The sequence below is a fragment of the Triticum aestivum genome, chromosome 2A (assembly GCF_018294505.1).
Source record: "Triticum aestivum cultivar Chinese Spring chromosome 2A, IWGSC CS RefSeq v2.1, whole genome shotgun sequence".
NCBI classification, from domain to species: domain Eukaryota; kingdom Viridiplantae; phylum Streptophyta; class Magnoliopsida; order Poales; family Poaceae; genus Triticum; species Triticum aestivum.
The window spans coordinates 786,149,048-786,219,604 of NC_057797.1; the positions used below are offsets into that span (position 1 = coordinate 786,149,048).

A 70,557-nucleotide genomic window follows, 5' to 3' on the forward strand; every position below is an offset into this window, starting at 1 on the left:
GAGAGCCTGATACTCCTCATCCATGGCGCGGCGCCAGTTCTGATCAGTGGCGGCCTCCAGGTGCGAGCGAGGCTCTGTAATAGCCAGGAAGGCTTGGTGCCGTCGACGGGGAGGACCGTAGGGAACGGTGCCATCAGTAACAACCTTGGGACGCCAGGTATTGTCGCGGAGGCGAGTGGCATAGCGATGCGACGCCTCAGGCGGTGGTGCTTCGTCACACGGCGGCGAGGCAGTGCCAGATAAAGGAGACGCCTGATCATGGGCCTCAACTGGGGATGAGGAGCCGCGAGGCCCAACGGGAGAAGATGGCCCAGGCGAAGAGGCTGGTTCAGGATCCGGCGCGGCCCGAGACGGTTCCGCGGCCTCGTCTGCATGCCCCATGCAAGCGATTCGATCGTTGTGCGTGCGGGGCGAAACATCGCCTGGAGATGGGCTGACCTACATGGAAGGAACAAACGGATCACGTGCGACAGGATTAGAATAAAAATCAGCCCTAGATTGGTGACCCTGATTACTAGCCGCATTATCAGATGAATACGAGGAGTAGGGGAACGACGTAGGTGACAACAGAAGTTGATCATGAAGAGCGGCGGGTGTGGTTGGGGGCATAATATCGGAGTAGGGAAACACGTCTTCATCGAATACCACATCGCGTGAGACGTAAACTCGACCAGAGGAGATATGGAGGCACTTGTAGCCCTTATGTAAGGTACTGTAGCCAAGAAAAACACATCGCTTGGACCGAAATTGAAGCTTTCTGTTATTGTATGGCCGGAGGCAGGGCCAACACGCGCTGCCAAAGGTTTTGAGGAAGGAATAATCAGGTTTTTCCTGGAAGAGACGTTCAAGAGGTGTTTCCATATTGATGGTTTTACTGGGCATACGATTAATGAGGAAGCAAGCGGTCTTGAATGCCTCGTCCCAGAACCTGATTGGCATAGAAGCTTGAGCTAATAAAGTGAGGCCTGTTTCAACTATATGGCGATGTTTTCTCTCAGCAGATCCATTCTGTTGGTGAGTGTGTGGGCAGGATACATGGTGTGCAATGCCAATTTTCTGGAAGAACGGATGTATCTTTTGGTATTCGCCCCCCCCAGTCAGACTGAAGTTGCAAAACCTTGCGATTTAGTAGGCGTTCGACATGAGCTTGCCACTGAAGAAAAACTTGTTCAACATCTTTTTTATTACGGAGACAAAAAAGCCAAGTAAACTTGCTAAATCATCTATGAAACTCACATAATATTTAAAACCTCCTGATGAGAGACAAGCATGTCCCCAAACATCAGAGAAGACAAGTTCTAAAGGAACAGTGGAAACTCTATTGGAACGAGGAAAGGGTAGCTGATGGCTTTTCCCTTGTTGACATGCATCGCACACTGATGCTTTATTTGAGCTACCTCCATAAGGGAGACAAAAACGGCTAAGGACATGATCGACTATAACGGATGAAGGATGGCCCAAGCGACGATGCCATCGAGAGTGACTAGGCTTGCTGGAGATGGACAGGGCAGCCCTATGCTGACTCGAACGCCTGCCATAAATTGGATAGAGACCATCTTCATTGACCGGCCCGCGAGCCAGTACCCTCCTCGTGGCCAGATCCTTGACAACAAAAAAATGAGGAAACAGTTCAATGGAAACATTGTTGTCATTTGTAAGTCTATGGGCGGATAGAAGATTTTTTTGTGTTTGTGGTACGAGAAGAACATTTTTTAGGATTAAGGATTGATTATGCGGCATAATAATACGAGAATCACCAACGTGGGAGATTTCCATACCAGATCCATTGGCGTTGTGAACCTGTTCCCTGCCGTTGAAGTGCTCCCTGATGTGAAGCTTTTCTAGATCATTGGTGATGTGATCAGAAGCTCCTGAGTCCACGTACCAAGCGGGATCAAAAGCTTGATGACCAGTGTTGACGTGGTTGGCGAAGCGCGGTTGCTCTTGTCATGGATCTACTCCCTGGTAATCTGCATTATACCTGTTGTAGCACTTGTAGGCCACATGGCCAACCTTGCTACAGATCTGGCACACTGGCTTGGAGCCGCCCGCGTTGTGCTGTCCGTGTCGATGCCCGCGGCCGCCATTACCTCCTGGATGACCACCAGGAGCACCATATTGGGGAGCGCCTCCTCTGCCCCCCTGGTTTGGATAGCCACCGCGGCTGCTGTTGTTGCGGCCTCTGCCGCCGCGGTTTGTTCCACCATTGTCGCGTGTGGCGGCGTTTGCAGTGATCTGGTAGCTGGTATTGGACGCCTCGCGGACTGCCTCATAGTCCATCATGTGCGAGTAGAGCTCATCCAACGGCATCTCTCCATTCATATTGATGGAGGTGGTGAAAGCCTCGTATGACTGATCGAGACCTGTGAGGAGATAGGTTATCAGCTCATCATCAGAAAGGGGCTTACCGGCCGCCGCCAGTTGATCGCCGAGAGACTTCACACGGCCGTAATAATCGGCCATGCTCATGTCCTTCTTCTGGATGAGCGCGAGTTGCCTCCGGATGTGCGTCACATGAGTGCGCGAGTGCGATGCAAACATCCTCTCAACCGCAGCCCAAACTGCGGCGGAGGAGGTCAGCCCGAGGATGCGTGAGAGAACCTCGGGTGACAGCGTGGAGAGGAGCGCAGAGAGGATCAGCTGATCCTGAGTGTACCACGGGAGGTACGCAGGGTTGGCCACCATGGGAGCACCGGCCGCCTCTGTCTCTGGGACGAGCATCGCCGGTGCAGGATGCGATCCATCGACGTACCCCAAGATTTGGTGGCCGCGAAGGATGGGGATGACTTGAGTCTTCCAGAGGAGATAGTTATCTCGGTTGAGCTTGACGGTGACGATCTGGGCCATCGGCGGGTTCACAAAGAGCCCCGATGAGGTGGAGCCGGCGAAGGTGGAGATGGTGGTGCCGGCCGTGCCGGACTGATACTGCCCGAGGGCGAGGGTGGTGGATGAAAGGGACGGAGAGGTCATGGAGGAAGTTGCAGCGGAAGTCATGGCTTGGATCGACTAGGCTCTGATACCATGTAAAAACTATGAAGGGATTATGGTTTGGCTCAATGCATCCAATGGGTGCCGGCCCTCTGTATTTATAGTATAGATATGAGGTTGTTGCGTTCACAGTCTGGAGCTAACAACCAGGTTACAACAAACATAATCCTACCTCTTTACAACTTGATGCCGAGTTCCTCTGCCGAGTGCTTTTTGAAAATCTGCATATGATGAGCAGCATCATTGACCTCAAAGCCACTGTCTCCACCTAACTCATATGTGGTTTCCAGCGCGCCCTTATGGAACGAGCGATTACCAGCATATGTCATTGTTTGATGGATGGTAAAATCGTTATGGAGATTTCCGTCTTTCATAGATGACGTATGTGTTATAAACGTGGATTAACTAGCTTTTGCATTGTTAATTGTAAATAAAAGTGGAGTAGCAACTCTGCTACCACCAAAACTGAAGTTAAGCATGATGGTACGTAGCGTTAGTTAGGTGGGCTCCTTTTGGTAAAGCCTAAAGTGATACTAGTAGAGCGGCCAATGCTTTGTGCAAAGCACGCTATGTTAGAGTTAATCTTGTTGTATAGGTCTATATCATGTTTATTTTGTACTGCATGGGATCGTTTGCCGTAGACTTGCATTAGTAGTGAGCTAAGTACTAGTGTTTGCATAGAGTTGGCAACATGGCCCAGCGGCTGGTTCGGCAGCGCACAGAGGCGAGTGCACGCGAGCAAATCGGCAAGCCAGGAGATGTGTGCACATGCATTACTAGATCACTCAGTATGTGTGTTAGTCAGTTGATAGCTAGCCAGTGCATGAGGCTGATAGAGCGGGAGGACCTGCACGTTGGTGGACATGGAGAAGAAGCTCCACGACGCCGAGCTGCCAACGAAGGTGGAGAGATGGCCGAAGCACTGCATCTTCCGTGTCCCGCTGCGCTTCAAGGTGGTCGACGGCAGCGTATAGAGAAGCCCAAGACAGCGTATCTGGGCCTGTTCCACCACGGCGATGAGGACATGAGACACATGGAGGAGCACAAGCTGAGGGCCGTCTGTCACCTCCTCCGCGGGGGCAGCTGCAAGACCAACCTTGCCGAGCTTGTTGCCGCCGTGGAGGAGGTAGCTGAGGAGAACAGAGGAAAGTTCCTCGAGATGATGATCACGCAGTGACCACGGCTGCTTCCTGCTGGAGGTGATGAGGACGGCCGTGACCCTAGAGAAGAAGGACTCCATTCCCACGGGGGACTATGCACACGATCCTGTTTTCAGCTGGCATAGCATCCAAGCACATCAAGCCGTTCGCCCAGCGTGACATGCTCATGGTCGAGAACCAAGCTGCCACTGAGGTTGCTCGAGAAAATCGTCGCCATGGAGAGCGGGTACGTATAGGAATAGCATTATATATTCAGCTTTTCCATGATGCTCAAGTTCAGGTCGTTTAATTTGCCTGTGTATGCAGAGCGCGGCTTCGATGAACTCCATGGTGCTCAAGTTCCTGGAAAGGGAAGATGCCCCGGAAGGGACCGGCCTAGGACTCCACCCGCTCGACATCTACCGGACGAGCCGGCTCATGGCCTCCCATATGCATTTTGACAGTCAGACAAGCGCCGAGACGGCATATGCCTTTGATGGCGGATAGCCTTGTGTAAGACAATAAGTTTTGAGGAACCAGCACAACCCTCTAGGGGTGGCTTATCTCATTATATATAATGGTTGTGTTACAATATGTACCATATACGTACATAGGTACAGAAGCTATACATAGTCTAACACCCTCCCTCAATCTTAGCCACTTTCTAAAGAACTGAGAAGGGTAAGATTGCGCCTACAAGCCTCAAACTGTGGCAGCGGTAAAAGCTTAGTGAAGATGTCTGCAAGTTGATCCTTAGATGAGATAAACTTGATCTGGAGTTGCTTCTGTGATACACGTTTCCGTACAAAGTGATAGTCAACTTCAATGTGTTTCATTCGGGCATGAAATACTGGATTTGCAGAAAGGTATGTAGCACCGATGTTATCACACCAAAGAATAGGAGGCTGTGGTTGAGACAAACCCAACTCCTGAAGCAAAGACTGCACCCAAATAATCTCTGCAGTAGCATTAGCCACAGCCTTGTACTCAGCTTCAGTACTGCTACGTGACACAGTAGCCTGTTTCCGAGCACTCCAGGCGATCAAATTAGAGCCAAAGAATACTGCATAACCCCCCGTGGATCGCCTGTCATCTGGGCTACCAGCCCAATCTGCATCAGAGAAGGCCGAAAGGACCCGAGAGGAAGTCGGCCGAATATGCATACCAAATGTCAGGGTGAACTGAACATAACGAAGAATGCGTTTAACAGCAGCCCAATGAGTATCTCTGGGAGCCTGAAGATACTGACAAACCCTGTTAACAGCATAAGAGATATCTGGTCTCGTGATCGTCAAGTACTGAAGTCCACCAACAATGCTCCTGTACTCTGTGGCATCCGCAGGAGACAAAAGCTCACCATCAACAGCTGTTATCTTGTCGGTAGACGACATGGGTGTGGTGGTCGGTTTGCACTTCAGCATGCCAGCTCTCTGTAACAACTCCAAGGAGTACTTCTTCTGCGTAAGGACAAGACCAGTAGCACGAGAAGTGACCTCAACTCCAAGAAAGTAGTGAAGCTTCCCAAGATCTTTGACCGCAAAATCAGCACCAAGAGAGCAGACAAGAGCATCAGCAGCATACTGAGAAGAGCTGACAAGGATAATATCATCGACATATACCAAAAGATACATAGTGACTTCTGGCTTCTGTAGAAGAAATAACGAAGTGTCAGCAGTAGACGGCACAAACCCATGAGCACGAAGGGCAGAGGCAAGGCGGGCATGCCAGGCACGAGGAGCTTGCTTCAAACCATATAGTGCTTTGGAAAGACGACAGATATAGTCAGGACGATCAGGATCAGAGAAACCAGGCGGCTGTTTCATATAAACCTCTTCCTCCAAAAATCCATGTAGAAAAGCATTCTGCACATCAAGTTGACGAAGTGACCAACCACGAGAAACAGCAATGGAGAGAAGAAGCCGAATAGTGGTAGGCTTGACGACAGGACTGAAGGTGTCCTCATAGTCAAGACCATGACGCTGCCGAAAACCGCGAGCAACAAGTCGCGCTTTGTAACGCTCAATAGATCCATCCGAATGCTTCTTCACTTTGAATACCCATTTTGAGTCAATAACATTTACCCGTGGTGGTGGAGGAACGAGAGTCCATGTCTTGTTACGAAGAAGAGCATGAAACTCCTGCTCCATAGCCTCTCGCCAATGTGGAATGCGCAGGGCAGCCTGATATGAGCGAGGCTCAGAAGATGGATCCGCAACAGCAGCAGCCAAACAAGCAGCCAACCAAGCAACCGTACCATCCTTACGTTCCTTAGGTTTGAAAATGCCACTGCGACTGCGTGTATGTGGTCGGGACACAGGAACCACCGAGGTCGACGGAGCAGCCTGCAACGGGCTGGAGGACGGCGACGTTGACGAGTCAGCCGGTGACGAGGAGCCAGTCACGGTAGCCTCGGACTCGGTTGGCGAAGAAGGCCGACCCACCGGCGAAACCGGCAGAGCAGACGAAGCAGCTGGCGACTCCGGCATCACAGACCGGGCCGATGGCGAGCTCGGCATAGTGGGCCGTGGCGCGGCCGGTGTCGCGGGCCGATCCGCTGATGAAGGCGACGTGAGGACCCGAGCCGCGGGCGAAGACGGCGTGACGGGCCGAGCCGCAGGCGAAGACGGCGTGACGGGCCGAGCCGCGGGCGACTCGGCGGCCGCTGGCGAAACGGACCGAGCAGTGGAGATGCTCGGCGCGACGGGCTCGTCGGGTGACCATGCATGGGCACGCGAATCGATGCCATGCAACATAGGGCGATCGACGTGCCCACCAGAAGACGACGATGATGATGGTGAATCCTCCAACAGCTCCAAACGAGCTCCACGTCCGGTTCCTGCACCATGGTTAGGTAACAGCAAAGGAGAGTATGCAACATCATCAAATTGGTCAGAAGCAACAGAGGATGAATGCAGGGATGGTGGTTCGACAGTGGACACAGGAAGGTTGGCAAAGGGAAAAACATGCTCATCAAACACGACGTCCCGAGATATATAGACACGATTAGTGGGAACATGAAGACATTTGTAACCTTTATGAAGAGAGCTATAGCCAAGAAAAACACACTTCTTAGAACGAAACTCAAGCTTGCGCTTGTTATATGGACGAAGATGCGGCCAGCAAGCACACCCAAATACCTTGAGAAAGGTATAATCAGGTTGTTCATTAAGGAGAACCTCAATGGGAGTCTTCATGTTTAAAACACGAGTAGGAGTACGGTTGATGAGAAAGCATGCAGTGGTGAAAGCATCACTCCAAAACCGAAACGGAACAGATGCATGGGCCAAAAGAGTAAGACCAGCTTCAACAATATGACGATGCTTACGTTCGACTGAACCATTCTGCTGATGTGTATGTGGACATGCTAAACGATGAGCTATCCCAAGCGACTGAAAGAAAGAGTTGAGGTTGCGATACTCGCCCCCCCCCAGTCTGACTGGACATGAACAATTTTGTGCTTGAGAAGACGTTCAACATGTTTTTGAAACTGAACAAAAATATCAAACACATCAGATTTGCGTTTAATAAGGTAAAGCCAGGTAAAGCGACTATAAGCATCAACGAAACTGATATAGTAATTATGACCACTGACAGAAGTCTGAGCAGGACCCCATACATCTGAAAACACAAGTTCTAAAGGATGTTTCACCTCACGACTGGACTCCGAAAAAGGAAGTTGATGACTCTTCCCCTGCTGACAAGCATCACACACTGCTACATCTTTATGACTAGACAAACTAGGAAGCTCATGACGACGCAAAATATGACGGACAATAGGTGTGGCCGGGTGACCAAGACGAGCATGCCACTGTGACGGAGAGACCCGAACTCCACTGAAAACACGAGCGACACCAGGATGCTCCAGACGGTAGAGGCCCTGGCACAACCGCCCACTAAGAAGAATGTCCCTCGTGCCCCGATCCTTAATAAAAAGATCAAAAGGGTGAAATTCACAAAGCACATTATTATCACGTGTGAGTTTAGGAACTGAAAGAAGATTACGGGTCACAGATGGAACTCGAAGAACATTGCGAAGCTGAAGACTCCTATTGGCATGTCTAGTGAGAAGAGATGCTTGACCAATATGAGAGATGTGCATACCTGCTCCATTGGCGGTGTGGATCTTGTCGGAGCCATGATAGGGTTCACGAGTGTGAAGCTTCCCCATCTCGCTGGTTAGATGCTCTGTCGCCCCAGAGTCCATGTACCAGTGTGGATCGATGGAGTAGGACTGAGTGTGTCCCTGTTGCTTCTGCGGCGCGGGACGATCAGCCATGGCGACCTGACGGGCATTGTTGCGTGTATCTTTGCCGTCATTGCCAAGACCAAGGAAGCTTCGCTGGAAGCGCTTATGACACTTGGAGGCCCAGTGCCCATCGCGGCCACAAAGCTGACACACACGTGGACCGCCAGCCCCCGGTAAGGTCGCAGTAGGTGGGGGGCCGAGGCGGGCGACGGTGGCAGCCCCAAGGGAGACCGGGGTGATGAAGAAGAGCGGCCACCCTTGGTGGCGGCGTTGGCCGAGAGGGAGCCAGTGCCCCTGGTGCGGCGAGTCTCGACCCGTTGCTCAGTGAGAAGGAGCCGAGAGAAAACCTCGTGTGCCAGCATGGGTGTCGAGTTGCCCCGCTCGTTGATGATCTCGACTAAGGCATCATACTCCTCATCAAGACCATTGACAATAAACGAGTTGAACTCGGAGTCGGTGAGGGGCTGTCCAATGGAGGCCAATGTGTCGGCGAGGCCCTTGACCTTGTTGTAGAACTCAGTGGCAGTGGAGTCAAGCTTCTGACACTCTCCAAGCTGACGACGGAGTGCAGAGACACGAGCCTGGGACTGCGCTGCAAAGGTGCGCTCAAGGATGGTCCAGGCCTCATGAGACGTCTTCGCGAAGACAACAAGGCCGGCAACTGCCGGCGAGAGCGACCCCTGGATGGAGGAGAGGTTCGCCTGGTCCTGCCCCGTCCAGACGCGATGGGCCGGATTGTAGACCGGACCGTGCACGCTGTCTACCAGCGCGGGTGGGCAGGGAAGCGATCCGTCGACGTAGCCTAGCAGGTAGTGACTCCCCAAGAGCGGGAGAACCTGCGCACGCCAGAAGATGTAGTTGTCGGCGGAGAGCTTGATGGTGATGAGATGACCGAAGTGAAACGGCGGCGGCGAAGACAATCCCATCGAGGAGGCTGCCTGGGGTGCAAACACCATGGAGGCAGCCGGAGGCACCGAAGCCGATGCGGGAGGAGGCGGGACCGCAGCCAGGGCGGGCGCCGCAAAGCTCGCGGCCGGTGCGGACGCCGCAAGGCCCGCGGCCGGGGCGGACGCCGCCAACCCCGCCAGCGGGGCAGTGTGATCCGCTTGCGGCAGGAGCGGCGGGACGACGCCTGCGGAGTCCGCAGCAGACGGCGGCGCCGCGGTGTGGACCACAAGGTCACGCCCAAGCGAGGGCGCCGGCGGCGTGGAGAAGACGGAGCCGATGCTCCTTGTCCCGATCGGAGCCGGAACAGAGACGGCATCGAGCGGGAGGTTGAGCAGAGCCGCAAGAGAGGCCGGGAGGAAGCCCGCAGGAGTGGAACCGGTGGTGGCGGCGCTCGACATGGCGGCGGCGCGATCGGTGGCGCGGCGGCGGCGGTGAAGGCGGCGGCGGCTGCGGCGGCGGTGCGGGTATTAGGGTTTAGAAGCGGAAGCGATCGTAACCTAGCGTGATACCATGTAAGACAATAAGTTTTGGGGAACCAGCACAACCCTCTAGGAGTGGATTATCTCATTATATATAATGGTTGTGTTACAATATGTACCATATACGTACATAGATACAGAAGCTATACATAGTCTAACACCTTGTGCCCCGATTGGCGTGGAAGCTGACTATGTATGGCAGGGTTCTGGTTCGGGTCCAGCGAGACGAGCTGCCTCGACAACAAGGACCTTAACAGCGACCAGAGACTCCGGATGCCTAGGGTCCAGCTGGACGACTCAACGTCTACAGGTTCCGCAACATGATGGCGTTCGAAGCGATGCACGTCGGCATCGGCAGCGACCACGCCCTTGCGGACGAGGACATCGTAGTGAGGCTCTTCAACGGCCTCACCAAGGACATGGCTTACAATTGGGAGCATAATATGTGGCACCTGCGTCAGCAGGAGGAGGACCACCATGTTCAGAAGCTGTGTGCGCCTCTTCCTTTTATGAATGAGAGCTGCTATACGCACGACACTGTCCGGCCGATATTTGGACGATGCTATGGATCCAACCGTGCATGAGTAGGAGCAAGTGTCACACAGCCGCTGGATCAGACATCGTCTCAAAATCGGCCACCGTGTGTCGGCCGCATTTTTTTTCTTCGAAAAGGGGCGCTTTATTACTTAAAAGGTTTAAGTAACACCCGGCCTCTCCATAACTAAGATGCACACAGCCAATAATGTCCTCACGACAAGCGAAAAATAAAATAAAAAAGGAAAGCGAAATACAAAGAAATGTATATTTGTATAGCGCCTAAACCGTCGGTGGCCCAATCCTAAGATCATGCTGCCACCCATGTTGGGTAAAAGTATCCCTCGCCGTAGCCTTCAATCGTGTACACACCTTCGTAAACAGGTCTCGATTCTCCACTCGTTATAGAGAGGACCATAAACAAAGCGTCCCAGTACATCTGTAGATAACCTTCATAAGCGAAATACTTTTATCGTTAAAAACCTTATCATTTCTACATAGCCAAAGCGACCAAATCACGGCAAGTGCTCCCACCCTAAGTAGAATTCTGAACTTGTGATCAATCCCATGTAATCAGTTGCCAAATATATTAGCAACACTACAAGGAGGGTACAAGCCAGAAGCTATTTGGATGACTGACCATATAGAACGAGCCAATTTACATTGGAAGAACAAATGTTTTATTGTCTCATCATGCGGACAAAATAAACATTGCGTACTTCCATGCCAATTCCTCTTAATAAGGTTATCTTTAATAAGAATGACTCCGCGACGAAGATACCATGCAAAAATTTTATTCTTAAGAGGTATCTTTACCTTCCAGATCTTCTTATTATTATCAACTGGCACGTCAGACTGGATCAAAACTCTATACATAGACTCCACTGAGAATTGCCCATTCCCATGTAGGTTCCAACGAAATAAATCGGACCCCTGTGACAACTGTACCGTGGATAATCACTAAAGTAATATGTTCCACGATAGGAGTCTAGGTCCAATTAAATCCCTTCTGAACGTCACATTGGGCGGAAATGATTCCAAAACCTTGGCAATAGTATCACCCTTGTGACATACAATATTGTATAGAGCTGGATATTGTTCCCGGAGAGTAGCATTACCTAACCACTTATCCTCCCAGAATCTAATTTCCGAGCCATTCTTAATTGAGAAGGACCCATAGCGGAAGAAATATTTCTTCGTTGCCATTAATCCCGCCCAAAAATGAGAGTCCACAGGCTTCCAGTATACCTGTGATATCGCCTTTGAACCCACATATTTTCTCCTAAGGAGGGTTTGCCATACACCATCTTCGGTCAACAACTTAAATAACCATTTGCCAAGGAGGGCCCTATTCTTAACCTCAAGGTCATGAATTCCCAACCCGCCTTGGTCCTTGGGACGGCAAACCACACTCCATTTAGCCAGCCGATATTTCTTTCTCTCGCTATCTCCTTGCCAAAAGAATCTTGATCGGAAGTAATCCAATCTATGTAAAACTCCTTTCGGCAATTGGAAGAAGGAAATCATATACAGTACCATGTTACTTAGTACTGAATTTATGAGGACCAACCTCCCACCCAGAGATAGCAGTTTACCTTTCCAACTGCTAAGCCTTTTTTGTAGTCTCTCCTCGACGTGTTTTCATTCATCATTTGTGAGTCTTCGTTAATGTATCGGTATACCCAAATAAGTGATCGGAAACTGGCCTAACCCGCATCCGAACAGGTCGGCATACAGATGGGCCTCGTCTTGAGCCTCGCCAAAACAAAACAATTCACTTTTATGGAAATTTATCTTAAGCCCTGAGAGTTGCTCGAATGCTGATAAAATTAATTTCAGATTTCTTGCTTTCTCAAGGTCATGATCCATAAAGAGAATCGTATCATCGGCATATTGAAGGATAGAAAGACCACCATCCACTAGATGATTCACTACCCCATTAATTTGGCCATCGACCTTGGCACGCTCAATCATGACCGCTAACATATCCGCCACTATATTGAATAGCATGGGCGATATCGAGTCACCTTGTCGCAATCCTTTCTTTGGTTGGAAATAGTTGCCAACGTCATCATTGACTTTAATGGCAACACTACCTCCAGCCACAAAACTATGGATCATTGCGCGCCACTCTGCAGAAAATCCTTTCATTCTGAGAGTCTGTTGAAGAAAAGACCACTTGACTTCGTCATAAGCCTTTTCAAAGTCAATTTTAAGAACCACCCCATTCAGTTTTTTTCGATGCAATTCATGAACTGTTTCGTGAAGGACAACAACCCCATCTAGGATGTTCTTGCCTTGCATAAAAGCAGTTTGAGAAGGACGAACCACATGTTCAGCAACTGAATTGAGCCTAATAGTCGCTACCTTAGTGAAGATTTTAAAGCTAACATTAAGGAGGCATATTGGACGATATTGATGTATCCTTTGAGCCTCATTAACCTTAGGTATTAAAATAATTTCACCGAAGTTTAAGCGAAACAACTCTAGTTGACCAGCATGAAGGCAGCCAAACAAGAGTAGGAGATCATGTTTGATAACCTCCCAAAAGTTCTGGTAGAACTCAGCGGGAAAACCATCTGAACTCGGTGCTTTGTTATGCTCCATTAGTAAAACTGCCTTTCTAACTTCCTCCTCAGAAAATGGAGCTGTTAGAAGGCTATTTTCCGCATCAGAAACCTGGGGGATGTCATCTGTTCGAGACTCATCCATCGAGAAGTTTCCTTCCTGAGGAGTCCCGAATAGATTTTTATAATAACTAGTGATATAAGACTTAAGTTGCTCATGCCCTTCAATCATGCCCTCCTCCTGTTGTAGGGAATGAATAAGTTTCTTCCGGTGTCTACCATTGTCGGCCGCATAGTAGTTCGTTTATGAATCGTGGGCCTACCTCATGACCAAGTACTTGAGGAACCCCTGGACGTTCCTTGCCCTCGTCACCGCCACCTTGATCCTCGTCGCAGATATCGTGCATGCCATGTATGCAGTCAAATCGTACAAGGGCGTCCCCTAAATGCATTGATCAAAAGCATTTCATACATGTACTATTTTTACTCAATTATTTTAATTTATTTCAGGCAGATTTCATTCTTTCAAGAAATTTAGTAAAATCCTTCGTATTTTAATAAAAAACATTGCTGCAGTAATCCACGCAAATCAGCAACATCCTTCACAAACTATTTAAATGGGAGTTACCGTTGGTACGTTGCTATTTTTCATGAGTCCTCCCTTCGTATATGTCCTACACTCTGCCTTGTTTTTTTCCTCACCTTTACCTTGTCGCGGGTTTTCTCTTCTTCTCTTGCATCCCCTGTGTTTACTTGTGAACCTAGTCCGAGCAACGCGTCTCTGACGCCTCTCGCCCCGACACTTCCCTGGCAGGTGTCCTTCTCCCTTGAAGTTATGCACTTCTGAATTCTCATGTACTTTTTTTGGCTTCGCAAGGTCCTGCATTAAGGACACTAAAATATGCAACTGTCCCAAGTTGGCAGGTTAGTACAAATATAGTATGCATGAATTGTTAAGGAAATGTCATGAAAGATGCAAAAATTATTGTTATGTTTGAGACGTCCCGTTCATAATTATGTAAGGTGCTCATATGATCTAAACACTGAATCCGACAGATATATATTGCTACATCGCTACTACAACAAACACATAATCCAATGGTTGGACTATGCACACCTCATCGGGGAGTAGCTCAATGATGATATTGGATGGCATTGTATTTCCCTTCCGGCAGGGTGCTGGAGAAACGATCTACAAGGGCTGCTCCGGATCGTCGTAGTGGTAGTGAAAAAATGATAGGAGTTCAGGGGGTATATATAACTGATTAGTGATGTGACCAAAGGGCAAGGAGGAGGGTGCGCGGGGGGGGGGGGGGGGGGGGGGGGGCTCATGGTCATGGGGTGGCGTTCCCCGGCCTTTGTCCATGCCCCAGGGTTGCCCTAACCCTTGATGGGCCCCATTGCTTCCCCCTTTTGCAAGACGGAAGTTATCTTCGACCTATTTTTTGTTCCAGAAGATTCCTAAAAACACTGCACAGAAAAAAGGAATTATGTCTGCTCGCATTTTATTGGTAATACACATGATTAAACTTCAAAATAAATTGATACGTTTAGGACGTACCAATCGTCAACTGCTATCAAAAGGCATATAACTCTTCAATAACAGCTCTACCATGAACTAATCTCCTGACTCCAAAGATAATTCATCTCCAATACCCACCACTTGTTCTAAGCAAGAGGGAGGAAACCAGGCAAAGATCTGGATTGACCTTTTTGGTGGATTCTCTCATGGATTTTGATTGTATCTTGGATTTGTGTAAGCATTGCTGGTTCTCGCACTTTGTTCTTCGTAAACCTCTCTTGATAATACGGCTTCCATATAACTCAATCATAAAGAAAAGATATCCGACCACTTTTACTTCATTTCTATTGGACTAAAAACATGTTCATATACCCATGAATATGGTTAGCCGAGGCCAGATGTTACTCATCATGATTTGTATCCACTTGATGCTACAATTCGATTTAATAAAAGTGCCCTTTATCAAAAATGAATATCATACCTTTATTAAATTCTCTTGTGGCCACCTTGCAGCCACTTGTATCCTCTGTAGTCTCTGTGTACCTCACCCCTACTCTCCTGCTTCTGTACTTGCTCTAGCTACTACACCTTTTCTCTCTCTCCCCCCCCCCCCCCCCCCCCCCCTTCTCCTCTTTTTACATATGTAATTGTACTGAACTCTGATACTTAATATAAAGTCAGTGGGAGCCTCTCCCACTGTCCGCAGTTTTCAAAAAAAAAAATCATTAGCCTCCTAGTTACATGTCACGAACACCAAAACCCACATGGCTGGTGGCAAAGCTGTTGTTTCAAAATGTTGTAAGACATATATGTAACGTGTGATCACTGGAATATGTTTGTTGTGTGTAGGTGATATGGCCACAAAGGGTGGTTAGTTCTGCTTAATTTCCAATTGTATCTGGGGTAGTTTGTGGCCAAGCAGGCATTGCTAGCGATCTATTCAGGGCAGTCAAACACCACAAAAACATTAAAGAGACATACCTTCGAGGTTGGTTGTAAGCAGTAATCACACCCCAATTTTTCGATAAAGGGCGCTTTATTACTTAAAAGGTTTAAGCATTACACCTGACCTCTGCATAACTAAGATGCACACAGCCAAACAAACACTAAGCACACCTCAATGGTGGTTCTTGCCATGTCGTTGGGCATGTATTGCTATTGAGTCTATTTTTTTCCTTTAGTTGACTTTGTGGACTACTCGAACTACTTTCTTTTGTTTAATGAAGATGGTTGTGTGCATCGTGATGATGCTGGGTCGGGGCACTCCACTTCCAAAAAAACAATTGCTGTCAGGTGACTGCTAGTGTGGTTCACGTGTAACGCCTGGGTTAAAATTGGTTCTGCGTCTGGTAGTTTCATCTTTGATGAGTGCTTTACGAAAATCCACATCGGTGAGCGACATCATTTATCTGAAAGCCACCGTCATCCACCTCCTATGACATGCGGTTTTTCAGCGCACCCTTGTGAATCGAGCGATTACTGGCATATGCCGTCATTTGGTGGATGGTAAAGCGGTCAGATGGCGCATGTGGTAGTAACGTGGATTAACTAGCTGAAAGCCACCATCATCCACCGCCTATGACAGGCGGTTTTTCAGGGCATCCTTGTGAATCGAGCAATTACTGGCATATGACATCGTTCGGTGGATGGTAAAGCAGTCAGATGACGCATGTGGTAGTAACGTGGATTAACTAGCCGAAAGCCACCGTCATCCACCGCCTATGACAGGCAGTTTTTCAGCGCACCCTTGTGAATCGAGCGATTACTAGCATATGTCGTCATTTGGTGGATGGTAAAGCGGTCAGATGGCGCATGTGGTAGTAACGTGGATTAACTAGCTGAAAGCCACCATCATCCACCGCCTATGACATGCGGTTTTTCAGGGCATCCTTGTAAATCGAGCAATTACTGGCATATGACATCGTTCGGTGGATGGTAAAGCGGTGAGATGACGCATGTGGTAGTAACGTGGATTAACTAGCTTTAGCATTCTGTTAAACATAAAAGGGCCATAGCGATGCCACCCAGTGAAGTTAAGCATAATGATATGCTGTTTTAGTTTGGCTCTGACAGAAGCATCCTACTATTTCCTTTTGGTAAAGCCTGATTTAATAGTAGTAGAAAACATCCTTCCAGCCAATGCTTTCTGCAAAGCACGCTAGTCTAAATGAAATGAAGCATAATTCTGGTGTAATTAAGTTCCTTTGCACCTAATTGTGCCTAACTCTAGGGGACAAGGCAAGTGACACCGTCCTATAATGATTCATTGTCCATATCATGTCCTATAACCCAGGCCTGCGTAAGTAAGGTATAATCCCGTGATAACACAGCAAGAAAGGAAGCCGGCTCTGTCAATTCTTCCCCTACATATACACAACAATTCAGATTTCAGAAGCACAAAGCGTGTGTAGCTAGCCAAGCTAGGGGAGACAAGCTACTTCACTTGGTTGCAGGATGTCGTCGTCGTGGGTGGTGGATGTCGACTACCCTGAGCCGCGGGCAAACGTGGAGGGATGGGTTGTGGACATGGAGAAGAAGCTCGAGGACGCGGAGCCGCCGGCAAAGGTGCAGAGATGGCCGAAGCACTGCATCTTCCGCGTCCCATTGCGCTTCACGAGCAAGATGGTGGATGGAATGTAAGCCGCACGCCCCATCAGGCCATCACCAGCATTGTAGTAATCGCCGCTTTTGTATTTTTCTTTATGTGAAAATGTAATGGCAGGGCGAGCAGCGTATTCAAGCCGCAGACAGTGTCTCTTGGCCCATTCCACCACGATGACAAGGACTTGAAACCCATGGAGGAGCACAAGCTGAGGGCCGTCCGTCACCTCCTCCGTCGGGACCATGCTGGTGGGGACAGCAAACTGACCCTCGGCGGGCTTGTCGCCGCCATGGAGACGGTGGCCGACGAGCTGGAGGACGCCTATATGGACCTGGGTGACGAATGGAGGGGCGAGGAGAACAGGGGCAAGTTCCTTGAGATGATGATCACAGACGGCTGCTTCCTGCTGGAGGTGATGAGGATGGCCATAGGGGGGAAGGGCTCCATTCCCAAGGACTACGAGCATGGTGACCCCGTCTTCAGCTGGCACGGCATCCAGCACATCGGACCATTTGTCCAGCGCGACATGCTCCTGGTCGAGAACCAGTTGCCACTGAGGTTGCTCGAGAAGATCGTCGCGGTGGAGGAAGGGACATCTCCGGTACTGTCTGTTAACGTAGTAGCATCGTTGACATTGTACATTTGATAACGAAACCTGAACTGACAGGCCGTTTAATTTGCCTGTGTATGCAGAGCGCGGCTTCGATAAACTCCATGGTGCTCAAGTTCCTGGAAAGGGAAGATGCCTCGGAAGGGACCGGCCTAGGACTCCACCCGCTCGACATCTACCGGACGAGCCGGCTCAAGGGCACAAGTCAGGTCAAGAATAACGGCAAGGGTCTTCAAAGAGGCGTGAAGATGACGTCGGCGCCAACGGAGGTCGGCATCTTTCGTTCGCAGAAAGTGGTTCCCCGATCCGCATGGAAGCTATCGGAGGCAGGAATCCGATTCCTGCCCAGCAAGACAGGCTGCCTCGACGACATCGAGCTGGACAACGGGAGGCTCTACATGCCCAAGGTCCATATGGACGACTCCACCGCTTACAGGATCCACAACATGATGGCGTTCGAGGCGATGCACGTTCGCACCGGGAACGACGTGACGGCGTATGTGCTGTTCGTCAAGGACCTCATCAGCTCTGCCGACGACGTGCGCCTGCTAGGGAGGAAGGGGATCCTGGAGCATGACCTTGCCGATGACGACGACGCTGTGGTGAGACTCTTCAACAGCCTCACCAGAGATGTGTCCAAGAATTGGGAGAGTCATCTGTGCCGCGTGCGTGACGCCGTGGAGCACCACTACACCAGCAACCATCTACGTGTCTTCCTCTATGAGTCGTGGTCACACCTCAAGAGCAAGTACTTCAGGAACCCGTGGTCGCTGCTCGCCCTTGTCACTGCAATCTTGCTCGTCATCGGAGACATAGTGCAGGCCGTGTATGCAGTCATATCGTATGATCCTAACGAGGGCAAGCCCAAAATACATTAACCAGGAAATGTTTCTCCTTTTTGCAAAGAATAAAAAGTGAAATAAAACCAGAAAAGTTGTGCTACATTGTGTGTCTGTGTGTGTTTGTGTTAGGCAGGTGATCGCCTGACTACTTTTGTTGATGGTAACAAGAGATGGGAATGTGGACCGCTACCTTCTTCTCATTGTTTACTATTACGGCAATTATATGTGGGACGAAATGTTGCACAAAAACATGTCAAAAAAAAATCTGTTGCACAAAAAGCACGAGGCACTCAGAGAGACTGAGTGCAAGGTGAAGCTCATGGCATTCTATGATAAGAGAGAATATTGAGATAAAATAGGACAAAGGTGATTGAATTAACATAGAAATTGAGCAATGTATCTTCTAAATTATGATGCAAAATGCACATAGTAGAATTTTAGAACATCATTTCGCCAGGCGTATTATTGGCATGTAGATCACCTGTGCACACTTGGGTCAATAATCATACCCGACTAGATAGTTTCATCTCTAACGAGTACTTCACAAAAATCCACATAGGATGAGCCATATCATTAATCTGAAAGCCATCGTCAGCGCCTATCATATGCGGTTTTTCCAGCGCGCCCTTATGGATGAAGCATTAGTGACATATGTCATCGTTCAAAGCATGGTAAAGCGGTCAGATGTGACGATTTCCACTCATCAAAGATGACCCACGTTGCGATAATGTAGATTAACTAGCTTTATCATTGTTAACTGTAAAAGTGCATTAGCAACTCTGCCACCCCATGAAGTTAAGCATAACGGTATGTTAGTCTTAGTTTGGCTCAGCCATGCAGCATCCTACTATTCCCTTTTGGTAAAGACTGAATTGATAGTGTTTGAAACCATCCTTCCAGCCAATGCTTTCTGCAAAGCATGCTAGTCTAATTAACTCTGCCACTACCCCATCAAGTTAAGCACATTCGAATTGGTAGTTTAATTAAGAACATTCGTATCTATCTTTGTGCCTAACCTAGGGGACAGGGCAAGTAACATGGTACCTATTGCTTTAACCACATGGCCTGCGTAAGTTTAAGGTACCTATTGAAATAATCACGTGATAATACAGCTCGAAAGGAATGTGCATAAGAAAGCCGGCTCTCGCATGCTAGCTGTTCTTCACCTAGCTACATATATATACTCGTGCACACAGGAGTTCAGAAGTACAAAGCGTGTATCTAGCTATAGGTAAACAAGGTAGTATTTGGTTGCAGGATGTCGTCATGGGTGGTGGATATGGAGAAGAAGGTCCAGGGCGCTGAGCCGCCGGTGAAGGTGGAGAAATGGCGGAAATACTGCATCTTCCGAGTCCCGTTGCGCTTCAAGGTGATCGATGGCAGGTATGGAGAGATACTTCATTGGTGTTGATTGCTTCAACATGACATTTTTTATGCCATGATATTTATTTATGTTTTTGTGTTTTATTTCTTTCAATAGTTTGGGTGTCTGCTTCCTCAATGTGTCAATTGCACCTTCCAAAAATGAAATGTGTGGACTGCTGCTTCTTGACATTGTGATATTGTAGTCTGATATTAACATATGACCTTTCTTGAAAAAAACACAAATTGCAGGGTGAGCAGCGTATACAAACCGCAGACAGTGTCTTTGGGCCCATTCCACCACGATGACAAGGACCTGAAACCCTTGGAGGAGCACAAGCTGAGGGCCGTACATCACCTCCTCCACCGGGACGGCTGCAAGACCACACTTTTCGAGCTTGTCACCACCATGGAGAAGGTAGGTGAGGAGCTTCAGGATGCCTACATGGAACTGGGCGACGAGTGGCAGGGTGAGGAGAACAGGGGTAAGTTCCTGGAGATGATGATCATCGACGGTTGCTTCCTACTGGAGGTGATGAGGACGGCCATAGGTGGGAAGTACTCCATTCCCAAGGACTACAAGCAGGATGACCCCGTCTTTAGCTGGCATGGCATCCAACACATCAAGACGTTCGTCCTACGCGACATGCTCCTGGTCGAGAACCAGCTGCCACTCAGGTTGCTCGAGAAAATCGTCACCGCAGAGAGCGGCAGATTTCCGGTACGCAGGTTTCACCTAATCTCACAGTAAAAACTTACCCACTCTGACTCTATGTATTATCAATGTCTCAACTATTTTCTCATATCATGTTATGTCATTGTAGTGGCTGGGTGTACTTGATACCAACTTATATATTGCCCTTTGTTTAAAAAACGTAACATAATGATGAATGGATGAACATGCATGCAGAGTGTGTCTTCGATCAATTCCATGGTGCTTAAATTCCTGGAAGGCAAAGATGCCCCCGAAGGGTCCGATGAGTAGGGACTCCAGCCGCTCGACATATACCGAAGGAGCCAGCTCAAGGGCCATCTGAAGCCTTATCAGAGGGACAGAGGTGGCGTGGAGAACATCATACCGACACCAAACGACGTCGTTGTTCGTCACGAGAGAGTGGAGCCCCGATCGGCATGGAAGTTGTACGAGGCGGGGATCCGATTCATGCCCAGCAAGACGGCCTACCTCAACGACATCAACCTGGACAATGGCAGGCTCCACATGCCCAAGTTCCATCTCAACGACTCCAGAGCCTACAAGTTCCACAACTTGATGGCGTTCGAGGCGATGCACGTTAGCACTGAAAATGACGTGACGGCCTACGTGCTCTTCATCAAGGACCTCGTGGACTCCGCCGAAGATGTGCGCCTGCTCGTGAAGAAGAGGATCCTTGAGCATGACCTCGCCGACGACGACGATGCCGTGGTGAAGCTCTTCAACAGCCTCACCAGGGATGTGTACAAGAACTGGGAGAGTAAATTGTGCCGCGTACGTGAGGACGTGGAGCACCACTACCTCAGCAACCTCCCGCGCGTCGTCATGTACGAGTGGTGGGCAAACCTCAAAAGCAAGTACTTTAGGAGCCCGTGGAGGCTCCTTGCCTTCATCACCGCTCATCGTTGGAGACATCGTGCAGTCTGTGTTTGCAGTCTTATCTTATTATAAACCTGACAAGGATAAGCCCAAAATGCCTTAATTAGATAAGTAATGCTTCATTTCTTTTTTCTTTTGGCGTGTTTGTTTCAAAAGAGAGAATAGAACGAAAAATCACCCAACAGTATTCCTCATTTTGTCTTGGCGTGTGCGGGCAGTCCACAAATCCTTATATCCAAATCATATATAAAGAGGATATGAGGATGTCCGTGCAAGGTGGCATGTAGAATTTGGCCCACAGGGGGTCATTTTTTCTCTTTCTTTATTCTTTCTTTTCTCTCTCTTCGTCTTCACCAATTATATGTATGTGACTGGACAATATGAGGATAATATAAGAAGTGTGATTGTTTTGTAAGGAAAGTGATGGTTTAAAATAGATCCGGGCACGTCCACAAACATATGGGGAGTGAAATTAAGCAATCGTGGTTGTAGATGCTCTTACGAAACAACAAACGGGAATGTGTTGCACGAGTGTACTTTTTTCGACAAAGGATGGAATTTATTAGTTTAAACGAAGTACAAACACAAAGAGCGCATATTGGGTCTCTACATAGTTAGGATGTACCCAACCCACAAGAACACACGCGCACACACACACAGACAAATCATACCGGCAGGTAGCAAAGTCATATAAGACGGAAGTTGTGCGAAGGTGGATAGAAAACAAAGAGAAAAAAAAGGAAAAAAATAGCGATATTTCACGGCGAGCAGGTGTTGAGCTAATGAAAATGATTAAGTGCATGTGATCCGGAACATGGACACGGCCACACAGAACGTGCACTCATTATGCAAGCGACCAAGCCGCCAACCGATCCCATGCCTTCCACGCAATTGTTTGTCCATCGTAAATTCTGGGAGTCATTAGTAAACAAGCGTTCCTTCCGGAGCCTCGTAATGATCAGCGCTACTTGGCGCGCTCCCAGCTATTTGCCACGTGTCGCGCTTTGGGCGTTTTCTCTGAATTTTATTTTTTTATTTTTCCGCACACGTTTTCGGCTATTTAAACGGGGTTTTTCGGGGTTTTTCGACGTTTTGGTTATCCATCGGTCTTCTTTAGCTTTTCGACCAAAAAAAATCAAAAAAAAAATTTGCACGAAAAAACGCGTTTTCTTTTTTCCCTCTTGCGAGAGGCACGGTTTTGCTTACGCGAGAGTCATGGCCGTGTCTCTCGGAAACGGAAAAAACATGTTTTCTGTTTTTTTTCTTTCGCGAGAGTCACGGTTTTGCTTCCGCGAGAGGCACGGTTGTGCTTTCGCGAGAGTCACGACCGTGCCTCTCGGAAACGGAAAAAAATACGTTTTCTGGTTTTTTTGCGAGAGTCATGGTTTTGCTTCCGCGAGAGGCATGGTTGTGCTTTCGCGAGAATCACAGCCGTGCCTCTCAGAAGCCGCGAGAGTCACGGTTTTGCTTCCTCGAGAGGCACGGGTGTGCTTTCACGAGAGTCACGGCCGTGCCTCCTTGGAAACGGAAAAAACACGTTTTCTCTTTTTTTTCCTTCCGCGAGAGTCACGATTTTGTTTTCGCGAGAGGCACGGTTGTGATTTCGTGAGAGGCACGGGCGCGCCTCTTTCGGAAAGGGAAAAAACCAATGCTCCCAGTTCGGTTTTCTCGTCCAATTTTTTTGGCGGTTTTTTTCCTGAAAAAAAAAGTTCGTCAAAACCTATCAACATGGGATCTAATTTTAAAGATCTCAACGCGATGAATCCAACGGCGATAGCAGTTTGAGATTTGGACGCACGGTTTGAGAGATAAAATATTTTGAATAAACAGATTTACGAAAAAGGGAAAACTTCCAGGTTGCGACAAGTGGCGCGCTGCATGTGTGCCACTTGTGGCAACCTGGAAAGTTGAAATGACCTTTACAAGGAGTACTCCTCAATTAATGATTTCGGTAAATGTTGGCAAGAACTTCAGGGATTAGGCATTGTTGATGTAGATAATGCTCAAGGCCAAGGCCATATGGCCATGGCCCGTTGGAATCCCTCTAGGACGAGCAAGTCCATCTATTTGACGCTCATGAGCGTCATGGCTTCGCCGAAGGCAGCGTTTCGACGTCCCGGCCTTCTTTTGTTGTTTCCCTTTTTTCCTGCTTATTTTTTCCTTTTATTTTTATTTTTCCTTTTTTCTGTTTTTTTCTAAATTCAAATTTTTCAAGAATGTTCAGAATTTCAAATTTTCCTCACATTTTTAAAAAAAGTACGCTTCTTTAAAAAGTTGAAATGCCAAAATTAGTTCATGTTATCAAAAAAAGTTCACCGTATAGGAAAACATGTTCGCCGTACATTTGGAAAATTGTTCAATGTGCATTTAAAAAAGAGTTCACCGTATATTAAAAAATGATAGTGTGTATTTGAAAAATATTCACCACATAATTAAAAAAGTTCAGTCTGTATTTTTAAAATCACATTTTTTTTGAAAAAACTCACATTTTAAAAAAAAATGTTTGGAATTTTTGAAATTTGTTGCTAGTTCTTAAAGTCTTGGGCTGCCATTTGGTCACCAAGCAACATCAGCTCGAGTGGCTATCCACGCCCTGTCGAAACCGGGAGGTCCCGTGTTGCGGAAATGAGTCATGTCTCCAAGAAGCTCTGATTGGGCTATCAACTGAGACTCTCATAATGGGGGTGTCTCATGGCAACATAGGGGCACCTTATGAGGCATCCTACTTCGTGATGTCAGGTTGTTGATCACCAGTCTCTCATAATGGTCAATGTCGAAGGTGCTTGTCTACTACGAGAACGGCAACAAAGGCTCAGAGTGATGTACGTACTCAACGATGAACGTTCATGTAAGCTTTGTTACTATCCAACATTGGCCCACGGCAATTCCATGGCAAGATCATGCTCGTCTTCACCATGCAATCTACTTCCTCCGTTTCTAAATATAAGTATTTTTAGAGATTCGAATATAAACTACATACCGAGCAAAATAAGTAAATATACATCTAAACTATGTCTGTATACATCTATGTGTAGTCCATATTGAAATCTCTAGAAATACTTATATTTAGGGCATGTACAACGCCGGCGCTTAGGCCAGGTGCTAGGATTCAATTCCGGGTCGTTATGGTCAAATCCCGGTCGCGTCGATGCCAGGTCTGCCGTCGGGCGCTTTCTTCTTTTTTTCTCTTTCCTCTGAGCCATTTAACGAGTGCTGCCCTTCTTATTTACGAGAAAAATCATAGCATTAGCGCTCAACTAGGCGCCTATGTGTTGAGGAGACGGACTCTTACAGCGACTCCACTTCTTTAGTTAATTCTTTTTATTGCCTAAGCGTCTAAATAAGCGCTCTTGCATTGTAGATGCCCTTAGAAACGGAGGGAGTAGCTGCAATCGGTGTTGTGCTATGTGTCATGACTAGTGTCAAATGACTTGTAAAGTGTTCCTTTCCACTACAGTGACAACGGTGACATGTACAATTATAGCAAGCAGATCAACACGAGTATAGTAGCGTTTGTATACCAAGACCATCCAGAACACGCTTAAGGAAGGGTGTTGGATATAGAAATTTATATAATAACTTTCATTTAGCATTCTCGCCAAATATTATCTTTTTGGTTGTGGCCCTTGACATGTCATTTGTGGCGGCTCGGGCGTCAACCCTAGAAGCCGCCGCCGCCAAACACTAGAAGAAAGGCAATGACAAAATGGGAGGCTGGCTGTTGGTGTAGTATTCGGCTTAACGGGGCCACCCTGCACTTCGGTTGCAAGGGTCGCGGTATGCTCCTCAGTACGGAAGGAGCGTTCCATGTTTCTATTAACTGTAATAACGCCGCGGGGTCCAGGAATTTTGAGTTTTAAGTAAGCGTAATGCGGGACCGCGTTGAAGCGGGCGAAGGCGGTTCTCCCGAGCAGTGCGTGATAGCCACTGCGGAAGGGGACGACGTCGAAGATCAAGTCTTCGCTTCGGAAGTTGTTCGGCGAACCGGAGACCACCTTCAATGTTATTGAGCCCGTGCAACGGGCTTCTTCACCCCTTTAAAGGTGGTTTTGGTGGGCTTGATTCTTGATGGATCAATACCTATTTTACAGACTGTGTCCTGATAAAGCAGATTAAGACTACTGCCGCCGTCCATAAGGACTCGCGTGAGGTGGAATACGTCGATAATTGAATCAAGGACCAAGCCGGCCGAACCTCCATGACGGATACTGGTCGGATGGTCTCTGCGATCGAAAGTGATCGGACAGGTTGACCATGGGTTGAATTTTGGGCGACTGGCTCTATGGCATAAACGTCCCGTAGTGCGTGCTTGCGCTCCCTTTTGGGGATATGAGTAATGTAGATCATGTTCACCGTTTTGACCGGGGGCGAGGGGGGAGGAATTTCTTCTGTCCCCTGTGTTCGGTGGGCGAGGTTCTTCGTCGCCGTCCTTGCTGGGCGGCCCTTTCCCCTTATACTCGGCATTGAGCTTGCCGGCATGTTTAAAGACCCAACAATTTTTGTTGGTATGATTGGCAGGCTTATCAGGAGTGCCATGTATCTGGCAAGGCCGATCGAGTATTCTATCCAAACTAGATGGGCCATCCTTGTTTCCTTTGAATGGCTTCTTCCGCTGACCAGGTTTAGAGCCACTGAATCCGGCGTTGACCTCCGTGTCTTCAGTATCTTCGTTATTGCTTCGACGCTTGTGCATGTTGCGTCGTGGCTTGCCATTGCCATCCCTGGCTTCGGAGGTGCCAGGGTCGCTGGTGCTGTTGCTTCTACGAGCTAGCCAGCTATCTTCTCCCGCACAAAAGCGGGTTGCTACCTCTTGAGCACTGCGTTGGTTTTCCCTTGAAGAGGAAAGGGTGATGCAGTAGAGCAGCGTAAGTATTTCCCTCAGTTTTTTAGAACCAAGGTATCAATCCAGTAGGAGACCACGCGCGAGTCACCTCGTACCTACACAAACAAATAAGAACCTCGCAACCAACGCGATAAAGGGGTTGTCAGTCCCTTCACGACCACTTGCAAGAGTGAGATCTGATAGAGATAATAATAATAATAAGATAAATATTTTTGGTATTTTTACGATATATATTGAAAGTAAAGATTATAAACTAAAATAGATTGGAAACTTGTATGATGGAAAATAGACCCGGGGGCCATAGGTTTCACTAGTGGCTTCTCTCAAGATAGCATAAGTATTACGGTGGGTGAACAAATTACTGTCGAGCAATTTATAGAAAAGCAAATAATTATGAGAATATCTAGTCATGATCATGTATATAGGCATCACGTCCATGACAAGTAGACCGACTCCTGCCTGCATCTACTACTATTACTCCACACATCGACCGCTATCCAGCATGCATCTAGAGTATTAAGTTCCTAAGAACAGAGTAACGCCTTAAGCAAGATGACATGATGTAGAGGGGTAAACTCATGCAATATGATATAAACCCCATCTTCACCACACAAAATATTTAAATCATGCACAACCCCGATGACAAGCCAAGAAATTGTTTCATACTTTTGATGTTCTCAAACTTTTTCAATCTTCACGCAATATATGAGCATGAGCCATGGATATAGCACTATATGTGGAATAGAATGGTGGTTGTGGAGAAGACAAAAAGAAGAAGATAGTATCACATCAATTAGGCGTATCAACGGGCTATGGAGATGCCCATCAATAGATATCAATGTGAGTGAATAGGGATTTCCATGCAAAGGATGCACTAAAGCTATAAGTGTATGAAAGCTCAACAAAGGAACTAAGTGGGTGTGCATCCAACTTGCTTGCTCATGAAGACCTAGGGCAATTTTGAGGAAGCCCATCATTGGAATATACAAGCCAAGTTCTATAATGTAAAATTCCCACTAGTATATGAAAGTGACACACAAGAGACTCTCTATCATGAAAATCATGGTGCTACTTTGAAGCACAAGTGTGGAAAAAGGATAGTAACATTGTTCCTTCTCTCTTTTTCTCTCATTTTTTTATTTGGGCCTTCTTTCTTTCTTTCTTTTTTCTTTTTGGCCTCTTTTCTTTTTTTCTTTTTTTTTCGTCCGGAGTCTCATCCCGACTTGTGGGGGAATCATAGTCTCCATCATCCTTTCCTAACTAGGACAATGCTCTAATAATGATGATCATCACACTTTAATTTACTTACAACTCAAGAATTACAACTCAATACTTAGAACAAAATATGACTCTATGTGAATGCCTCCGGCGGTGTACCGAGATGTGCAATGATGCATGAGTGACATGTATGAAGAATTATGAATGGTGGCTTTGTCACAAATACGATGTCAACTACATGATCATGCAAGCAATATGACAATGATGAAGCGTGTCATAATAACAGAACGGTGCAAAGTTGCATGGCAATATATCTCGGAATGGCTATGGAAATGCCATAATAGGTAGGTATGGTGGCTGTTTTGAGGAAGGTATATGGTGGGTTTATGGTACCGACGAAAGTTGCGCGATACTAGAGAGGTTAGCAATGGTGTAAGGGTGAGAGTGTGTATAATCCATGGACTCAACATTAGTCATAAAGAACTCACATACTTATTGCAAAAATCTATTAGTTATCGAAACAAAGTATTACGCGCATGCTCCTAGGGGGATAGATTGGTAGAAAAAGACCATCGCTCGTCCCCGACCGCCACTCATAAGGAAGACAATCAATAAAAAAATCATGCTCCGACTTCATCACATAACGGTTTACCATACATGCATGCTACGGGAATCACAAACTTCAACACAAGTATTTCTCAAATTCGCAACTACTCAACTAGCATGACTCTAATATCACCATCTCCATATCTCAAAACAATTATCAAGTATCAAACTTCTCATAGTATTCAATGCACTTCTATGAAAGTTTTTATATTATTCCTAAAAGCAAATTTCCATGTTGTTCTAAAGGATTCTCAAAATAATATAAGTGAAGCATGAGAGATCAATTATTTCTATAAAATAAAACCACCGCCGTGCTCTAGAAGATACAAGTGAAGCACTAGAGCAAAAACTATATAGCTCAAAAGATATAAGTGAAGCACATAGAGTATTCTAATAAATTTCAAATCATGTGAGTCTCTCTCAAAAGGTGTGTAGAGCAAGGATGATTGTGGTAAACTAAAAAGCAAAGGCTCAAATCATACAAGACGCTCCAAGTAAAACACATATCATGTGGTGAATAAAAATATAGCTCCAAGTAAAGTTACTGATAGACGAAGACAAAAGAGGGGATGTCTTTCGGGGCATCCCCAAGTTTAGGCTTTTTGGTGTCCTTGAATTTTACCTTTGGGTGCCATGGGCATCCCCAAGCTTAGGCTCTTGCCACTCCTTGTTCCATAATCCATCAAATCTTTACCCAAAACTTGAAAACTTCACAACACAAAACTCAAAATAGAAAATCTCGTGAGCTCCGTTAGCGAAAGAAAAGAAAACACCACTTCAAGGTACTGTAATGAAATCATTCTTGATTTATATTGGTGTTAAACCTACTGTATTCCAACTTCTCTGTGGTTTATAAACTCTTTTACTAGCCATAGATTCATCAAAATAAGCAAACAACACACGAAAAACAGAATCTGTCAAAAACAGAATAGTCTGTAGTAATCTGTAGCTAACGCAAACTTTTGGAACCCCAAAAATTCTAAAATAAATTTCTGGACGTGAAGAATTTATCTATTAATCATCTGCAAAAATAATTAACTAAATAGCACCTTCCAAATTAAAATGGCAGCAATTCTTGTGAGCGCTAAAGTTTCTGTTTTTTACAGCAAGATCAAAAAGACGTTCCCAAAGTCTTCCCAACGGTTCTACTTGGCACAAACACTAATTAAACACAAAAACACAACCAAAACAGAGGCTAGATAAATTATTTATTACTAAACAGGAGAAAAAAGCAAGGAATAAAAATAAAATTGGGTTGCCTCCCAACAAGCGCTATCGTTTAACGCCCCTAGCTAGGCATAAAAGCAAGGATAAATCTAGGTATTGCCATCTTTGGTAGGCAATCCATAACTGGATCTCATAATAGATTCATATGGTAATTTAGTTTTCTTTCTAGGGAAGTGTTACATGCCTTTCCTTAATGGAAATTGGATTCTAATATTCCATTCCTTCATATCAATAATTGCACCAATCGTTCTAAGGAGAGGTCTACCAAGAATAATAGGACATGAAGGATTGCAATCTATATCAAGAACAATGAAATCCATGGGCACATAATTCCTATTTGCAACAATAAGAACATCATTAATCTTTCCCATAGGTTTCTTAATAGTGGAATCCGCAAGGTGCAAGTTTAGAGAACAATCATCAAATTCACGGAAACCTAGCAAATCACACAAAGTTTTTGGGATCGTGGAAACGCTAGCACCAAAATCACACAAAGCATAGCATTCATGATATTTAATTTTAAGTTTAATTGTAGGTTCGAACTCATCATAAAGTTTTCTAGTAATAGAAACTTCCAGCTCAAGTTTTTCTTCATAAGATTGCATTAAAGCATCAACGATGTGTTTAGTAAAAGCTTTATTTTGACTATAAGCATGAGGAGAATTTAGCATGGATTACAATAAGGAAATACAATCTATCAAAGAGCAATTATCATAATTAAATTCCTTGAAATCCAAGATAGTGGGATCGTTGCTATCTAAAGTTTTAACCTCTTCAATCCCACTTTTATCAATTTTTGCATCAAGATCTAAAAACTCCGAATTTTTGGGATGCCTTCTAACTAAAGTTGACTCATATATAGTACCATAATTATCAAGATTCATATTGCAAAACAAAGATTTAATAGGGGACACATCAATAACTTTTAGATATGCATCCTTATTATCATGAAAACTAGAAGAACACGCTTTCACAAAGCAATCTTTCTTAGCACGCATCCTAGCGGTTCTTTCTTTGCACTCATCAATGGAAATTCTCATGGCTTTGAGAAACTCGTTGATATCATGCATAGGTGGAATAGATCTAAGTTTCAAAGAATCAACATCAAGAGAAATTCTATCCACGTTCCTAGCCAACTCATCAATCTTAAGCAATTTTTCTTCAATCAAAGCATTGAAACTCTTTTGCGAAGTAACAAATTCTTTAATACTAGATTCAAAATCAAAGGGCATCTTATTATAATTTCCATAAGAACTGTTGTAGGAATTAACATAATTATTAGAGGAATTACTAGGAAACGGTCTAGGATTAAAATTACCTCTATACGCCTTATTACCAAAATTATTCCTACCAACAAAATTCACATCCATAGATTCATTATTATTCTCAATAAAAGTAGACAAAGGCATATCATTAGGATCAGTAGGAGCACTCTTATTAGAAAATAATTTCATAAGTTCATCCATATTTCCACTGAAAACATTAATCTCTTCAATTGCATGCACTTCTTTACTAGTAGATCTTTCAGTGTGCCATTGAGAATAATTAACCATAATATTATCTAGGAGTTTGGTAGCTTCTCCTAAAGTGATTTCCATAAAAGTGCCTCCCGCGGCCGAATATAAAAGATTTCTAGAAGCAAAATTCAATCCGGCATAAAAATTCTGTATAATCATCCATAAATTCAAACCATGTCTAGGGCAATTACGTATCATTAATTTCATCCTCTCCCAAGATTGTGCAACATGTTCATGATCAAGTTGCTTAAAATTCATAATATCGTTTCTAAGAGAGATGATCTTAGCGGGAGGAAAATACTTAGAGATAAAAGCATCTTTGCACTTATTCCATGAATCAATACTATTTTTAGGTAAAGACAAAAACCAAGCTTTAGCGCGATCTCTAAGCGAAAACGGAAATAGCTTAAGTTTAACAATATCATTATCCACATATTTCTTCTTTTGCATATCACACAAATCAACAATGTTGTTTAGATGGGTAGCGGCATCTTCACTAGGAAGGCTAGAAATCGGATCTTTCATGACAAGATTCAGCAAAGCAGTATTAATTTCACAAGATTCAGCATCAGTAAGAGGAGCAATCGGAGTGCTAATAAAATCATTATTGTTGGTATTGGCAAAGTCACACAATTTAGTATTATCTTGAGCCATCTTGACAAGTGAGCAATCCAACACACAAGCAAATAAGAAACAGGCAAAAAAGCAAATAGAAAAAGAGAGGGGGAACGGAAAGAGAGGGCGAATAAAACGGCAAGGGTGAAGTGGGGGAGAGGAAAACGAGAGGCAAATGGCAAATAATGTAATGCGTGGGATAAGGGTTGTGATGGGTACTTGGTATGTCTTGACTTGGCATAGATCTCCCCGGCAACGGCGCCAGAAATCCTTCTTGCTACCTCTTGAGCACTGGGTTGGTTTTCCCTTGAAAAGGAAAGGGTGATGCAGTAGAGCAGCGTAAGTATTTCCCTCAGTTTTTGAGAACCAAGGTATCAATCCAGTAGGAGACCACGCGCGAGTCACCTCATACCTACACAAACAAATAAGAACCTCGCAACCAACGCGATAAAGGGGTTGTCAATCCCTTCACGGCCACTTGCAAGAGTGAGATCTGATAGAGATAATAATAATAAGATAAATATTTTTGGTATTTTTATGATATAGATTGAAAGTAAAGATTGCAAAATAAAATATATTGGAAACTTGTATGATGGAAAATAGACCCGGGGGCCATAGGTTTCACTAGTGGCTTCTCTCAAGGTATATAGCATAAGTATTACGGTGGTTGAACAAATTACTGTCGAGCAATTGATCGAAAAGCAAATAATTATGAGAACATCTAGGCATGATCATGTATATAGGCATCACATCCTTGACAAGTAGACCGACTCCTGCCTGCATCTACTACTATTACTCCACACATCGACCGCTATCCAGCATGCATCTAGAGTATTAAGTTCATAAGAATAGAGTAACGCCTTAAGCAAGATGACATGATGTAGAGGAATAAACTCATGCAATATGATATAAACCCCATATTTTTATCCTCGATGGCAACAATACAATATGTGTCGTTTCCCCTAATGTCACTGGGATCGAGCACCGCAAGATTGAACCCAAAGCTAAGCACTTCTCCCATTGCAATAAAGATCAATCTAGTAGGCCAAACCAAACTTATAATTCAAAGAGACTTGCAAAGATAAACCAATCATACATAAAAGAATTCAGAGAAGAATCAAATATTGTTCATAGATAATCTAGATCATAAACCCACAATTCATCGGATCTCGACAAACACACCGCAAAAGAAGATTACATCGAATAGATCTCCAAGAGAATTGAGGAGTACTTTGTATTGAGATCCAAAGAGAGAGAAGAAGTCATATAGCTACTAGCTATGGACCTGAAGGTCTGAAGTAAACTACTCACACATCACCGGAGAGGCCATGGAGGTGATGTAGAGGCCCTCCGTGATCAATGCCCCCTCCACCGGAGCTCTGGAGAAGGCCCCAAGATGGGATCTCTCGGGTACATAAGGTTGTGGCGGTGGAATTAGGTTTTTGTGGTGCTCCTGGATGTTTGCGGGGTACGTGGACTTATATAGGAGGAAGAAGTAGGTCGGTGGAGCAACGAGGGGCCCACGAGGGTGGAGGGTGCCCCCCTGCCTCGTGGCCTCCTCGATTGTTTCTTGACGCCCACTCCAAGTCTCCTGGATCACGTTTGTTGAGAAAAAACACGTTCCTGAAGGTTTCATTCCGTTTGGACTCCGTTTGATATTCCTTTTCTGCGAAACACTAAAATAGGCAAAAACAGCAATTTGGGTTGGGCCTCCGGTTAATAGGTTAGTCCCAAAAGTGGTATAAAAATGTAAAATAAAGCCCATTAACATCCAAAACAGATAATATAATAGCATGGAGCAATCAAAAATTATAGATACGTTGGAGACGTATCACGGGTCATAAGTGCGGTAAGGGCTGCCATGGACTTCGGCTTTTCTTGGCCGAGGTGTCGGGTGAGCCACTCGTCTCGGACGTTGTGTTTGAAGTCCGCGAGGGCTTCGGCGTCCATACAATCCAGAATTTGGTTCTTTTTAGTTAAGAACCTGGTCCAGAGTTTCCGGGCTGATTCTCCGGGTTGCTGGACTATGTGACTAAGGTCATCGGCATCTGGAGGCCGAACATAGATACCTTGGAAGTTGTCCCTAAAGGCATCCTCCAAGTCTTCCTAGCTGCCAATAGAAATTTCTGGGAGGCTGTTCAGCCAGTGCCATGCTGGCCCCTTGAGTTTTAGAGGCAGGTACTGATGGCGTGGAGGTCGTCACCGCCAGCCATGTGAATGTGGAGAAGAAAATCTTCGATCCATATTGTAGGATCTGTTGTACCATCGTATGATTCTATGTTCACGGGTTTAAACCCTTCTGGGAACTGGTGTTCCATTGCTACCTCTTGAGCACTGCGTTGGTTTTTCCCGAAGAGGAAGGGATGATGCAGAAAAGTAGCGTAAGTATTTCCCTCAGTTTTTGAGAACCAAGGTATCAATCTAGTAGGAGCCCACGCTCAAGTCCCTCGTACCTGCACAAAGCGATAGCTACTCGCAACCAACGCGATTAGGGGTTGTCAAGCCCTTCACGGTCACTTACGAGAGTGAGATCTGATAGATAGAATATTTTTGGTATTTTTGATATAAAGATGCAAAGTAAAAAGTAAAAGCAAAGTAAACAGCAAAACAATATAAAAATGATGGAGATTGATATGATGAGAATAGACCCGGGGGCCATAGGTTTCACTAGTGGCTTCTCTCAAGAGCATGAGTATTCTACGGTGGGTGAACAAATTACTATTAAGCGATTGATAGAATTGAGCATAATTATGAGAATATCTAGGCATGATTATGTATATAGGCATCACGTCCGTGACAAGTAGATCGAAACGATTCTGCATCTACTACTATTACTCCACTCATCGACCTCTATCCAGCATGCATCTAGAGTATTAAGTTAAAACAGAGTAACGCCTTAAGCAAGATGACATGATGTAGAGAGATAAATTCATGCAATATGAAATAAACCCCATCTTGTTATCCTCGATGGCAACGATACAATACGTGCCTTGCTGCCCCTTCTATCATTGGGTAAGGACACCGCAAGATCGAACCCAAAGCTAAGCACTTCTCCCATGGCAAGAACTACCAATCTAATTGGCCAAACCAAACGGATAATTCGAAGAGACTTGCAAAGATAACCAATCATGCATAAAAGAATTCAAAGAAGATTCAAATATTATCCATAGATAGACTTGATCATAAACCCACAATTCATCGGTCTCAACAAACACACCACAAAGAGAAGATTACATCGAATAGATCTCCACAAGAGAGGGGGGAGAACTTTGTATTGAGATACAAAGAGAGAGAAGAAGCCATCTAGCTACTAACTATGGACCCGAAGGTCTGACGTAAACTACTCACACTTCATCGGAGGGGCTAGGATGATGTAGAAGCCCTCCGTGATGACGGCCCTCTTCCGGCGGAGCTCCGGAACAGGACCCAAGATGGGATCTCGTGGATACAGAAAGTTGCGGCGGTGGAATTAGGTTTTTGGCTCCTGTTCTGATCGTTTGGGGGTACGTGTGTATATATAGGAGGAAGGAGTATGTCGGTGGAGCACCGAGGGGCCCACGAGGCAGGGGGCGCCCCCACCCTCGTGACCACCTCTTTGATCCCTTGCAGTAGGGTCCAAGTCTCCTGGATCACGTTCGGTGAGAAAATCACGTTCCCGAAGATTTTATTCCGTTTGGACTCCGTTTGATATTCTGTTTATCCGAAACACTGAAATAGGAAAAAAAACAGCAATTCTGGGCTAGGCCTCCGGTTAATAGGTTAGTCCCAAAAATAATATAAAAGTGGAAAATAAAGCTCAATATAGTCCAAAACAGTATATAATATAGCATGGAGCTATCAAAAATTATAGATACGTTGGAGACGTATCAGGCATCCCCAAGCTTAATTCCTACTCGTCCTCGAGTAGGTAAATGATAAAAAGAGAATTTTTGATGCGGAGTGCTACTTGGCATAATTTCAATGCAAATCTTATTAATTGTGGTATGAATATTCAGATTAGAAAGATTCAAGACAAAAGTTTATATTGACATAGAAAATAATAATACTTCAAGCATACTTACAAAGCAATTATGTCTTCTCAAAATAACATGGCCAAAGAAATTTATCCCTACAAAAAATCATATAGTCTGGCTATGCTCCATCTTCCCCACACAAAGTATTTAAATCATGCACAACCCCGATGACAAGCCAAGCAATTGTTTCATACTCTAACTTTTTCAAAACTTTTTCAATCTTCACGCAATACATGAGCGTGAGCCATGGATATAGCACTATAGGTGGAATAGAATGGTGGTTGTGGAGAAGACAAAAAGGAGAAGATAGTCTCACATCGACTAGGCGTATCAACAGACTAGTCGTATGCAGGCCGTGGTGGCCTAGGCGGCACTTTTATATTTTTATGTTATTTTATTTTGCTTTTAAAGTTTTTAACATACTTTATGAAAATTATTTTTGATATTAAAGTTTTTAACAAAAAACTTTGATAATTTTAGTTGCATAAATTTTACATAATTTTAAGTTAATATTATTTTGATCATAACTAGAGGTTTGTAAAAGCTTTTTAGTTGATTATTTTTGCTATTGAAGAATATTATAGTTTTGTTTTAGCTGATCATAACTAAATATTTTAATTGATTCTTTTTGCTATTAGAGTTTTATAAAAGCTTTTTAGTTTGCTATTAAAGTTTTTAACAAAAACTTTTTTATGAAAATTCTTTTTGCTATTAAAGTTTTTAACAAAAAATACTTTGATAATTTTAGTTGTATAAATTTTATGTAATTTTAGGTTAATATTATTTTGATCATAACTAGAGGTTTATAAGAACATTTTAGTTGATTCTTTTTTCTATTAGTTCATTCTTTGAGCTACATGACCCTAAAATTGAAAAACACTACAAATGAACTCTAAAAAAGTTGAAACTAGGCATGGTATCATAATTTCACCCACATAGCATGTGCTCAAAAGCTTAGAGGGTTACAGCAAAAATTGGATGCAGTTCGTGTACAAAATGGACAATCTCTTTCGAAGTATCACGGTTTCAGACAAAAACTCATCTATTACAAAGGGATTTAATTTTTAACATACTTTAACTGGAGACTTTTTGTGTGTCCAATATACACCATTCAAAGTCACACCATCAATTTTCAACCCTTTTCTGACTTCATTTGCTATTTTCCATGCGTTTAATGATTTATTTGAGCTAAATGACACTGAAATTGAAAAGCACTACAAATGAACTCTGAAAAGGTTGAAACTTGGCATGGCATCATAATTTAACCCACATAGTATGTGCTAAAAAGTTTAGAGAGTTACGGGAAAAATTGGATGCACTTCGTGTATAAATTGGACAATCTCTTTCGAAGTATCAGGGTTTCGAACGAAAACTCATCTATTACAAAGGGATTTCATTTTTTGACATGTAACTGCAGTGATATTCTAGATCAAAGCCATCTGATATGTTGTATTCACTAGATAGAAAGTCTTCACTTTTTCTTCACGTGTGTCCCTTGCTTATTGCGTCGTAACCATGGATAATCTTTATCGTTTAACAGGATGCTTGGGTTAGCCTTCACTTCGAAGGGAAAATTTTCATGAAACATTTCATAATCTTCGGACATGCTGTCTACCTTGTCCTCCACTCCCACAATGTTTCTTTTCACTGAAAGAACTATGTGACGTTTTGGCTCATCGTATGATGTATTTGCTTTCTTATCGTTTCTTTTTCTCGGTTTGGTAGATATGTCCTTCACATAGTAAACCTGCGCCACATCATTGGCTAGGACGTATGGTTCATCTGTGTACCCAAGATCGATTGTTGAGATCGACTGTTGTCATTCCGCACTGCGAGTCTACCTGTACCCCGCCTCCTGATAGATTGACCCATTTGCACCGAAACAGAGGTACCTTAAATTTATGTCCATAGTCAAGTTATCATATCTCCTCTATGTAATCATAATATGTGTCATTTGCCCTATTGGTGTTTGCTACATCAAAGCGGACACCACTGTTTTGGTTGGTGCTTTTTTTTTATCTTGGGCGATCGTGTAAAATATATTCCCATTTATCTCGTACCCTTGGTAAGTCAATACAGTCGAAGATGGTGTCCTGGCCAACAAGTACAGCTCATCTCCAATAGTGTTGTTATGCATGAGATGTGTTTGCAACAAACTGCCGAAAGTCCCGATGTGTTCACGTGTAATCCAGTCGTCAGACTGCTCCGGGTGTTTGAAGCATAGAATATTCTTGTGTTCATTGATATACGTATGTGGTTCTTACTCACTTTTACGGGCTTCAAGGAGCTTTTAATTATTGGGTGCAACCGTTGGAAGACGGTAGCACAGGTTATCTTCAGCCGATTTGGATGGCGAGCTAATAATAGGCTAGGTGTGTAGCCATCGTAGCTTATTTTTATATCACCGGTGTGGCACTTTTTCTGTTCTATATCGCTGGGTGTGGCGCTTTTCAGATTTACTTACTTTCGACTACTGCTCAGTTTATGAGCATCTTTAGACCTTATGACATTGTTACGTTTTTATTTAATAATATAGCTGTATGCATTGATTGATGGGTATTCCTCCTTTAAAAAAACAGTTTAATAATCCTGCCGCTAGCTTTGTTCTCCTAGTTATTTTCTTGTCAGCGGGCGTCGTAATTGTATTCTCTTGCTTCCTGAGAGCATGATTGTGTAATATTTCACCAACTGATTCATTTCGCTCTGTTTTCTATTACAGTGTACTTCTATTCTAAGAAAGCACGAATATATTGTACTGATTCGCAGCAGTTGTTCATGTTAGCTGCTTCAATTGCATCGTCTGCTCTCTGCTATTGGTGATTAGCTTGTTTGTGTTGCAGGTAGCCTCTTACAGTTTAGAGGTCACAGTTTTTTGAACATTATCTGAATTTTGATTGATGCACTGGTAGTTCAGATTTGCATCTAAGTTTTTTAGAGTAACAGGAAGGCACAAAAGGCCTCCCTGGTTCCATTTTTATTGAAAACGAAACCAGAGCAAACAGGGGGGGCCACATTCAAGCATACGCTAGTCGCATGTTGAGAGCCCTAACGGGCAACACAAAAACTAAACAGTTAAGCTGGAGCTGACAAAGTGCAAAGAGCAAACTTATTACAGCGTACCCTTGTGAATCAAGCGATTAATGGCATATGTCATCGTTTGGTGGATGGTAAAGCGGTCAGATGACGCATGTGGTAGTAGCGTGGATTAACTAGCTTTAATTAGCATTGTGTTAATTATGAAAGGGCGGTAGCAACTCTGCCACCACCATGAAGTTAAGCATAATGGTACATGATCTTAGTTTGGCTCGGCCAGCATCATCCTACTATTTCCTTTTGGTAAAGATGATTTGATAGTAGGAGTAATAGGAAACATCCTTCCGGCCAATGCTTTCTGCAAAGCATGCTAGTCTAAATGACGTTAAGCATAATGCTGGTGTAATTAAGTTCCTTTGCACCTAATAACGTTGTGCCTAACTCTAACTCTAGGGGACAAGGCAAGTGACACCGTCCTATAATAATTCATTACCCATATCATGTCCCCATAACCCAGGCCTGCGTAAGTAAGGTATAATCCCGTGATAACACAGCAAGAAAGGAATATGGACGAGAAAGAAAGCCGGCTCTGTTAATTCTTGCCCTATATATATACACAAGCTCGAATTCAGGATCACAAATTCCGTGTAGCTACCTGAGCTAGGTAGACAAGCCACTCCGGCCACTTGGTTGCAGGATGTCGTCGTCGTGGGTGGTGGATGTCGACTGCCATGAGCCGCAGGCGAAGGTGGAGGGATGGGTGGTGGACATGGAGAAGAAGCTCGAGGACGCGGAGCCGCGGGCGAAGGTGCTGAGATGGCCGAAGCACTGCATCTTCCGCGTCCCACTGCGCTTCAAGATGAAGACGGTGGATGGCATGTAAGCGGCACGCCCTATCACCCGCATTGTCGTAATTTCTGCTCTTGTATTTTCTTTGAGAACAGGAAAAATGTAATGGCAGCGCGAGCAGCGTATTCAAGCCGCAGACAGTGTCTCTCGGCCCATTCCACCACGATGACAAGGAGCTGAAACCCATGGAGGAGCACAAGCTGAGAGCCGTCCGTCATCTCCTCAGTCGTGACCATGCTGATGCTGGTCGGGTCAGCAAGCTGACCCTTGGCGGGCTCGTCGCCGCCGTGCAGAAGGTGGCGGACGAGCTGGAGGATGCCTACATGGACCTGGACGAGGAGTGGCGGGGTGAGAACAGGGGCAAATTCCTTGAGATGATGATCACGGATGGCTGCTTCCTGCTGGAGGTGATGAGGACTGCCGCAGGGAAGGAGTCCATTCCCAAGGACTACGCTCATGGCGACCCTGTCTTCAGCTCGTACGGCATCCAGCACATCAAGCCCTTCATCCAGCGTGACATGCTCATGGTCGAGAACCAGCTGCCACTGAGGTTGCTTGAGACGATCGTCGCCGTGGAGGACGGCACATGTCCGGTACGTAGGTTACTGACTGCTAACGTATACTCCCTGTATCTCATAACATAAGAATGTTTTTGACACTACACTGGTGTCAAAAACACTCTTATATTATGGGAAGGGGGGTAGTATCTATCATTGCCACACTATACATTCGACACAGACACCTATTCTGACAGGCCGCTTAATTTGGCTATGTATGGACATAAATGATGATGCATGCAGAGCGCGGCTTCGATAAACTCCATGGTGCTCAAGTTCCTCGAAAGGGAAGATGCCCCGGAAGGGACCGGCCTGGGACTCCACCCTCTTGACATCTACCGGACGAGCCGACTAAAGGGCACAAGTCAGATCAAGAGTAACAGAAAGGTTCTTCACAGAGGCATGCCGATGACACGAACAACAAAGGAGGTCAGCGTCGTTCGCCCGGAGAGAGTGGTGCCCCGATCCGCGTGGAAGCTGTCGGAGGCGGGAATTCAGTTCCTGCCCAGCAACACGAGCTGCCTCGACGACATAGAGCTACACAACGGGAGGCTCTACATGCCCAAGGTCGAGATGGACGACTCCACCGCCTACAGGATCCACAACATGATGGCGTTCGAGGCGATGCACGTCAGCACTGGCAATGACGTGACGGCATACGTGTTGTTCGTCAAGGACCTCATCAACTCTGCCGATGACGTGCAACTACTGGAGAGGAAGGGGATCCTGGAGCACGACCTCGCTGACGACGACAACGCTGTGGTGAGGCTCTTCAACAGCCTCACCAGAGACGTGTCCAAGAATTGGAAGAGTCACCTGTCCCAGGTGCGTCAGGACGTGGATCACCATTACCGCAGCAACCGTTTGCGTGTCTTTCTCTATGAGGCGTGGTCAAACCTTAAGAGCAAGTACTTCAGGAGCCCGTGGACACTCCTCGCCCTTGTCACCGCAATCCTGCTCGTCGTCGGAGATATCATGCAGGCTGTGTATGCAGTCATAGGCTATGATCCTAACGAGAAGGGCAAGCCCAAAATGAATTAACCAGATGGTGTTTTTTTTTTTGTGTGCAAACAATAAAAAGTGGAAGCAAACTTGAAGAGTTGTGCACAACTCAACAAAATATATATATCTCCCTCTTTCTCTCCCATCGTGTGTTCGAGATGCCAAATAATGTATTTTTTCGAAAAGGGGGGGATCCCTAGCCTCTGCATCAGCATGATGCATACGGCCATCTTATTAACAATAAATCATCCACAAGGTCTCGAAATCTCAAAAGTAGCAAAATAAAATGAAGAAGAAAGGCTCACACAGAGCCCAAAGGCTAGATACACAAGCTAGCCAAATAAAGGATAAACCACAACCGGTTGGCTCAAAAATAGACAGGTAAACTAATTGCCTATCCTATTACATGACCGCCATCCAAACCGGCTGAAGATATCCCGAGCTACCGTCTCCCATCGGATAGCACCAGTAACCAAAAGCTCCCTGGCCTCCGTCGGAGTGAGTAGCGACCAGGAACGGATAAGTGCCGTAGCTCTGAAGATAACCTGCAAAACTTGAATGTTTGTTGTTCTGTTAAAGACAAGATCATTTCTGCAATTCCAAAGCGCCCATACTAAGGCGCACACCCCCAAGCGAATATGTTTTGCTAACCCGGGCTCTACCCTGTTGAGCCATGTTCCAAACAACATGTTAACCGAGCTTGGTGGATGAATATTGAAAGCAACATGAACAGTTGTCCAAAGAATTCTAGCTAGTGGGCAATCAAAGAATAAATGATTAATGGTTTCACCCTGATCACAGAAACTACACCTAGTAGGTCCTGTCCAATTGCGCTTTGTTAAATTGTCCTTTGTTAAGATAACTTGTTTGTGTAGAAACCACATAAACACCTTGATCTTTAAAGGAACTTTGACATCCCACACATGCTTGGAAGAAGGAATTGAGCTCGAATTAATAACATCAACATACATTGATTTAACTGTGAATTCACCCGACCTAGTGAGATTCCAGCGCAGTTTATCAGGTTGTTGTGAAAGTTGGACTTGCATCAGTCTCCTAACTAGATGTAGCCACTGTTCCCAACGATTGCCCACTAACGATCTTCTAAATTGAATATTAAGGGGTATCGAAAGAAAGACCGTTGCAACCAGAGCATCGCGCCTTTGGACAACACGATACAACGACGGATACTGGATTGCAAGGGGTGTACCTCCGAGCCAAGTATCCTCCCAGAATCTTGTGCTGGCACCATTACCAACTATATGCTTTGCCCTCTGAAAAAATGAAAGCTTAACTTTCATGAGCCCTTTCCAAAAGGGTGAATCAGTTTGTCTAACCGTGACCTGAGACAAAGTTTTGGTTTGAAGATACTTATTACGAAGGATTTGAGCCCAAGTGGCGTCAGTTCCTGAAGATAACTTCCACAACCACTTGCTAAGAAGGCATCGGTTCTTAACCTCGAGATTTTCAATCCCCATACCCCCTTGGTCTTTCGGCCTACAAATGATATCCCACTTCGCTAACTGGTATTTTCTTTTTAGCTCATCTCCCTGCCAAAAGAAACGCGATCGATAGAAGTCCAGTCTTTTCCTTACACCAACTGGGACTTCAAAGAAAGACAAAAGAAACATGGGCATGCTCGTGAGCACCGAATTAATAAGAATTAAACGGCCTCCATATGACATGAGCTTACCCTTCCAACAACTTAGCTTTTTCTCGAATCGATCCTCGATACACTTCCATTCGTTGTTCGTAAGCCTACGGTGATGTATAGGAATTCCTAGGTATGTGAATGGCAGCTCCCCCGAACCACATCCAAACAATTGTTTGTAAGCTTCTTGTTCCTCCTTGGCTCTACCAAAACAGAACAACTCGCTTTTGTGGAAGTTAATTTTGAGCCCCCTCAATTGCTCGAACAAACAAAGCAACAGCTTCATATTTCTTGCTTTTACCAAGTCATGCTCCATGAAGATGATAGTGTCATCAGCGTACTGTAGGATGGAAATTCCTCCATCCACTAAATGAGGCACCAAGCCTCCTACTTGGCCAGCCTCCTTGGCTCTCTGTAACAGAACTGCCAACATGTCCACAACTATGTTGAACAGAATAGGGGACATCGGATCTCCTTGCCGCAAGCCCTTGTGTGTTTGGAAGTAATGACCAATATCGTCATTCACTTTAATGCCAACACTACCCTTTTGCGTGAACGATTCAATCTGGCTCCTCCAGACGTCGTCGAACCCTTTCATACGCAAAGCTTGTTGCAGGAAAGGCCACTTAACTTTGTCGTACGCTTTCTCGAAATCCACTTTAAAAATGACTCCATCGAGTTTCTTCGAGTGGATTTCATGGAGCGTTTCATGCAAAACCACCACCCCTTCTAGGATGTTTCTATCCGGCATGAAAGCTGTCTAGGATTGCTGCACCACAGAATGCGCAATCTGTGTGAGCCTATTAGTCCCAACCTTGGTAAAAATTTTGAAACTAACATTCAAAAGGCAGATAGGCCGAAACTGCTCAATCCTCAGAGCATCGGCCTTTTTTGGTAACAACGTTATGGTTCCAAAGTTCAAGTGAAATAGTTGAAGCCGTCCAGCAAAAAGGTCATGAAACATGGGTAAAAGATCCCCCTTAATAATATGCCAGTATTTTTTATAAAACTCCGCCGGAAACCCATCCGGCCCGGGAGCCTTATTGTTCTCCATCTGAGAGATGGCATCGAAAACCTCCTTTTCCGTAAACGGCGCAACCAAAATAGCATTATCAGAAGCAGTTAGTTGAGGCACATCCTCAAACCTGGACTCATCGAGAGACACAGCGCTATCCTCCGGCGGTCCAAATAACTGCTTATAATATTCGGTGATGTAAAGCTTTAGATTATCGTGACCAACAATTGTGCCTTCATCTTGCTCGAGCTGGAAATTTTTTTTCTTTCTGTGTTTGCCATTCGCAATAAGGTGAAAGAATTGAGTGTTCGCATCCCCTTGGATTACTTTGCGAACCTTTGCTCTGAGCGCCCACTTCAGCTCTTCTTCGCGGAGGAGTTCCTTTAACCTCTTCTCCGCATCAAGCTTACAAGTCAATTCAGCAGACTACAAAATTGTTGATTCAGCTTTAACATCTAGGGATTGTATAAGATCTAGGAGGCTGTCCTTCTCAATCTTATAAACTCCACTTAGGTGCTTTGCCCATCCCCGGAGAAAGCTCCTCAAATGCCTAATCTTATTCTGCCATCTCTCGATAGACGATCTTCCTCCAGTATCCGTAGCCCACTCCCTGGCTACGAGATCCAGAAAACCTTCTCGTTCAAACCACGCCGTTTCAAAAGAGAAGGTATTTTTGTTTCCCACAATCCTTGGCTCACCTGAGTCTACAAACAAAGGCGTGTGGTCCGAAATCCCGCGTGTGAGAGCCTGAACCGTGACGAGGGGGAACTTCTGTTCCCATTCGGCACTTGCTAGTACCCGATCCAACTTCTCATATGTCGGATTGGGTAAAGAGTTAGCCCAGGTGAATTGTCGACCAGAAAGCTCGATCTCTCTCAGATCCAAACTCTCAATGATGGTGTTAAACATAAAAGACCATCGGCCGTCAAAGTTATCATTATTCTTCTCATCCCTCCTCCTAATGATGTTGAAATCCCCCCAACCAAAATGGGGAGTTGCTCAGATCCGCAAATACGAACCAGGTCGGCCAGAAATTCCGGTTTAAGCTCAGGTTGTGCGGCCCCATAGACCGCCACCAGAACCCAGTTAAACCCATCTACTTTAGACCGGACTCGAAATTTGACCGCGAAGTCACCCATAACAACGCTCCGGACTTCAAGGGAATCACATCTCACACCAAGCAAGATGCCACCGGACCTCCCTCTTGGAGGAAGACAATGCCAATCGAAATCCACACCTCCCGACAGCGCATTAAGAAACTGTGGCGCAAAATTATCCCTACCAGTTTCAGAGAGTGCAATGAAGTCTAACCGGTGCTCTAAAGATGCCTCCGCTAGAAACCTACGTTTAGCCAAGTCCTTAAGACCTCTGCTATTCCAGAATATTCCTTTCATAGGTCATCATGGAATTTTTTGGCAGTACAAATCCTAGCACTCCTACGTACCGCAGAAGCAGGGTACACCTTCCGCTTCCACTTACGTTTAGGAATGTTATTTCCCGCAACCCGGTCCTCATAACCGTGCTCCGGTTGTGCAAAAACTACATCGTCCACACAGGGTTCTTCCTCGTCCGACTCCGCAGACGGAGGAACAAGATCCGCACAGAAATTGTCAAGCACTCTTACCCCCAATGCATCAATCTCCGCATCATTCATAGGTCTTACTGCCGCTAGGTTTCTAATGGTTTCTAATGCCCGTTCTGCTTCCAAATCTAATAGATCGTTAACCGAGTTTGAAATTTCAGAATTATTATTCCCAAGCGACACCCCTACTTGGTTTGCATTATTAATGATCTCATCCTTAGAGAAATGCAAAATGGAATTGGATAAATTTACTGACATACCGGTAGTGACCTCAACATCACGAAGCTTGGCCGCCCGCATAGCGCACCGCTGCTGCATATCATGTGTGTGTTTTCTTTTTTCCGAAGAGGATCGAGCAATGCACACAATCATTTCTTTAATCAAACATAGTGTAAAAAACGAGTACCATCTGAAGTACGTAAACATAAGTGACAAAGTATAAAAGCCGCCATAACCGATAAAAATAGGACACAATACCTAAAAACACCGATGCTTCGTGATGATGTAAAGGTTGGGGGCACTCCTCTTTTCAAACAAAGAAAGTATTGCTATCGGATAGGCCACTAGTACGGTTCATGTATAATGCATTGGTTAAAAAAGGGGTCCACGTGTGATAGCTTCATATCTGACGAGTGCTTTATGAAAATCCATATCGGTGTGAACCGAGCGATTAGCACATGTTGTCATTTGGTGGATGCTAAAGCGGTCAAGTGACGTATCAAAGATGACGCATGTGATAGTAACGTGGATTAACTAACTTTGCTAGTTGTGCTAATTATCTGCCAACCCCATGAAGTTAAGCATAATGATTAATGGTACGTGGTCTCAGTTTGGCTCAGCCAGCATAAGACTACCCGACTACCCATAGTGTGAGTAACATAGGTGGTAACATCACACATCTTTAGACAAAACAGATGATGTGACGAGTAATTAATGAAGAAAGAGAGGCATGTGGTAACATAGCTACACTAGTAGAAAACCACCCATTAGTCCCGGTTCGTAAGGGCCTTTAGTCACTAATGGGTCGTTACTAATACCTCCACCCATTAGTCCCGGTTCAAACCAGAACCGGGACCAATGTGCCTCCACGTGGCCCTGTGCGCCCACCCCAGTCAGGGGGCCTTTGGTCCCGGTTGGTGGCTTCAACCGGGACCAAAAGTCAATTTTTTTTAAAAGTGGCTGCTTTAGGGGTTATTTTTAGGTTGCTATTATAGCTAGCTAATAGAGAGAAGTGTCCTCTCTTATATCTTCGTCCTTGGTTTATCAACGCTGCTGCTATGTTCATTGCACCCGCAGATATAAAATGCTCATGCATGCTTGCATCATACATCATCATATATATATAATAACAAGTCCTACTAATCATGCATCATCATATACAACTTCTACTCGTTATTAATAATAAGTCATACGATCATCATCCTCTCATAGTCATCGAACCCAACCCTACATAATTGTTCTTAGCACATGATCATCAGTATCAGGTAGGACCTAAACACCCTTAAGGTAAAATAGCATAAAACAATATAGACCCTGACTCTCCATTATGACGAATGGCGATCATCCTGTCTCCAATTTTTGCCCTTCGCTGAATGTTGCTTACAAGAAGCTCCTTACGACTGTCCATACATTTTTTCCATTCTTTGATTATCATGTCTCCACTTCTTTTAGAAACCTGGTATGGACAGTTGAGATTAATAGGACGACCTGGGTGTATGTTCAAAACATGAAGGCTACCCCGTGTATACATCAGATGAGGCACACAATCATTTGGGATTATCTGTTGAAAAACCATAGTAATAACTTCGTAGTTAGCAATGATATGATGTACTAGTTTTAGAAGTGTGCAAAAAGATGCACGAATGTTGTAATAGTAAAAAATCATACCAGAGTATCTCCATGGTAGTTACCGTAGTTCAACATGTGCACTAGTGGCACGTATTGACCATAATGTTGAGGAGTTCGATTGTAGACATTGTAATTCTCAAGATCAGTATAAAATCCGACCAGATGATTTTTCTCCTCATAAGTTAGTTCGGAGCCTTCGGTGTAGTAGGTTCTGTCTAACAAAAAAATCTAACATAATATGAACAAATTAATTACTACACATATCTAGTCTAACAAAAAAATCTAATTAATCTAACAAAAAAATCTAACATAATATGAACAAATTAATTACTACACATGTAATCTAACAAAAAAAATTTAATCTAACAAAAAAAATCTATGAACTACATATCTAAATTACTACACATCTAACCTAACAAAAAAAATCTATGAACTACAAAAAGAATCTAAAAAAAATCTAACAAAAATATAAAAAAACGCTCACGTCGGCGTCGAGGCGGCGCGGTGCAGGGGCGACGACGGGCTCGGGGCGGCGCGGGGCAGGGGCGACGAGGACAGCGCGCTCGGGGACGGCGGGCTCGGGGCAGGGGCGACGGCTGGCGACATCGGGGCGCGGCGGCGCGGGACGCGGGCGGCGATGACGGGGCGGCGCGGGACGCGGGCGGCGATGGGGGCGGCGACGACGGCGGGCTCGGGGCGGCGACGGGGACGGCAGGCTTGGGGCGGCGTGGGGCGGGCTCGGCGGCGACGGCGACAAGGAGCAGAGGCTCGGGGCAGGGGCGAGAAAGAGATGGATTTGGCGAAAACTGCTAAGTCCAGTATATATAGCAAGAGCATTGGTCTCGGTTGGAGGCTCCAACCGGGACTAATGCCCCACTCGTCCCGGTTGGTCCAACGAACCGGGACCAAAGAGCGGCATTGGTACCGGTTTGTTCCATGAACGGGTACCAATGGACCCGTGTAACTACTTTTTTATTTTCTGCAGCTATTTTTTTGTTGATTCTTCCTGCAGCTGTTTTTTTAGTCCCACCTCGCCAAGCGAGAGGCAGTCGCAGTTGTTTATAAGCCCTGAGTGCAGAGACGATGACGAAGAGGCTCAATGCTCCTGCACGTTGGTTAGCTTCAAGCCTTGAGGAATACGGTAGACTGCACAGAGCTATGTGCAGTGCAGTTGACACTATTCCGAAAGGCTTGAAGCAAATTAACGAGTATTGCGCCTCTTTTTTATTTTTAATGACTTATTACAATTCAGAAATAAATAGAATAAAAAATAATTTTGATTAACTTTACTAAAAAATAATTCTGACCGTTGCAGCCGGCGATGGTGGTCATCTCTTCAGTCAGAGATGGTCGGCCTGAGGCTGTGTGTTCGGATCTCGGGATCCGTCATCTGGCACCAGCTGCGAGTCGGGGAGACGTAGTTGCCGGTGAAAACCGAGCTGACGGCGGGCGATGGCGGCGTTCCATGTCGTTACCATGATGAAGACATCGTCGTGTGACTACCGTTGACCCACTCGTATTGCTTCGGGGGAGCGGCTTCGTCTTAACGAGCATTGCGCCTCTTTTTTATTTTTAATGACTTATTACAACTCAAAAATAAAAAGAAAAAAATAAATGTAGCAGAAAAGAAAAAAACTATATAAAAAACCACTCAGAAATAAATAGAAGAAAAAATAATTTTCATTAACTTTACTAAAAAAATAGCATAGATGCTTATTTCTAATGACTTATTACAACTCAGAAATAAAAACAAAAGAATAAATATAATAGAAAAGAAAAAAGAAACTATATAAAAAACTACTCAGAAATGAATAGAAGCAAAAAATAGTTGTGATTAACTGTACTAAAAAAGGAACATATATCCTTATTTTTAATGGCTTATTACAACTCAGAAATAAAAAGAAAAAAATAAATATAGCAGAAAAGAAAAAAATATAAAAAACTATTCAGAAATGAACATAGATGCGCTTATAGAGGAAAATCAACTTAAATTCATAACGAATTTCAATCGAAATCCGTATGAATTTAGGCTAATTTCCCTATATAAGGGCATCTATTTTCATTTTCAGAGGAGCTCAATATGGTAGAGAGGAAGGGGCTTATAAACCGGTCCGATTCCCCTTCGGTTGGCGAGGTGGGACTAAACTCTGGCCGCAATGAGGACCAACCCTTTGGTCCCGGTTCGTCCCACCAACCGGGACCAATGGTGTTGGGCCAAGAGCGAGGCCCATTGGTCCCGGTTCATCCCACCAACCGGGACCAATAGGTCCAGTCGAACCGGGACAAATGGCCCACGTGGCCCGGCCGGCCCCCGGGGCTCAAGAACCAGGTCCAATGCCCCCATTGGTCCCGGTTCTGGATTGAACCGGGACTAATGGGCTGGACCGGCCTGGACCATTGCCCCCTTTTCTACTAGTGCTAGTTACTGTAACATCACACATATCAAGACAAGATGAGTCTATAACCTAATAAATAAAGTGTTGCATGACACCACACATAGGTTACTCCCCACTATAGAGATAGTAACATAGACTAGTAACATATGCATGTTACTAGTCTAAGTTACTACCCATTATGACTAGTCTAATCCTATTATTTCATTTTGGTAAAAGGTTGTGACTAGGTCTCAGTCGCCGACACTTAACTAAGTCTTAGTCAAGTAACATAACATGCAACAAAGAAATAAGAAAAAACTGAAAAAAAAATTGTACGGATCTCAATGTAAGATTTTACAAATATAACATCGACTAAGACATAATGAAGTCTCAGTCGACTAAGATTTACCAAAACTGTTGGGTAAAGCCTAAATTGATCGTAGTAGAAAAGATCCTTCCGGCCAATGCTTTCTGCAAAGCACACTAGCCTAAATAACTCTGCCACCCCGCAGCCGGCCAGAAGTTAAGCACATGATAGTTTAATTAAGTACATCCACATCTTGTGCCTAACCTAGGGGACAAGGCAAGTAACACAATCCTTTAAACATCCACTCATTAAATTATGTTGCTTTTAACCTAGGGTTGTGTAAGTTTAAGGTACATGTTGCAGTAATCATGTGTTAATACATCAAGAAAGTAATGTGAGTGAGATAGCCGGCTCTTAGGTGTGATGAGCGTAAAAATAACACTCATCACGCACCCCACGACAAGATTAGTCTACATCTATAGATGAAATCTTGCAAGATACCACATATATGTTACTACTTACTACACACGATGAAGATAGTAACATAGAGTAGTGTCATATGCATGACACAAATCTAAGTTACTCCTCACTATGACATTTGTGCATCGGCCTTCTTTTCCTTGAAAAACCTCCACTCTTTATTATTATTTTTCCTAGTTCTGAATAAGTGTTTTTGGGTAAAATTTCCAATTTCCAGTCCCTCCTGGTGTAATTCTGTGATAAGAGAGAATATCAAGATAAAATAGGACAAAGGTGATTGAATTAACATAGTAATTGAGCAATTTATCTTCTAAAATTATGATGCAAAATGCACATATAAGAATTTTAGTACATCATTTCGTTAGTCGTATTACTGGCATGTAGATCACCCGTGCACACTTGAGTCGAAAAACATACACAATTAGATAGTTTCATCTATCACGAGTACTTCACAAAAATCCACATAGGATGAGTCATATCATTGATCTGAATCCCACCGTCAGTGCCTATGATATGCGGCTTTCCAACGCGCCCTTGTGGATCAAGCATTAGTGACATGTCATTGTTTGAAGCATGGTAAAGCGGTCAGATGTGACGATTTTCACTCATCAAAGATGACCCACGTTGCGATAATGTAGATTAACTAGCTTTATCATTGTTAATTGTAAAAGTGCGTTAGCAACTGTGCCACCCCATGAAGTTAAGCATAACCGTATGGTAGTCTTAGTTTGGCTCGGCCATGCAGCATCCTACTATTCCCTTTTGGTAAAGCCTGAATTGATAGTGTTTGAAAACATCCTTCCAGCCAATGCTTTCTGCAAAGCATGCTAGTCTAATTAACTCTGCCACCACCCCAACAAGTTAAGCACATTCGAATTGGTAGTTTAATTAAGAACATTCGCATCTATCCTTGTGCCTAACCTAGGGGACAGGGCAAGTAACACGGTACCTATTGTTTTAACCACATCGCCTGCGTAAGTTTAAGGTACCTCTTGCATGCTAGCTGTTCTTCACCTAGCTACATATATATACTCGTTCACACAGGAGTTCAGAAGTACAAAGCGTGTAGCTAGCTATAGGTAAACAAGGTAGTATTTGGTTGCAGGATGTCGTCATGGGTGGTGGATATGGAGAAGAAGGTCCAGGGCGCTGAGCCGCCGGCGAAGGTGGAGAAATGGCGGAAACACTGCATCTTCCGCGTCCCGTTGCGCTTCAAGGTGATCGATGGCAGGTATGGAGAGATACTTCATTGGTGTTGATTGCTTCAACATGACAATTTTTATGCCATGATATTTATTTATGTTTTTGTGTTTTTTTTTCTTTCAATAGTTTGGGTGTCTGCTTCCTCAATGTGTCAATTGCACCTTCCAAAAATGAAATATGTGGACTGCTGCTTCTTGACATTGTGATATTGTAGTCTGATATTAACATATTACCTGTCTTGAAAAAAAAAACACAAATTGCAGGGTGAGCAGCGTATACAAACCGCAGACAGTATCTTTGGGCCCATTCCACCACGACGACAAGGAGCTGAAACCCATAGAGGAGCACAAGCTGAGGGCCGTACATCACCTCCTCCAACGGGACAGCTGCAAGACCACCCTTTCCGAGCTCGTCGCCACCATGGAGAAGGTGGGTGAGGAGCTTGAGGATGCCTACATGGAACTGGGTGATGAGTGGCGGGGCGAGGAGAACAGGGGCAAGTTCCTGGAGATGATGATCATCGACGGTTGCTTCCTACTGGAGGTGATGAGGACGGCCATAGGTGGGAAGAACACCATTCCCAAGGACTACGAGCAGGGTGACCCTGTCTTCAGCTGGCATGGCATCCAGCACATCAAGCCGTTCGTCCAACGCGACATGCTGCTGGTCGAGAACCAGCTGCCACTCAGGTTGCTCGAGAAAATCGTCACCGCAGAGAGCGGCAGATTTCCGGTACGCAGGTTACTGGCTTACTGCTAACATCTACTAGTAGTGGGGTTCACCTAATCTCACAGTAAAAATTTACCCATTCTGACTCTGTGTATCCTCAATGTCTCAACTATTTTCTCATATCGTGTTATGTCATTAATTGTAGTGGCTGGGTGTACTTGATACCAACTTATATATTGCCCTGTTTAAAAAACTTAACATAATGATGAATTGATGAACCATGCATGCAGAGTGCGTCTTCGACCAATTCCATGGTGCTTAAATTCCTGGAAGGCAAAGATAAACCCGAAGGGTCCGATGAGTTGGGACTCCACCCGCTCGACATATACCGAAGGAGCCAGCTCAAGGGCCATCTGAGGCCTTATCAGAGGGACAGAGGTGGCGTGGAGAACACCATACCGACAGCCAATGCCGCCAATGCTCGTCTCGACGGAGTGGTGCCCCGATCGGCGTGGAAATTGTGTGAGGCGGGGATCCGGTTCATGCCCAGCAAGACAGCCTTCCTCGACGACATCAACCTGGACAATGGCAGGCTCTACATGCCCAAGTTCCAACTCGACGACTCCACCGCCTACAAGTTCCACAACATGATGGCGTTCGAGGCGATGCACGTCAGCACTGAAAATGACGTGACGGCCTACGCGCTCTTTGTCAAGGACCTCGTGGACTCCGCCCAAGACGTGCGCCTGCTTGTGAATAAAAGGATCCTTGAGCATGACCTCGCCGATGACGACGATGCCGTGGTGAAGCTCTTCAACGGCCTCACTAGGGATGTGTACAAGAACTGGGAGAGTAACTTGTGCCGCGTGCGTGAGGACGTGCAGTACCACTACATCGGCAACCCCCCACGCATCCTCATGTACAAGTGGTGGGTAAACCTCAAGAACAGGTACTTCAAGAGCCCGTGGACGCTCCTTGCCTTCATCACCGCAATCTTGCTCGTCGTCGGAGACATCATGCAGGCTGTGTTTGCAGTCTTATCCTATTATAAACCTGACAAGGATAAGCCCAAAATGCCTTAATTAGATAATTAATGCTTCATTTTTTTTCTTTGGCATGTTTGTTTTGAAAGAATAAAGGTGAAAACAAATCAGAAAAGCTGTACGCCACAAAACGCCCCCGATCTCTCCCTCGTCTGTTTGATGTCAAACAATATATGTTTCTGTGCGCGCAGATGTTTGTGAGAGATGGGGGCAGGTGATCGCGCTCGACTAGTTGTAGGTTAGAGCAGTGGCGGAGCTAGCCAGAATCCACTGGGGGGGGGGGGGGGGGCAAAAGCTAAAATATGAGTGTTTGGGGGGGGGGGAAGCTAAAAAAACTCTCATTTAAGCCCTCACAATTTTTTTCCTTCACAAGTTGCAGCAATGTTGGGGGGCCACAGCCACCCCAGGGGTGTACATAGCTCCGCCACTGGGTTAGAGCATCAAATGTTTTATTGAACTGTCCCGTCATTGTTCGGACAAGAGAGAATAGAACAAAAAATCACCCAACAGTATTCCTCATTTTGTCTTGGCGTGTGCGGGCAGTCCACAAATCCTTATATCCAAATCATATATGAAGAAGATATGAGGATGTCCGTGCAAGGTGGCACGTAGAATTTGGCCCACCGCGGGTCCCTTTTTCTCTTTCTTTATTCTTTCTTTCTTTTCTCTCTCTTCGTCTTCACAAATTATATGTATGTGACTGGACAATATTATGAGGATAATATAAGGAGTGTGATTGTTTTGCAAGGAAAGTGATGGTCCGAAATAGATCTGCCCGTGTCCACGTCCACAAACATAAGGAGTGTGGTTGTAGATGCTCTTAGGAAACAACAAATGGGAATGTGCGGTACGAACCAGTGGTGCAGATGATTGTGGTAGAGGAGGTGTGTCGTGTACTTTTTTCGACAAAGGATGGATTTTATTAGTTTAAGACGGAGTACAAACACAAAGAGCGCATATTCGACCTCCGCATAGTTAGGACGTACCCAACCCACACAAAACGTGTACACACACAAATCACACGGACAGCTAGCAAAGTCGTACAAGACAGAAGCTATGCGAAGGTGGATAGAAAACAGCGAGAACGAGCCCGCCATAGGGCCATGGCCCCAGACCCGACCCCGGCGAAGATGAACTTCAGGGATAGGGCATTGTTGACGTAGATAATGCTCAAGGCGAAGGCCATATGGCCATGGCCCGTTGGAATCCCTCAAGCAGGAGCAAGTCCATCTATATGACCCTCATGAGCGTCATGGCTTGGCCGAAGGCAGCGTTTCGACGAGCCGGCCTTCTTTTGCTGTTTCGGTTTTTTTCTCTTATGTTTTTCCATTTCTGTTTTTTTCCAAATTCAAAATTTTCAAGATGTTCAGAATTTCAAATTTTCTTCATATTTTAGAAAATGTTCGCTTCTTTCAAAAAATTGAAATGCCAAAAATTGTTCTTGTTTTCAAATTATGTTCAGGTTATCAAAAAAAAGCTCACCGTAAAGAAAAAAAAAGTTTGCCGTACATTTGAAAAAATGTTCACTGTAATGTTCATAGGAAAATTGTTCAGTTTGCATTGAAAAAGAGTTCACCGTATATTAAAAAAATATCTTGTGCGCATTTGAAAAATATTCACCACATAATTAGAAAAGTTCAGTGTGTATTTTCAAATTCACTTTTTTCGAAAAAAATCACATTTAAAAAAAATGTTAGGAATTTCTGAAATCTGTTGCTAGTTCTTAAAGTCGTGCGCTGCCATTTGGTCACAGGCACCATCAGCTCGAGTGGCTGGTCGAAACCGGGAGGTCCCGTGTTGCGGAAATGAGTCATGTCTCCAAGCTGCTATGGCTATCAAACAAGACTCTCATTGTTGTCGACACACCATGCATAGAGGATGTAATGGGGGTGTCTTTGTTCCTAAAAAAAAAGGAGGTGTCTCAAGGCAACATAGGGGCACCTTATGAGACACTAAATCAACATTGAATGACCGTGCGCATCCTACTTCATGATGTCAGGTTGTTGATCATGAACCTCTCATAATGGTCAATGTTGAAGGTGCTTAGAGCATCTCCAACCGTTGGGCCCCCAGGCGGCTCGTAAAATCACCGCCTGGGGACGTACCAGCGCTAAAATTGGCCTGGGCCAATCGGGGTCCCAGCTGCGGGCCCCAGGGTCGCCCTCAGAAGGCGTCTTTTATATTTTTTGAAAAGGAATTCGGCTAAAATTCGGCAAACGGGACAAAGATTTGGCTAAAATTCAGCGAACACTTCAAAAAACGCGCTGAGCGCGGCGAAGTTGCCGTCGTCGCCGTTGTCCTCGTCGTCCTTCTCCTCCTTCACACGGCCGCCCTTGCTCGACCCTTGCCCGGGGTCGCCCTGGCGGACCGATGGTGGCGCGTCGTCGTCGCCGTCGTCGTCGAGAACGACGACGCCTCCCTCGTCGCGGCCACGGCGCCTAGCGGCGAACTCCTCTTGGGCGCGGCACTGGCGCTCCAGCTCCGTCCACACCCAGTCTTCGCGCGCCCACTTCAAGGCCGCCGCGTCGGAGAGCCGTGGCTCCATCTTCATGGCGGCGAGCCCGGGCTCCGTCTTCACGGCGGCGGCGAGGCCTGGCTCTGTCTTCGGCTTGACGGAGTGGGGAGGAGCCGAGGAGGACGCGTGCCCGCCCTCATTGATGACGATGCCGGCGCTGCGGGTGCGCCGATCGAGCGGCGTCTCCGCGGGCTCGGCTTTGATGCTGAAAAGCGTCGATGACCCGGAGGAGTGTGAGGAGAAGCGGGAGGAGGAGGAGGAAGAGGACACCGTTCTCCTTGGCATCCATTGGCCACCGCTCCGGACCGGGGCGGCAGGGTATGTCAACAGCGGGTCATTGCCGCCCTCGAGGTGCCGGAGAACGGCGTGCAGAGAGCGGTAGGGCGCACCCCACCACAGGCGGCGTCCCTCGCTGCTCTTGGTGTTGGGGAATGTAGCATGCAATTTCAAAAATTTCTGTACACTCATGCAAGATCTATCTAGATGATGCATAGTAACGAGAGGGGAGAGTGTGTCCATGTACCCTCGTAGACCGAAAGCGGAAGCGTTAGCTTAATACCCTTGATGTAGTCGAACGTCTTCTTGATTCAACCGATTAAGCACCGAAGGTACTGCACCTCCAAGTTCTGCACATGTTCAGCTCGATGACGTCCCTCGAACTCTTGATCCAGCAAAGTGTCGAGGGAGAGTTGCGTCTGCACGACGGCTAGTGACGGTGATGGTGAAGTTATCTGCGCAGGGCTTAGCCTAAGCACTACGTCAATATGATCAGAGGAGTAAACGGTGGAGGGGGCACCGCACACGACTAAAACAATTGATGTCCTTTGGGGTGCCCCCTGCCCCTGTATATAAAGGAGGGGAGGGGAGGCCGGACGGCCCTAGGGGTGCGCCAAGTGGGGGGAGTCCCACTAGGACTCCTAGTCCTAGTCGGCTCCCCCCTTCCTTCCAACGAAGGGGGGAAAGGGGGAAGAGGGGGAGAAGGTGAAGGAAAGGGGGAGCCGCGCCCCCTCCTCCTTGTCCAATTCGAACTCGCATGGGGGAGGGCGCCACCTCCCGTGGCCTGCCTCCTCCTCTCCCCTATGGCCCATTTAAGATCCAATACTTCCCGGGGGGTTCCGGTAACCCCTCGGTATTCCGAAAAATACCCGAACCTCTCCGGAACCATTCCCGTGTCCGAATATAACCTTCCAATATATCAATCTTTATCTCTCGACCATTTCGAGACTCCTCGTCATGTCTGTGATCTCATCCGGGACTCCAAACAACTTTCGGTGACCAAAAACACATAACTCATAATACAGATCGTCATAGAACGTTAAGCATGCGGACCCTACGGGTTCGAGAACTATGTAGACATGATCGAGACACATCTCCGGTCAAAAACTAACAGCGGAACCTAGATGCTCATATTGGTTCCTACATATTCTACGAAGATCTTTGTCGATCAAACTGTAATGACAATATACGTTGTTCTCTTTGTCATGGTATGTTACTTGCCCGAGATTCGATCGTCGGTATCTTCATACCTAGTTAAATCTCGTTACCGGCAAGTCTCTTTACTCATTCCGTAATGCATCATCCCGTAACTAACTCATTAGTCACATCGCTTGCAAGGCTTATGACGATGTGCATTACCGAGAGGGCCCAGAGATACCTCTGCGATACTCGGAGTGACAAATCCTAATCTCGATCTATGCCAACTCAACAAACACCTTTGGAGATACCTGTAGAGCATCTTTATAATCACCCAGTTATGTTGTGATGTTTGATAGAACACAAGGCACTCCTCCGGTATCCAGGAGTTGCATAATCTCATAGTCTGAGGAACATGTATTTGATATGAAGAAAGCAGTAGCAATAAAACTTAACGATCATTATGCTATGCTAAGGGATGGGTCTTGTCCATCACATCATTCTCCTAATGATATGATCCCGTTATCAAATGACAACACATGTCCATGGCTAGGAAACTTAACCATCTTTTGATCAACGAGCTAGTCTATTAGAGGCACACTAGGGACACAGTGTTTTGTCTATGTATCCACACATGTATCAAGTTTTTAGTTAATACAATTATAGCATGAATAATAAATATTTATCATGAATATGGAAATACAAAGTAACAACTTTATTATTGCCTCTAGGGCATATTTCCTTCACTTGCCACCCCCCCCTCCCCCACCACCGGCACGTTGTTGGTGGAGGCCAGATGCTGCGCCTGCCGGTGTTGGAAGTAAGCCGCCCACGCCTCGTGGTTGCCGGCAGCGTACTGCGGGAGGGCCCGCTGCTCCTCCGTCAGTGACGCCCGCATGCGGTCGACCTCATCGGCGAAGTAGTCAGGGCGCACGTCAACGTCGGGCAGCGGGGGGATGGGGACGCTACTGGCACTGAGCCTCCACCGCCCCGGCGCGCGCATGTTGGGAGGCGTCGGGATGTTCGCCTCAAACAGCAAGTGGCCTTCCCACTCATGCAACGAGCGGCGGCCAAAGTCATTGGCCGCCGCCCCATCGCCGGGAAAACGCTTGGCCATCGTCGCGGTTGGGCACGGGGAGAGAGGGGGAGGAGCGTCGGCGGCGGCTGCGCGTGGGGAGAGAGGGGAGGAGCGTTGGCGGCTGTGGGCGGTGTGTGGTCACAGGCGACGGGAGGCATTGCTTTATAGCGACAGGGGGTGGGCGTCGTGTGTACGCGTGGCGGGAGGGGGGGCGTCGCCGCGCCGCCCTTGAGGAATCAATGGCGGCAGCCTTGGCATTGTTTCCCACGAGAACCGAGGCAATGAGGACGACGAAGCGGCGTCTCGCTGACTCGGTGGCCCCATCCCCATACACGCCAAAAACACGTCCCCCGGCGCCCCCAGCGCGCCTGGTTCGGCCTGGGTCCACCGGCGCCAATTTCGGCTCAAACCGATGAAAACAGGCTCCTGGGGACGCGACTGGGCCGATTTTTGGGCGCCGGTACTGAAAAATCGCCGTGGAGAGGGGGGTGTTGGGGACGCGGCTGGAGATGCTCTTAATGACAAGAAAAGTAGAGTTGTGTACGTACTCAACGATGAAAGTTGATGAACATTCATGTAAGCTTAGTTACTGTCCAACATTGGCCCACCGCAACTCCATCGACACAGTAGATGGCAAGGTCATGCTCGTCTTCACCATGCAATATACTGCTGCTGCAATCGGTGTTGTGCTATGTGTCATGACACACGTGCCTTTTTTTTTAAGGCAAACTAGGGATTTTATTCAAAGTTCACAGCGTCCGGGATACACGCAATATCCGGAAGAACCCCTAGCCACACATGGCGACCCACTGCGAGAGACGCAGCTCCCTTGACAAGCAAGTGGACCTCAAAATTATTATCTCTACTTTCTAAACAGAAATCAACCGAAGAAAAGGCATTACAGCTTGTGTGGATCTCACGAAGGATAGGAGCATAAGCAGGCAACCCCGACGATCTAATATTTGAAAACACTTCAGCACAATCCGTGGCAATGGTGAGATCCTGGAGATTTAAAATCCGGGCTAGAGCTAGTGCTTCGCTGCACGCAAGAGCTTCGAGACTTGCCGGGTCAGTGAGGCCATCAAAAACTGTTGCAGAAGCACCAATAAACTTGCCAAATCTGTCACGACACACAACTCCTGCTGCTCCTTTGTCTCCTAAGGTTGACAACCCCCCATCACAATTTAACTTTGACGACTCGCCCTGGGGTGGTAGCCACATCTTTGCTCTTTGCCGGTTCCCTCGTATGACAGCAGTCGAGGGTTTTATCGTGTTCGCTAACTCCAGCTCCTCCAGGAATCTGTTTACGAACGACATAGTGGATAGCGGGCTCTGAAACTCCTCTTCGTATATAGCTCTCCTCCTGGCCCACCAGATCGCCCACATGGTCACTAGAATTCGAGCTAAGTCTCGTTGGTTTGTGTTCTCAAACAACCAGAACAGCCATAGCCTCGCATCTTCGGTTTGATTTGATATCATATGCTCAACCAACTCATCATCCTCCAGAGCCCAAACACATCTTGCCATGCGGCAACTCAGAAGCGAGTGGCGCCATGTATCCTCCATTGCTCCGCATATAGAGCAGGCGGGGGTCTCTGCCATATGTCTTTCATGTCTCACCAGGCCGGTAGGGATAGAAGTATGCGCCAACCGCCATACAAAAACTCTTATCTTTGAGGGGACCTTTACCTTCCATAGCTGAGACCATGAGTTTTTGTCCGCCGCGACGTTAGAGTGACCAGGGCGATGCTCAAGCCAATCCTCTTGTTGTGTTTTGATGGCGCAAATCATCCTGTAAGCTGACCGGACCGAAAAGATCCCTCTCTTGTCGTAGTGCCATGCCCAAAAGTCCTCCTGTTGCCTGGTACTGAGCGGTATGTTGAGGATCGCTTCTACATCGGCAGGGATGAAGTGCTCAGATAAAACTTGCCGATTCCATGATCTTGTGGCTGAGTTGACAAGTTCTGAAACCAAAACCGGCGGGTTCGTGGAGCGGGCGCAGAAGGGCCTCAGCTTGAAATCTCTCGGCACCCAATTATCCTGCCAAATATGCGTAGTTGCTCCGGTTCCAATGCGCTTGATGAGCCCCAAAGACAGAATGTCTCGACCCTCCAAGAGTGACCGCCAAACCTGCGAAGGAGCATTGCCAATTGTGGCGTTCAGCAAGTCAGTATTTGGAAAGTAGCGAGCTTTTAGAATGCAAGCGCTTAGAGCATCCGGTTGCTGCATCAATCGCCACGCTTGCCGAGCAAGAAGAGCTAGGTTGAAAAGCTCAATGTCACGGAAATCCAGGCCGCCCATAAATTTTGGTTTTGACATTGTTTCCCACGACACCCATGCTGTTTTCCGCTCACCGTTTTTACTCCCCCACCAGAACTTGCGTATCAAACTATTGATATGCTCACATAAACCTCGTGGTAGCTTGAAACATGCCATTGAGTATGTTGGAATTGCCTGGGCTACAGACTTGATGAGTACTTCCTTCCCCCTCCCCCCCCCCCCCCGCTGACAGGCACTTTTCCATCCAACCCTGAACATGTTTCCAAATTCGGTCCTTCAGATATTTAAAAGATCCTTCCTTTGCTCTGCCGACATCTGATGGCAAACCCAAGTACTTCTCAGTTAACGACTCATTATGCACATCAAGTATATTCATGATTGACCCTCTTGCCGAATCCGCAACCCCTTTGCTAAAAAAGATTGACGATTTTTCCACATTGATTATCTGCCCCGAAGCATCGCAGTATACTCTCAACAGACCATTAACCCTTGTGGCAGCCTCATCGTTTGCCTCAAAAAAGAGTAGACTGTCATCCGCGAAAAGAAGGTGATTAACCAGAGGGGCTTCAGGCGCCACTGATATACCCTGAACACCAATATTGGACTTCAAAAGGCACGATAAGCCCTCCGCAGCTAACAGGAAAAGGTAAGGCGAGATCGGATCCCCCTGCCGAAGTCCACGTGTAGGCCTGAAACCTTCCAAACTGCCACCGTTAAACAATACGGAGAAAGAAACCGAAGAAACGCACCTCATAATGGTCTCTGTAAATCTGGGGCTAAAACCCAACGTAATCATGACCGCTTTCAGATACGGCCACTCTAGGCGATCATATGCCTTCATCATATCTAACTTCAATGCACAAAACATGTTTCCCTTCACCCTCCTGGTTTTCATATAGTGCAGACACTCGTAAGCTGTGATGAAATTATCTGTGATAAGGCGTCCAGGGACAAAAGCGGACTGCTCTTCGGAGATGATGTCGGGGAGAATCTGCTTCAGCCTGTTGGCTAAGACCTTCGAGGCAACCTTATAGATCACGTTACAAAGGCTTATCGGCCGAAACTGTCCTAAAACTTTTGGACTGGAGATCTTGGGAATTAAAACAATGAACGTGTTGTTGATCTCCTCCGGTGAATCAACTCCATCAAGCACTCGGATGATCATCCTTGTGACCTCGTCACCACATAAGTCCCAATGCTTCTGAAAAAAATGTGCGGGAAAGCCATCTGGGCCCGGTGCCTTGGTTGGAAACATCTGAAAAAGGGCCTCCTTAACTTCCTCTCTACTGTAATCTGCATTGAGACGGGCATTCATATCTCCATCAACCCGTGTTGGTATGTGAGACAGAACCTCCTCCATGCCAATAGTTCCTTCGGACGCATAGAGGTTTTTATAGAACTCTGTAGCCATAGCAGCCAGCTCGCTCGGGTCCGTGCACATCGAGCCATCCACACGGTTTAGTTTAACGATCCTGTTCTTAGCCCGACGGGCGCTAGCTTTCCTCTGAAAAAACTTTGTATTGCTATCCCCTTCTGCTAACCATGTGATCCGAGATCATTGTTTTGCCATGACTTCCTCCCTGTACGCTAGCTCGACAAGGCGGTTCATCACCCCCTTTTCTTCTTCCCCCGGTCCGGTTCGCAGCGGGTCGCCACGGAGCTCCGCAAGCTGCCGGCGCAGATCCCTAATCTCCCGACGTACCAAACCGAAAGTTCTCCTACTCCACCTTGACATAGAGGTCGATACATCGTGTAGCTTGCTAGCCAATTCAGTAAGTGTCCTCGCCGGTCCTCTCTCATCCCATGCTTCGCTGACCACCCCTCTGAACCTCTCGTCCGTCTCCCATGCACATTCATAGCGGAAAGGTTTATTCCCAAAAGATCGTTGATTGCCTGCCTCCATATCAGTCTTGAGCAGTATAGGACAGTGATCACTCTTGGCAGCTGTTAAATGTTCCAGGGTTGCAAACGGGAACATGCTCGACCAGCTTGGCGAGGCCAAAGCCCGGTCTAGTCGGACTCGGCAAAACTGGCCCCCAACGACGCGTGTGCCAAATGACTTGTGAACAGTGGCGTGGTGGTCCATGGACCACCTTGTACATCGGCCTGGTACTTCAGTATATTTGTAAGAAAAATTAATCATGCCGCATTGCATATCTAAGGCCTAAGCCCAAAAACTATGAATATGATAACTAGCTCACTCGTTCCTTTGTACGTTCTAAGTGTACGCTTTACCCAGGAAACATTTCCTCATATGCTTAAAGCAGTTTTCTTGTACGCTAGAGGATGTACTTGATCATTCGAAGTCTCCAACCGAGCACACCGCGACGGCGAACCCTAGCCTTCAGCGTGACAGAAGCCGATGATGCATTGCGCTAGGTAGGCATAAGGCAGAGGAGTGCCAGCGGGGCGGATGGCTAGTAATGCATGCACAAGGTAGAGCTAAACACTGAGGCAGGAACCCACCGACTTCACACCTTTCCAATTTAAAATATGTTTTTCATTTTCGATTCAAAATTTTATTTTGCCTTCAAGGTTTAACTGTGAGGGGTTTTTATTGTAGAATTGTTTCAAAAATTAAAATTACACATACATTCTATTGATAAATTCTATACTAGCATGCAATGGGGGAGCAAGACGACATGTCGGTTTGGATCCTTGGTGCTATATGCCAATATTGCCACGTCAAATAATTGGCGGAGGATTCTGCCACTGGTCATTGACTAAGAAACCAACAGGGAAAGTTGTTGGGGCTGGGGCGAACCAAAAAATTGAACAAGGTCCAAATAGAGGCCATCACTAAAGTCAACGTCAAATTTTTTGCTGGATTGCTCGGAGGGCCAAACCAAACAGACTCTATGGCCCTGTTTGGATACTCTAACTTAGCTAGGGTTAGAGTTAGTTTCTAGTTCATGACTAACCCTGAACTAACTGTAGCCAAAGTGGTGTTTTGATTACGGGGTTAGATTGACAATAAATGCACTTGGTGGAGAGAGAAAAGTGATTTTTAGTGGGCCCCACAAGAACTAGCTCCAATTAGCACCCCTTGGCTGGCGGTACAGAGAGAGAAAAGTGATCTTTTAGTGGGCCCCATGAGAATTAGCTCCAATTTGCACCCCTTGGCGGGATAGTTTTTTGGGTGGGTTAGATGCAACTAGCTCCAATCTAACCCTCATGTTTGGCTACTTTAGGGCTATTTGAGCCCCAACTAGCTCAAACTAACTCTAACCCATGGATCCAAACGTGACCTATATCTCTTCCCGCGGAGGGCACAAACCATGAGTGTTTTTTGTGCGTGTCTCTGTGTGGGGGTGGGGGGCAAAGACTATAAAATTTCCTATCCGGGTTCTTCCATTTTATTTTTTCAAAAATATGTTTAGGGGGGGGGGGCATTGGCCCCCTCATGCATCTTAACACACATAGCTCTGCCTCTACTAAATATATTTGCATGTTATATTTTTTCATGTAAATATTGTATATATATCAATTGGACCACCCTAACAAAAAATTCTACCTAGTTTCTATTAGTACTCAGCTGGTTTTGGCCTTCAAAACCTGGGCTGCCTCAAAAAAAAACTAGTAGCTTAGCACTCGTGCTCATTAAACTTGCTCAACATTCTTTTGATGAACCTTAATTAATTTCCCTAGAATAATAATTGGTGCACATATATATATTATAGCTTTTTTCCACGTGCATGCAAGCATCAAATAAGATTTTTTTTTTCAAAATTGCTAATTTCTGTAGATGATGACTACACCGAGGGCACGTGTCGCTGCTGCTGCTCTTGACCTCGACGCCGTCTATGGCTCAGCCAGGTAAGTCTATGGCTCAGCCAGGTAAATTGGGGGGCATTGCCCCCCCCCCCCAATCTTAACACACATAGCTCTGCCTCTTACCTACCTGCTACTGATGCTGCTCTTGACCTCGACGCCGTCTATGGCTCAGCAAGGTAAATTGGGGGGCATTGCCCCCCCCCCCCATCCCCCAATCTTCACACACATAGCTCTGCCTCTGGTAAATATATTTGCATGTTATATTGTTTTCATGTAAATATTATATATATCAATTGGACCACCCTGACCAGAAATCCTAGCTACGCCACTACTTGTGAAGGGTGCCTTTCCAGTACAGGGACAATGGTGACAAGTATACAATTATACCAGGCAGATCAACACGAGTATGGTAGCTAGCATTTGTATGCTTGTCATTGAGGAGGCCAAGACCACCCAGAACACGCTTAAGGAAAGGTGTTGGATATAGTAATTTACCTAATAACGTTCATTTAGCATTCTCGCCAAACATAATATTTCTTGTTGTTGCGGCCCTTGACATGTCATTTGTGGCGGCTCGGGCGGCAACCCTAGAAGCCGCCGCCGCAACCCCTTCTTAGGCCACCCCCTCAACGTCGCCGGCTCATGTCGTTGGGCAAAGCCAGCCAGCTGCTGGCGACGGCGGGGCGTGCTCCCTTCCGCGGCGAAGGCCTTCACGTTGGCCATGATCCCCTCCCTCATCCTGCTCTGATGTCCCTGCTCGGCGGACGGCGTCGTGCTCCCGTGCGTGCAGTGCGCATGCCCTATCCTGCCTTGCTGGTCTGTGCCCAGTTGCGGGCAACCCCTACCCTGGTGTGCTCTCACGGCATATCCTCCCTGCCCCGGCCGTCTTCGGCCATATCTGAGTCGTGCTTGGCCGGTGCAGGTGTGCAAGGTGGCCCCTGCTGTCACGTGTGCGCCCTCCATCCCGTCTTGCTGGCCCGACCCGGTGTCCATATCCATTGGCGGCACCTCCCTACAGCGGCCTTCCGGTCGGATCCGCATGCGCCCGCGCTATGACCTCGTGTTTTCATGGCCTTTGGCCCACCCATAGCTCTGCTCCGGCCAGGCCTGCGCGGCTCGTTCCGCTTCTCTGGTTAGGAGCTTCGGTGGCATGGTGGCTGGCATGCTCCGGATGCGAGGTGAGGAGGCACTGCCGGGTGAAAACTCAGTCGACGGCGATGCCTGTGGGTGCCATTTTTCTCAACGGGGGGCGTTAGATTGGCATTGTCTTCCTCCCCTCCTTTGTGGTCTGTTCCTGGGAGAAATCCCAGATCCAGAAATCATCCTTTTTCTAAAAAATAAATCATTGTTATGTGTAAAAGTGCATTAGCAACTCTTTCCCCACATGAAGTTAAGCACAATGGTACGTAGTCTTAGTTTGGCTCAGCCATGCAGCATCCTACTATTTCCTTTTGGTAAAGAAGTTGGTAGTGTGCATTAACTCTACTACTACATCAAGTTAGGCATATCCTCATTGGTAGTTTAATTAAGTACATTCGACATCTTTCTTTGTGCCTAACCTAGGGGACAAGGCAAGTAACACCGTCCTTTAATCATACATTCATCATACCATGTCGCTTTAACCAAATGCTGCAATAATCACGTGATAATACAACAAGAAAGGAATGTGGATAAGAAAGTCGATCTCGCCGTTCTTCCTCTATATATATGCTCATGCATACAAAGAACTAATTTAGAGGCACACATTAGTGTGTGTAGCTATTAAGGTAGGTAAGCAAGGTAGCTAGCTAGTACTACACTTGGTTCCAGGATGTCGTCGTGGGCGGTGGACATGGAGAAGAAGCTCGACGACGCTGAGCAACCGGCTAAAGTGGAGAGATGGTTGAAGCACTGCGTTTTCCGTGTCCCATCGCGCTTTAAGATGGCCATTATTGGAGGGTATGGAGAGATGCTTTGGTGGTGTTGATCGCTTAATTGACCTACATTCTTGTGCCATTAATTTAACTTCTTCTTGTTTTTGGTTTTTCTTTCTTTCAACAACTTGGGTGTGTGTGCTTCCTTTGTTTTGTTTCTTAACTAGTTCTTGATATAGCGTTGTTGTTGCAGTGCTCATGTATATTATAGTAAATGTCATGTTGTTATCAATAGATGGTCCTTTATTAAAGAAGTAATGCAAATGGCAGGGCGAGCTGCGTATACAAGCCGCAGACGGTGTCCCTTGGCCCATTCCACCATGGCGACAAGGACCTGAAACCCATGGAGGAGCACAAGCTGAGGGCCGTCCGTCGCCTCCTTCACCGGCCCAACTGCAAGACAACCCTTGCCGAGCTCATCGCCGTCGTGGAAGAGGTGGCCGACGACCTGCAGGATGCCTACATGGACCTAGGCCAAGAGTGGCAGGGCAAGGAGAACAGGGGCAAGTTCCTAGAAATGATGATCACGGACGGCTGCTTCCTGCTAGAGGTGATGAGGACAGTTGCCGCCATGTATCAGGAAAATGGATCCATTTTCATGGCCGTGGCCGACAAGCACGGTGACCCCGTCTTCAGCAAGCACGAAATTCAGCACATCAAGCCATTCGTCCAACGCGACATGCTCATGATCGAGAACCAACTCCCACTGATGTTGTTCCAGAAGATCGTTGCAGCCGAGGAGGGCAAACCACCGGTATGTTACTGACTGCTACTTGATATCAATATGTTATCTTTCCTCCAAAAAGATAAACACGACAATAAATGGGTGTACATGCATGTAGAGCACGGCTTCGATAAATTTCATGGTGCTTAAGTTCCTGGAAAGAGAAGATGTCCCGGAAGGGCTCAACCTAGGACTCCACCCGCTTGACATCTATCGGACGAGCTGGCTCAAGGCAGGGATGAAGACAAGGGGCGACAAACAAGGGCAATGCCACCCACAAGGTTCTGGTTTTGAGAAGAATGATATGCATTAGAAGTCTTGTTTCCTGATAATGTAGTTATACTATACTTTTTTCCCCACTCATGAAGTTTACAACACAAAATCTCATAACTTAGGCCTCCTCAAGATAAAAAGCTGGATGCATTCATGCTTCAAGGCCCGCCAACATAATATTCATAGGGACAGGGGTGTGGAGACAGAGACCGGGGCATCGCGTCTTCCCCAAACAACTATGCATCCGCAGAGAGTGGTGCCACGGTCGGCGTGGAAGTTGTCTGAGGCAGGCATTCAGTTCGTGCCCAGCAACACGAGCTGTCTTGACGACATTGACCTGGATAACTGGACGCTCTACATGCCCAAGGTACTTATAGACGACTCGACCGCCTACAAGTTCCACAACATGATGGTGTTCGAGGCGATGCACGTGGGCACCAAAAACGACGTGACGGCGTACGTGTTGTTCGTAAAGGACCTCGTGGATTCCACCGACGACGTGCGCCTGCTGGTGAAGAAGATGATCCTGGAGCATGACCTTGCCGACGACAACGCTGCCGTGGTGAGGCTCTTCAACGGCCTCACCAAGGATGTGTACAAGAACCGGAAGAGTCAATTGTGCCGCGTGCATGATGACCTGGTGCACCACTACACCAATCACCGTACGCGTGTCAACATGTACGAGTGGTGGGCACGCCTTAGGAGCAAGTACTCCAAGAGCCCCTGGACGGCCCTTGCCCTTCTCACCGTCGTCCTGCTCCTCGTCGGAGACATCGTGCAGTCCGTGCATGCAGTCCTAGGCTATGATCCCAAAAAGGCCAAACCCAAAATGGATTAATCGGAGAAATGCTTTTGTCTTGTCGCATTGTTTCCCAGCAAGTTGAAGTGGAAGAAATCCAAGTGGTATCCCTTGTGTTATTTACTCGCACGGTGCTTATTCGGTCCTCAAAATATATCGATGCACATTGTTATGATGTTTCTAGGATGTGTTTTCTGTCAAAAAAAATTGTTTTTAGGATGTGTGATGTTTTTACTCTATTTTTATATTTACAGTAGTATTTATTTTTGTCATTGGACACGGTTTCTACGGGCGAGTGCTGCGGGAGCGGTGGGTGCCGGACAGCCGGCGGCGGTGGCGTCCGGACCCGACGAAATCTGGATCCATTCCGTCGCCAGCAGCGGAAAGGCTGGATTTTTCTTCCCCCTTTCCGTCGCCGCGCTTCCCTCCCCGATTCCTCGCCGATTCTTCCTCCTCCTCCTCCTCGTGCCCCAAATCCATCCTCTTTCCTTCCGCCCGATTATCTTCTTCCGACCCCGCCTGGATCCATCCACTCCAGATCTTCCTCCTCCTCCGGATTGCGCTCCGGATGCGATAAGGAGCCGGCCAATGGCGCTCGGGCACACGCGCCTCGACGTCCGGCGGCAGCAGCATCAGCAGCACGCCGCCTCCTCCTCCTCCTCCTCCTGCTCCGCCCCCGCCGTCGCCGCCTTCGTCGGGCTCTGCCTCGTCGCCGTCTGGACGGCCTCCTCCGCGCTCGTCACCCCCGCCGACTTCTCCCCGTTCCAGGCCCCATTATGGCGCCGCGCCGCCGCTCCGGCCGAGGGGAGCCCGCCCCCCGCCGCCGTCAGAGAAGAAGAGGCCGCCGCCGACGACCAGGAGCCTCCCGCGGCCGACCGGCATCCGCCCGATTCCACGGAGAAAGCAAAGGGGGCCGACGAACAACAGAGCGCGGCAGCGAAGCCGGAGGAGAAGCCCGCTGAGAAGCCGGCGGCAAAGAAGGAGGAGCCCGAGGTGTTCCCCGACGCCAAGGACGCCGAGCTCCTCAACCAGACGGCGGCGGAGCCGGGCCCGTGGCGCACCCAGGCCGCCGAGTCCAACACAGAGACCAACGAGCGAGCCAACGCGTCTTCCAGCGTCCCGGCGGCGAGCCACGGCTGGAAGCTCTGCGACGTCGAGGCTGGAGCCGACTACATCCCGTGCCTCGACAACCTCGAGGCCATCAGGAAGCTCCGGAGCGACAAGCACTACGAGCACCGGGAGCGGCATTGCCCCGAGGAGCCCCCGACCTGCCTCGTCCCGCTGCCGCCGGGCTACCGGAGCCCGATAAGGTGGCCGGAGAGCAGAGACCAGGTTCTTTCTAGCTGGACACTGAACTGAATTCTCTGTCTTTGGTGCATGATTTCAGTTTATCTTCAGACATGCTTTGTTTACCTGACTGACAGAGGGTTTTTTTTGTGTGTGTGCAGATATGGTATAGCAATGTTCCTCATACCAAGCTGGTGGAGTACAAGGGGCACCAGAACTGGGTGAATGTCTCCGGGGAGCACCTCGTCTTTCCGGGAGGCGGAACCCAGTTCAAGCGTGGTGCTCTGCATTACATTGATTTCATTCAGGAGGTAACACTCAGACATGCTACTATTCGTTAGAATATCATTCTCAAGTTGATAAGTTCAGAGCCTTTGCGTTATGAAAATATTATTGCAACAAATTAGACACATTAAGTTACTCTAGGCATGCTATGGTCAGATAATGCGAATGATTTGTTCAGTAGGTGTCGTGCCCAAATTTCTGTAAAATTAAATTATCCTCCATAACTATGGTTGCCATATGCTGTCTAAGACCAATGTTATTGAACAAAATAGGATTATTCTTTCCTTGTGAAAAAAGGATAGTGCTCTCGATTTAGGAATTCAATTCACTGTAGTGAAAACCTAAAACTGAGGTTCTCTGTTTGACATGTCTGATGCTACTACGCAGGCAAAGAAAGATGTGGCATGGGGAAAACGGACGCGTGTAGTTCTAGACGTTGGCTGCGGAGTTGCTAGCTTCGGGGGATATCTATTTGACAGAGATGTGCTTACGATGTCGTTCGCACCTAAAGACGAGCATGAAGCTCAGGTGCAGTTTGCCCTTGAGAGAGGAATCCCTGCTATATCAGCGGTTATGGGTACCAAAAGGCTCCCATTTCCTGGCGGGGTCTTTGATGCTGTACACTGCGCACGCTGTCGGGTACCATGGCATATCGAAGGTACTTTCTTTTACAACAAGCCTCTTCTTGTATAATATTGTTCCTCTCTGTTGCTGTTGCCTGAAATTATCAGTGTTGTCTGGCAGGCGGTAAGCTGTTGCTAGAACTGAACAGGCTATTACGGCCTGGTGGTTACTTTGTGTGGTCTGCCACTCCTGTATACCAGAAACTGCCGGAAGATGTCGAGATATGGGAAGGTAAATTAACTGATGATTACGGCATTCAATTCTTTTTCATTGTGGACATACTGTTCTTGCTCCCAAAACTTCGACTATTGTAATAAAATAGCGAATTATTGAGCTAATATATATTTTGTTTTGCACTTTCCCAGCAATGTCTGCTCTAACAAGGTCAATGTGCTGGAATGTGGTCAATAAAGTAAAGGATAGGGTAAATCGAGTGGGAGCAGCGATTTTCCAAAAGCCAATGGACAACCGATGCTATGACGCAAGATCTGCTGCAAACCCACCACTCT

General features: G+C 46.4%; 5 protein-coding genes and 2 pseudogenes across 5 annotated transcripts in view; all 7 read left to right on the plus strand.

Annotated features, from left to right (window-relative positions):
* Positions 1-3,679: 3,679 nt before the first annotated feature.
* On the plus strand, positions 3,680-4,634 carry LOC123038335 (UPF0481 protein At3g47200-like; annotated as a pseudogene).
* A 12,209-nt stretch (positions 4,635-16,843) lies between these two features.
* On the plus strand, positions 16,844-18,566 carry LOC123186786 (UPF0481 protein At3g47200). Its single transcript, XM_044598488.1, has 3 exons — positions 16,844-17,059; positions 17,146-17,626; positions 17,719-18,566. The coding sequence occupies exons 1-3, from the start codon at positions 16,878-16,880 to the stop codon at positions 18,511-18,513; spliced, it is 1,458 nt and encodes a 485-aa protein (XP_044454423.1). The 5' UTR covers positions 16,844-16,877; the 3' UTR covers positions 18,514-18,566.
* Positions 18,567-19,735: 1,169 nt separating this feature from the next.
* LOC123038336 (UPF0481 protein At3g47200-like) lies at positions 19,736-21,533 on the plus strand (annotated as a pseudogene).
* Positions 21,534-39,157: 17,624 nt separating this feature from the next.
* LOC123186787 (UPF0481 protein At3g47200) lies at positions 39,158-41,036 on the plus strand. The gene is made up of 3 exons (XM_044598489.1): positions 39,158-39,381; positions 39,464-39,944; positions 40,152-41,036. The coding sequence occupies exons 1-3, from the start codon at positions 39,200-39,202 to the stop codon at positions 40,947-40,949; spliced, it is 1,461 nt and encodes a 486-aa protein (XP_044454424.1). The 5' UTR covers positions 39,158-39,199; the 3' UTR covers positions 40,950-41,036.
* A 10,184-nt stretch (positions 41,037-51,220) lies between these two features.
* On the plus strand, positions 51,221-53,122 carry LOC123038337 (UPF0481 protein At3g47200). The gene is made up of 3 exons (XM_044462177.1): positions 51,221-51,399; positions 51,635-52,103; positions 52,331-53,122. Exons 1-3 carry the CDS (start codon positions 51,275-51,277, stop codon positions 53,120-53,122), a joined length of 1,386 nt encoding a protein of 461 aa, XP_044318112.1. The 5' UTR covers positions 51,221-51,274.
* A 12,770-nt stretch (positions 53,123-65,892) lies between these two features.
* On the plus strand, positions 65,893-68,018 carry LOC123191254 (UPF0481 protein At3g47200). Its single transcript, XM_044604069.1, has 4 exons — positions 65,893-66,081; positions 66,327-66,810; positions 66,899-67,061; positions 67,176-68,018. Exons 1-4 carry the CDS (start codon positions 65,954-65,956, stop codon positions 67,889-67,891), a joined length of 1,491 nt encoding a protein of 496 aa, XP_044460004.1. The 5' UTR covers positions 65,893-65,953; the 3' UTR covers positions 67,892-68,018.
* A 123-nt stretch (positions 68,019-68,141) lies between these two features.
* Positions 68,142-70,557, plus strand: part of LOC123191253 (probable methyltransferase PMT26) — a 3,837-nt gene continuing 1,421 nt past the window's right edge. Inside the window, exons 1-5 of the mRNA XM_044604068.1 lie at positions 68,142-69,184; positions 69,301-69,450; positions 69,812-70,082; positions 70,169-70,279; positions 70,414-70,557. The exon at positions 70,414-70,557 is cut by the window's right edge and continues 31 nt beyond it. Of these exons, the coding sequence (XP_044460003.1) occupies positions 68,441-69,184; positions 69,301-69,450; positions 69,812-70,082; positions 70,169-70,279; positions 70,414-70,557 (1,420 nt within the window). The 5' untranslated portion in view covers positions 68,142-68,440. The remainder of the gene's footprint in view (positions 69,185-69,300; positions 69,451-69,811; positions 70,083-70,168; positions 70,280-70,413) is intronic.

Excerpts from the sequence above, each read along its gene's own strand:
- LOC123038337 (XM_044462177.1), top strand. The coding sequence starts at position 51,275 with ATGTCGTCATGGGTGGTGGATATGGAGAAGAAGGTCCAGGGCGCTGAG. Across the intron at positions 51,400-51,634 it reads TTCAAGGTGATCGATGGCAG|GGTGAGCAGCGTATACAAAC; the intron begins GTATGGAGAGAT and ends CACAAATTGCAG. Across the intron at positions 52,104-52,330 it reads CAGAGAGCGGCAGATTTCCG|AGTGCGTCTTCGACCAATTC; the intron begins GTACGCAGGTTA and ends CCATGCATGCAG.
- LOC123191254 (XM_044604069.1), top strand. The coding sequence starts at position 65,954 with ATGTCGTCGTGGGCGGTGGACATGGAGAAGAAGCTCGACGACGCTGAG. Across the intron at positions 66,082-66,326 it reads AAGATGGCCATTATTGGAGG|GGCGAGCTGCGTATACAAGC; the intron begins GTATGGAGAGAT and ends TGCAAATGGCAG. Across the intron at positions 67,062-67,175 it reads AGGGCAATGCCACCCACAAG|GCCTCCTCAAGATAAAAAGC; the intron begins GTTCTGGTTTTG and ends CTCATAACTTAG.
- LOC123186786 (XM_044598488.1), top strand. The coding sequence starts at position 16,878 with ATGTCGTCGTCGTGGGTGGTGGATGTCGACTACCCTGAGCCGCGGGCA. Across the intron at positions 17,060-17,145 it reads AGCAAGATGGTGGATGGAAT|GGCGAGCAGCGTATTCAAGC; the intron begins GTAAGCCGCACG and ends ATGTAATGGCAG. Across the intron at positions 17,627-17,718 it reads TGGAGGAAGGGACATCTCCG|AGCGCGGCTTCGATAAACTC; the intron begins GTACTGTCTGTT and ends CTGTGTATGCAG.
- LOC123186787 (XM_044598489.1), top strand. The coding sequence starts at position 39,200 with ATGTCGTCGTCGTGGGTGGTGGATGTCGACTGCCATGAGCCGCAGGCG. Across the intron at positions 39,382-39,463 it reads ATGAAGACGGTGGATGGCAT|CGCGAGCAGCGTATTCAAGC; the intron begins GTAAGCGGCACG and ends ATGTAATGGCAG. Across the intron at positions 39,945-40,151 it reads TGGAGGACGGCACATGTCCG|AGCGCGGCTTCGATAAACTC; the intron begins GTACGTAGGTTA and ends TGATGCATGCAG.